This window comes from Dama dama, chromosome X (genome assembly GCF_033118175.1).
Source record: "Dama dama isolate Ldn47 chromosome X, ASM3311817v1, whole genome shotgun sequence".
Lineage (NCBI taxonomy): Eukaryota > Metazoa > Chordata > Mammalia > Artiodactyla > Cervidae > Dama > Dama dama.
In genome coordinates this window covers 99,106,865-99,178,784 of record NC_083714.1, presented here as the reverse complement: position 1 = coordinate 99,178,784, position 71,920 = coordinate 99,106,865, and the positions used below count along the sequence as shown (strand labels likewise).

Here is a 71,920-nt window from a genome sequence, read left to right as displayed (position 1 = left end):
ATTTGTACATATTATTTTGAATTGTACTTTTAAATTTCTGTATGCATTGTTATATAATATGCAGTTTTGCAGTAATGATAAATTCTGAATGCATATATTACAATTTTTAAATTAAAATGTGAAAATTATAGTGAAAAATTCAAAAATATAGAAACATAAAATAAATAAATATTTCAAATCTCAACCTAACTTTCCAGCACTATATCCAACATTATCAGCTTGATTTGCATAATTTAGGACTGTACCTATTGTATATAATCAATTATATCTAATGATATATAATATAATATATAATGTGTATGTATGTGTTAGTTGCTCAGTCATGTCTGACACTTTGCAACCCCATAGACTGTACCCCACCAAGCTCTTCTGTCCATGGAATTCTCGAGGCAGGAACTTTGGAGTGGGTTGCCATTCCCTTCTCCAGGCCCAGGGATTAAACCTGGGTCTCCTGCACTGCAGGCAGATTCTTTACCATCTGCGCTCCAAGGAAGCCCATAATATATAATAATAATAAATGATATATGGTATACAATATATGTTATATAATATGTAATATATGTTATATAATATATAATATGATTTACATAATATATATTATATTGTATATAGTATAATGTAATATATAATATGGGCTTACCTGGTGGCTCAGACAATAAAGAATCTGCCTGCAATGAGGGATACCTGGGTTCCATCCCTGTGTTGAGAAGATTCCCTGTAGGAGGGCATGGCAAACCACTCCAGTATTCTTGCCTAGAGAATCCTCATGGACAGAGGAGCCTGGTGGGCTAAAGTCTATGGGGTCACAAAGAATCAGACACAACTGAGCAGCTCAGTTATACATATATAACATGTAATACATAATATGTAATATATTATACATAACATACAATGACTGACCATGCCCTCTTGAACGATTACTATAAAACTTCTCACTATCTTCCCTAAGTTGGGACACACAGTTTTGAGGACATTAGCCCACTGTGACCCCCTTTGCCTTGCAAAGCAATAAAGCTATTCTTTTCTACTTCTCCTGACCCCAAACTCTGTCTCAGAGATTTGATTTGGCACCAGTGTAAAGAGAGGGCTTCCCAGGTAGTGCTAGTGGTAAAAAATGCACCTGCTAATGCAGGAGACATAGGAGACACAGGTTTGATCCCTGAGTTGGGAAGATCTTCTGGAGAAGGCATGGCAATCCACTCCAGTATTCTTGCCTGGAGAATCCAAGGACAAAGGAGCCTGGCAGGCTACAGTCCATGGGGTCACAAAGAGTTGGACACGACTGAAGTGATTTAGCACGCATTCACATACAGAGAAGCTGAGCTTTCAGCATTGATTATACATGAAAAAGTCATTTACTTTTATCCTTCATATAAAATTACATTTAAAATTTCTAGGTGTGTTCATTTTCTGCATGAATAATATTAATATCTCATAAAAATGGAATGATTTTCTACAGTTTTATATACTATTTCTCCAATCATATTATGGTCATTACTCACAAGTTTGAATTCCAAAAATTATCCCAAAAGTAAAGGCCTAAACAAGCCAATCCTACTCCTCAAGCCTAATAACTTTCAGGCATTATTTAATTAACATGTGTGCCGGCCAAGTTGCTTCAGTAGTGTCCAACTCTTTGCAACCCTATGGACAGTCGCCAGGCTCTTCAGTCCATGGGATTCCCCAGGCAAGAATACTGGAGTGGGTTGCCATGCCCTCCTCCAGGGGATCTTCCCAACTCAGGGGTCGAACCCCTGTCTCCTTCGTCTTCTGCATTGGCAGCTGGGTTCTTTACCACTGAGCCACCAGGAAGCCCTGATCTACCCATATATGGATATAGATATTTTTATAACAAAATATCAATATATATGAACATTTGTTTCACTTCTTGGATTGATTTAGGGGTTTTCATTCTTTTTTTTTTTCCTCAGTGACTTGGAAGTTGTATTTTCTATTCCTATTACTTTAATGTTTATATAGAATTCTTAACAAACTAAAGCCTACTTTTTTCTACCAATGGCTAGAATTAATCAACATCTCTATTGTCTGCTCTTTAAAAGCCCGAAGAATCAATTTAACCAAAACAACATCACAGGACATTCTTCTTCCAACCTCTCCTGTTAATATTTTTGGTAATTTAATGTCTAGCTTGTTATCAAAAGTTATCAGAAATGTAAAGTGTATAATTACTGTTACCTTTTGTTACCTTTGGCATCATCGACTCAATGGACATGAGTTTGAGCAAACTCCAGGAGTTGGTGATGGACAGGGAAGCCTGGCGTGCTATAGTCCATGGAGTCACCAAGAGTCAGACATAACTGAGCAACTGAACTGAACTTTGTTTAAACACTTTAAAAATATTTAATTTTTTTTGTCTGCACTGGGTCTTGGTTGCAACATGCAGGATCTTTAGTTGTGGTATGTGGGATCTAGTTCCCTGACCAGGGATCAAGCCTGGGCCCCCTGCACTGGGAGCTTGGAGTCTTAATCCCTATACCACTAAGGAAGTCCTTACTGTTATGTTTTTTGATAGTCAGTGTTTGTTTATCTATACCAGCATTCTATACCAATTTCTTTGCTCACTTTGTGACCCTTGCATCCCACTACTTCCTCATATTATTTTCCTGTTAGCTGAGAGTACATTCTTTGGTACATTTTCCACCTCAGGTTGGTGGGCATTGATCATCACATCCTTTTTTGTCCAATCATAACTATATTTTGTCCTGCTAGTTAATTGAGTTGTGATATAGATCTAGGTTAAAACTATTTTTCAAGCTACTACTCCAATCAGTTGTATAACAATTATTTACTGAGTGAGTGTCCACTAGGTGCCAGGCACTGCTCTGGAGACTGCATACATCAGAGGAGAAACAATGAACAAATAGCTCTTATCTTACCATCCAATTGAATGAGAAATGAAACATCACTTTGATCCTATTCTCATGAATTTAATCTGTCCTTTTTTAAAAAAAACCTTTTTAGGATTTTCTTTAGATCCTTACCCCTTTGAAGTTTCACTGCCATCTGTGAAGGCTGGAGAAAGCCTTATGTTACATGAACTAGAAATTCAGGACTGCTGGAGCAGATGGCAGAAGGGTCAAAGAAGTGGGTGTGTTGGAGTGGAGCAATGATGTGAACTAGAAACCCCCCAGAAAACCCACAGGGTGACTACATCCCTTGAGAGGGGCAGGGGTTCCTTCATTTATCAAAGTGATAAGGAATCCTGTGGTGAGGGGGCCCCAGCATCACTAAAAGAATGGATGTGGGGCACTCCTCTATCGCTAATGCCAGTGGGAGACAGTCAGAGAAGGAGGTGGATGGAATGAGCATTGGAGGAGAGATGGGGTGAACAAGAGGACCTGGGGTGGTCCACCCATCCTTCAGGTTGCCCAACATGAAGGTCCATAAGGGGTTCAAGATCAATAAAAACATCTACTCTTCTCCTTGCTCAAAAATAAAATTGTGTTTATCACAAAACTTATAACACATGAATAAAAGGGAAGTAAATGGAAAAACACACAGAAATAAAAGTCAAAGAGTTAATATCATTAATACATGAAGAATTCTTATAAACCAAATTCTTATAAATTATTCTTATGAATTCTTAAATTCTTTTAAAAATTCAAAATTTTTAATCAGCAAAGGATAACAAATTATTTTTTTTAAACACCATAAGTGGTCAAAATACACATGAAAATATATTCAACAGCTGCCTGATAATCAAAATAGTGTCATTTCTCTGGTGGCCTTCTTTGATTTCTATTCCCTCAAGTGATAATCTCCTTGCTGTGTGCTCTCACTGCACTGTCAGTGACTTCTGTGTTATACAGTGTAGGACACGGCTAGAACTCCAGCTCTCTGACTGATCTGTGCACTCTTCAGAACAAGGGTTGTGTCTTTTGTTTTAATTATCATATGACAAAATGGACTTTTATCCTTTTAATGTACAGGTCTATGAATTTTACTACATATCTTTGTGAGCTCTATACCAATCAGGATAAAAAATATTTCCATCAGCTCCCACAACTCCTTTGTACTATCGCTTTCTAGATACACCCTACCCTCATCCCAACCCTCGGTAAGGACTTCCGTGGTCATCCAGTGGTCAAGAGTCTACCCTTCCAATGCAGAGGGCACAAGTTCAATCCCAGGCTGGGGAACTAAGATCCCACATGCCACACAGTGTAGCCAAAAGAAAAAAGAAAAAACCCCAACTGCTATAAATCACTGATCTCTTCCCATCACTTGAGTTTTGCCTTTTCAATCAGGAAGTATAACCTTTTCAGACAGGTTTCTTTCATTCAACATAATGACACTGAGCTTTCTTCAAGTCGTGCTGTATATCAATAATATTGGATTAATATTCCATTATAAGGATGCACCATACTTTTTTTTATCCATTTATATATTTGTGGATATTTGGATTGTTTCAAGCTTTGGAAAATTATGCTTAGAGTTGCTATAAACATTCATGCACTAGTGTTTTTTTTTTTTTTCACCTTAGGTTTTTTTGTTGTTGTTGTTGAATGATAATAGCTTTACAGAATTTTGTTCTTTTCTGTCAAACCTCAACATGAATCAGCCGTAGGTATATATCTATATCTATATATATCTATATATCTATCTATATATATATATATCCCATCCGTTTTGAACCTCCCTCCCATCTCCCTCCCCATCCCACCCCTCTAGGTTGATACAGAGCCCCTGTTTGAGTTTCCTGAGCCATACAGCGAATTCCTATTGGCTATTTATTTTACATATGGTAATGTAAGTTTCCGTGTTATTCTTTCCATACATCTCTCCCTCTCCTCCCCTCTCCCCATGTCCATAAGTCTATTCTCTATGTCTCTTTCTCCGTTGCTTCCCTGTAAATAAATTCTTCAGTACCATTTTTGTAGATTCCATATATGTGCATTAGTATATGATATTTATCTTTCTCTTTCTGACTCACTTCACTCTGTATAATAGGTTCTATGTTCATCCACCTCATCAGAACTGACTCAAATGCGTTCCTTTTTTTGGCCGAGTAATATTCATTGTGTATATGTACCACAACTACTTTATCCATTCATCTGTCGATGGACATCTAGGTTGCTTCCATGTTCTAGCTGTTTTTAAAAGTGCTGGTAATGAGTTGTATGAGCTTCTTGTATATTTTGGAAATTAATCCTTTGTCAGTTGTTTCCTTTGCTATTATTTTTTCCCATTCTGAGGGTTGTCTTTCACCTTGCTTATAGTTTCCTTTGCTGTGCAAAAGCTTTTAAGTTTAGTCAGGCCCCACTTGTTTACTTTTGTTTTTATGTCCGTTACTTTAGGATTTGGATCATAGAGAACCTTGCTTTGATTTATGTCATCGAGTGTTCTGCCTATGTTTTCCTCTAAGAGTTTTATAGTTTCTGGTCTCACATTTAGGTCTTTAATCCATTTTGAGTTTATCTTTGTGTATGGTGTTAGGAAGCATTCTAATTTCATTCTTTTACACATAGCTGTCCAGTTTTCCAGCACCATTTATTGAAGAGGCTGTCTTTGCCCTATTGTATATTCTTGCCTCCTTTGTCAAAAATAAGGTACCCATAGGTGCATGGGTTTATTTCTGGGCTTTCTATCTTGTGCCATTGGTCTATATTTCTGTGTTTGTGCCTGTACCATACTGTCTTGATGACTGTAGCTTTGTGGTATAACCTGAAGTTAGGAAGCTTGATTCCTCCAGCTCCATTCTTCTTTCTCAAGACTGCTTTGGCTATTCAGGGTCTTTTGTGTTTCCATATGAACTGTGAAATTTTTTCGCTAGTTCTGTGAAAAATGCCATTAGTAATCTGATAAGGATTGCATTGAATCCATAGATTGCATTTGGTAGTATAGTCATTTTCACAATATTGATTCTTTCTACCCAGGAACATGGACTATCTCTCCATCTGTTTATGTCATCTTTGATTTCTTTCATCAGGGTCTCATAATTTTCTGTGTACAGTTCTTTTGTCTCCTTAGATAAGTTTATTCCTAGATATTTAATTATTTTTGTTGCAATGGTGAATGGGAGTGATTCCTTAATTTCTCTTTCTGATTTTCCATTGTTAGTATATAGAAAGGCAAGTGATTTCTGTGTATTGATTTTGTATCCTGCAACTTTGCTGAATTCACTGATTAGCTCTAGTAATTTTCTGATACTATCTTTAGGGTTTCCTATGTACAGTATGATGTCATCTGCAAACAGTGAGAGCTTTACTTCTTTCCAATCTGGATTCCTTTTATTTCTTTTTCTTCTCTGACTGCTGTAGCTAGGACTTCCAGAACTATGTTGAATAATAGTGGTGAAAGTGGACACCCTTGTCTTGTTCTTGATCTTATGGGGAATGCTTTCAGTTTTTCACCATTGAGAATAATGTTTGCTGTAGGCTTATCATATATTGTCTTTACTATGTTGAGGTAGGTTTCTTCTATGCCCATTTTTTGAAGAGTTTTAATCATAAATGGGTGCTGAATTTTTTCAAAGGCTTTTTCTGCATCTATTGAAATGATCATATGGTTTTTATCTTTCAATTTGTTAATATGGTGTATCACATTGATTGATTTGCATATATTAAAGAATCCTTGTATTCCTGGAATAAACCCAACTTGATTGAGGTGTATGAGTTTTTTGATGTGCTGCTGAATTCTGTTTGCTAAAATTTTGTTGAGGATTTTTGCATCCATGTTCATCAGTGATATTGGCCTGTAGTTTTCTTTTTTGTGTTGTCTTTGTCTGGTTCTGGTATCAGGGTGATGGTGGCCTCGTAGAATGAGTTTGGAAGTGTTCCTTCCTCTGCAATTTTTTGAAAGAGTTTTAGAAGCATAGGCATTAGCCCTTCTCTAAATGTTTGACAGAGTTCTCCTGTGAAGCCATCTGGTCCTGGGCTTTCGTTTTTTGGGAGATTTTTTTATCACAGCTTCAATCAGTGCTTGTAATTGGGTTGTTCATAATTTCTATTTCTTCCTGGTTCAGTCTTGGAAGATTGAACTTTTCTAAGAATCTGTCCATTTCTTCCAGGTTATTCATCTTATTGCCAGATAGCTGTTAATAATAGTCTCTTACAATCTTTTGTATTTCTCCATTGTCTGTTGTAACCTCTCCTTTTTCATTTCAAAGTTTGTTGATTTGATTTTCTCTCTTTTTTTCCTGATAAGTCTGGCTAAAGGTTTGTCAATTTTGTTTATCTTCCTCAAAGAACAAGCTTTTAGTTTTATTAATCATTACTACTATTTCTTTCATTTCTTTTTTATTTATTTCTGCTTGGATCTTTCACCGTAGCTCCACCCGTTCAGGCACTTAGAGGGCTTCCTTACCTGGGGTCCTTCTCTGTTGCTCAGCATGTCAGGCACATAGAAGGGGCCCCCCGGCTGGGGTTCTACTCTGTAGATCAGTGTGTCAGGCACTTAAAGGGGCACCCGGGGTGGGGTCCTAGTCTGTGTATAGAATATACATATATTCTATATATGTATATATATTCTATTATATTCTATATATGTATATGTGTATATGTATATAGAATATGTATATACATATTCTATATATGTATATTCTATATATTCAGTGCGTCAGGTGTTTGATGGGCCAGCCTCTCTATTGTTCAGCTGCCAATGCTGGCATGTGGGGCGAGAGAGGCTGTGGTGATGGCTCCACCCCCTACACGTGACTCAGCAGTATCGCCTTGCTTCCATGGCTTCCCGGCTTTCCTCCACAGGCATTTCCCACCATAATCTCCTCCCTCACATCCCCTCAATCTGTCTCTCCACAGTCAACAGCAGCCCTCGCCCAGGGATTGCTCCACAATCCCTAAACTCCAGCTCCCAGCCACTTCATAGTCTGGGATATGTATGGCTGCAGGAAGGACTGTCTGATTATCATTCCATTTAGGTTGCCACAGATCAGCTATTTCACTCTCAGCCTTAAATGTTTCTCCTCTGACTCAATCAATTGCCCCAATGTGGGGATCGGACCCCTGCTTCAGTTCCCTCACCCACCGAGGGCAGGTCCAGTCCTACTCACACTCCTGTTTTTTCCCCTAGTTCCTTCCTCCTACCGAGTTTTGCGTGGGTCTATATATTCTTTTCCACTAGTCAGGTACTCCTGTCTGCTCTTAGCTGGTGTTCTGCATGCATTTCTGTGTCTGAAGGTGTATTCCTGATGTATCCGTGGATAGAGATGTACTCCATGTCCACCTACTCCTCCGCCATCTTGTTCTCCCCACATGCACTAGTTTTTATGTGAATATAAGCTTCCAGAGTGACTGTGCCATTTTGCTTTCCCACCAGCATATATGAGTGATCCAGTTTCTCCATTTTCTTGCCGGCATTTGGTGTTGTCAGTATTATTTAATTATTCATTAGAACGTGTGTATCCCATCACAGGGGGCTTCCCAGGTAGCTCAGCTGGTAAAGAATCCACCTGCAAGGCAGGAGACCCTGGTTTGATTCCTGGGTTGGGAAGTTTCCCTGGAGAAGGTATAGGCTACCCACTCCAGTATTCTTGGGCTTCCCTGGTGGTGCAGACAGTAAAGACTCCATCTGCAATGTGGGAGACCGGGGTTCGATCCCTGGGTTGAGAAGATCTCTGGGAAGAGAGCATGGCAACCCACCCCAGTATTCTTGCCTAGAGAATCCCATGGACACAGGAGCCTGGCGGGCTACAGTCCATGGGGTCACACAGAGTCAGACACGACTGAGCGACTAAGCACAGCACATAGCACATCCCATCATTGTGGTAATCTGCATTTCCTTCATGGTAATGAGGTTGAATATCTTTTTTTTTAAAACAGATACATAGTTTATATTGTCCATACACACGGTCATAGTTTTTAGAGTAGTTTCAATTTTTAAAAAATTTATAATTTAATTTTGTTTACACTGGGTCTTCATTGCTGCTCATGGGCTTTCTCTAGTTGCAGCAGGTGAGACTATTCTGCATTGTGGTGTACAGGCTTCTCATTTGCAACAGCTTCTCTTGTAGAGAACGGGATCTAGGTGTGTGGACTTCAGTAGTTGTTGCATTCAGACTCTAGAGCGTGGGCTCTGTAGTTGTGGCCCATGGGCTTAGTTGCCCTGTGGCATGTGTGATCTTCCCAGAGCAGGGATAGAATCCATGTCCCCTGCCTTGGCAGGTGAATTTTTAACTACTGGAAGTCCCTTGAACATCTTTTTATGTGTTCATATCCCACCTTATATTCTCTTTGCTGATATATCTATTCAAGTCTTCTCCCCATTTTAAAAACTGGGCTTCTTTTTTTTTGTTGAGCTTCAACAGTCCTTTACATATTCCAAATACAAGTTCTTTGCATGACATGTGATTTGCAAATACTTTCTCCTAGTCATAACTTCACTCTGTTCATTCTTTTAGCCGTGTCTTTCAAAGAGCAAAAGTTTTCAACTTTTGCTTTTAACTCCATCAAAAGTCAAATTTAATCATTTTTCTGTTATGGATCAGGTATTTAATGTCAAGTCTAAGAACTCTTCCCCTAATCCTTGGTTACCAAGCTCTTCTCCCATGTTTCCTTTTAAGAGTTTGATAGTTTTATGTTTGACATTTATTTCTATAATCTGCTTTTGTTAATTTTTTTCTAAAGTTTGAGGTTTCCATCAAGATTTATTTTTCGCACATGGATTACTAACTGTTCTAACACTACTTTTGGAGAAGGCAATGGCAACCCACTCCAGTACTCTTGCCTGGAAAATCCCATGGATGGAGGAGCCTGATAGGCTGCAGTCCATGGGGTCATGAAGAGTTGGACACGACTGAGCAATTTCACTTTCACTTTTCACTTTCATGCATTGGAGAAGGAAATGGCAACTCACTCCAGTGTTCTTGCCTGGAGAATCCCAGGGATGGCGGAGCCTGGTGGGCTGCCATCTATGGGGTCGCACAGAGTCAGACACGACTGAAGCGACTTAGCAGCAGCAGCAGCAGCAGCAGCAGCAACACTACTTTTGGAAAAGACTGTCCTGCTTTCATTGAATTTCTTATGCAACTCCATCAAAAGTCAGCATTTGTGTGAGTCTATTTCTGAACCCTCTCTTTTGCTCCATTGGTCTAAGTGTCTGAACATTTGTCAATACCACATTCTCTTGAATACTGTAGTTTTAACGAAATTCTTAAAATTGAGTAGTGCGATTCCTCCAACTTTGTTCTTCCTTTTCTAAATTCTTTTGGGCTTCCCAGGGGCGCTGGTGGTAAAGAACCCAGCTGCCAATGCAGGAAATATGAGATGCTAGTTCGATTCCTGGGTCAGGAAGATCCCCTGGAGAAGAACACGGCAACCCATTCCAGTGTTCTTGCCTGGACAGAGGAGCCTAGCAGGCTAAAGTCCATAGGGTCGCAAAGAGTTGGACGTGACTGAAGCAACTTAGCATACACACACACACACTCTCTAGTTCCTTTGTCCTTCTGTATAAATTTTAGAATCAGTTTATCTAAAACTACATAAACCCTGGCTGGGATTTTGATAGGTATTGCAGTAAAAATTTTGATCAATTTGGGAAGAACTGACATCTTTCCTGCATTGAGTCTTCCAGTCATGGAACACAGCATACCTCTCCATTTATTGAGTTCTTGTTGATTTCCCTCAGGGAAGTTTGGTGACGTGGCAGGGGTTTGCTAGGGGTACACATTATCTGGCAACAGTGGTGGCTGTTGGGAATGTTGGTTTCTTGGAAAAAATGATCAGGGTGGTCTCGAATTGCTAGTGGGCCGCCTGCAGTAGCCACTTCTTCTGGTTGGTTGAGCAGCCCAAGGCCAACCACAGCTCATTCCTGTTCAACAACGCACCTGAGCCAGCAGCCTCTCTGGACCCTTGCCCACCCTCAGTCCAGCCGGTGAGTGTTGTGTGTGGTTCTGCTCTTGCAACCTGCCAGCACCACTAATACACAGTTCTTGAAATAATTTATATAATACCCAACTGAGCCAAGGGTAAATTCTTTAGCTTCACTGCACCTTGCAAAGTAAGAGTATTTCTTGCTACCATAGAACTGAATGCTGAGAGTCCTATGAGAGTTCAGGCCAACACCCATGTGAGCCTTAGGGTGAAGTTACTGGAAGCTTCAGCCCCATCTGCATGCCCCAATTAGCCTCACAGTTTGCCTCTGAAGTGCAGGTCTTTGTTTTCTCAGGATCATGAATGGTCCATGGTTACCTCTGATCAGAATGAGACCTTAGAGGGAAGTGAGAGAACACCTAGCAGTCTCTTCTTTATGCTCCAACTCAGCCTCATACTTAAGATCAGATAATTTGAAGAAAAATTTATTTATGCAAAGCATAATCAATGATAGTTTAGTTAAACTATAGGTTTTATATCTGGACACTTTGTTGACAAACAAAATTCATAATCAATGTAAGTGACACCCAGAGGCCTCTAAGTATTTAATGGTTAGAAATCAAACCTATGTGTGGTAGATTGTGGAAAAGGCCCTAATTCTCCACTATTCCCTGCTTCCATGCTCCTGTGTAATGTGACTTCACAGCCCCTCCCATCAAGAGGTGAGTATTTCTTCACCCCTTGAATCTAAGCTACTTTAGGACTTGCTCTGGCCCATAGGACAGTAGCAAATGTGATGAAAGCAGAGGCTTGAGGTATGCTTACATATGCTGTTCTTGGGAACCCTAAACCCAGGCTAGCCTACCAGAATGAGGTGAACCAGGTCAGCAGAGGCCTCTTTTATACCTACCAGCTTGCCAACTGCCACATGTGTGAACGACACCATCTGGTACCCTCCAACACCAACTGAGTTGGCCTACCTACACCAGAACAACCACCCAGCTGACCCACAGAATCTTGGGAAGTAATTTAATGTTTACTGTTTTAAGTCACTATGTTTTGGGGCTGTTTCTTATGCAGCAGAAGTCAACTAATACGCAATTCTTAAAAAGATTTCTAAATACTAACATAAAAATGGAAAAAGATATTTTTAACAAACCTCTTGTCACTGTGCAAGCATCATCAAAATATCTTTGCATAGAGCTTCTTTTCTTTTGGCTGTACCTTGCAGCCTGTGGGATCTTAGTTTCCTAACCAGGAATTGAACCCACATCATCTACATTGGAAGTGTGGAGTCTTAACCACTGGACCACTAGGGAAGTCACTAAAACTTCTTATTTGAAATGAAGGAAAAGATCATTTCATTAGTGTCAGGAATAAGGTGAAGATGTCTGCTCTTGCCATCTCCATTTAACACTGTAGTGGAGATTCTAGCTAGTACAATCAACACCACCACCAAGTAAAGCTATCTTCATTCATAAACAATATGGTCCTATATGTAGAAAATAGTATCCTAAGACATCCTTTTAAAAATAACCACTAGAGGACTTCCCTGGTGGCCCAGTGGTTAAGAATCCACCTGCCAATGCAGGGGGCACCGATTCAATCCCTGCTCTAGGAAGATTCCACAGGACAACTAAGTCCATGCACTACAACAGTGTATTAAAAAGCAGAGACATTACTTTGCCAACAAAGGTCCATCTAGTCAAAGCTATGGTTTTTCTAGTAGTGATATATGAATGTGAGAGTTGGACTATAAAGAAAGCTGAGCGCCAAAGAACTGATGCTTTTGAACTGTTGTGTTGGAGAAGACTCTTGAGAGCCCCTTGGACTGCAAGGAGATCCAACCAGTCAATCCTAAAGGAAATCAGTCCTGAGTATTCACTGGAAGGACTGATGCTAAAGCTGAAACTCCAATACTTTGGGCACCTGATGCAAAGAACTGACTCATTGGAAAAGACCCTAATGCTGGGAAAGATTGAAGGCGGGAGGAGAAGGGGATGACAGAGGATGAGATGGCTGGATGGCATCACTGACTCAATGGATATGAGTTTGAGCAAGCCCTGGGAGTTGGTGATGGACAGGGAAGCCTGGTGTGCTGCATTCCATGGGGTCGAAAAGAGTCGGACACGACTGAGCAACTGAACTGAACATTTGTGGTCAATTATTTCAACAAATGTACTAAGATAATTCAGTGAAAGAAAAAAGTTGATAAATTGGACATCTTTTAAATTTAAAATGTTTGTACTTCAAAAGACATGGTTAAGAAAATGAAAAGACAGTGCTTGCTTCAGCAGCACATACATATAGTAAAACTGGAACAATACAGAAAAGATTAGCATGTCCTCTGCACAAAGATGGCATACAAATTTATGAAGCATTTCCTGTTTTTTAAAAATAAAAAAGTTAGCTAGCTAATGGGAATACAGCAATAAGATTGCTGTATAACACAGGGAGCTCAACCCTGTGCTCTGTGACAACCTAGAGGAGTGAGATGGGGTGGGGATTGGGAGGGAGGTTAAAGAGGGAGGGGGCATCTGTATACTTATGAATGATTCATATAGTTGTATGGCAGAAACCAACACAACATTGTAAAGCAATTATCTTCCAATTAAATATAAATTTTAAAAATAAAAAAGTAATACCCATTAAAATGAAAAAAATTAATTACAGAAATATTTAGCAAGAAGAGTAAAAAGTTTACTACCTAAAATTTCTATTGCTCCAGAATAACCACCATTGAAGATTTGATATATACTCTTCCAGTGTGTTTCCAATGAATATTATAAAACAAAAATAAACTTTTCTAAAAAAAAGACAAAAAAAAAAAAAAGAAAAGACAAACCATAGACTGGAAGAAAATATTTTCAAATCACATGTCTGATAAAGGACATCTGGAAAATACAAAGAACTCTTCAAACTCAGTAAGAAGACAGGCCAATTTAAAAATTGGCAAAGGATTTGAGTACACATTTCACCAAAGAAGGTATAGGAATGGCTAATAAGCAAATGAAAATGTAGATACTCAGCATCATGAGTCATTAAGGAAATGCAAATTAAAACCACAATAAGATGTTGCTACATTCCAAATGGCTTTAGAATGGGTATTACCAAAAAGGCAGATAATACCAAGTGTTGGCACAAATGTGGAGAAACTAGAACCTTCATGCATCACTGATGGGAATTTTAAATGGTACAGTCACTTGGAAAGAAGTTTGACAGGTTTCTTGAAAATTTATTAATAAACTAATCATGTTGTTGTTGCACTTAGTGACTCTGTCATGTCTGACTCTTTGCAATCCCATGGATTGTAGTCCACAAGGCTCCTCTGTCCATGGGGATTCTCCAGGCAAGAATACTGGAGTGGGTTGCCATGCCCTTCTCCAGGGGAACTTCCCAACTCAGGACTCAAACCAGGGTCTCTTGCATTCCAGGCAGATTCTTTACCAGCTGAGCTACCCTCATACAACCCAGCAATTTCACTCCTAGGAATCTACTCAAGAGAATAAAAATATGTTCACACAAAGACTTGTATGTGAATATTTTTAACCTATTTTTTTTTACTATTTATTTATTTATTTTGTTGCCTTAGGTCTTAGTTTTATTGCTACTCAAGGATTCTCTAGTAATGGCAAACAGCCCTGTGGCATGCAGAATCTTCTTGGACCAGGGATCGAACCTGTGTCCCTGTATTGGCAGGCAGATTCTTTACCACTGGACCACCCAGGAAGTCCATTATTTATAGCAGCATTATTCATAAATATGCTTTTGAACTGTGGTTTTGGAGAGGATTCTTGAGAGTCCCTTGGACTGCAAGGAGATCCAACCAATCAATCCTAAAGGAAATCAGTCCTGAATATTCATTGGAAGGACTGATGCTGAAGCTGAAACTCCAATACTTTGGTCATCCAATGTGAAGAACTGACTCATTGGAAAAGATCCTGATGCTGGGAAAGATTGAAGGCAGGAGGAGAAGGGGACGATAAAGGATGAGATGGTTGGATGACATCACTGACTTGATGAACATGAGTTTGAGCAAGCTCTGGGAGTTGGTGATGGACAGGGAGGCCTGGCGTGCTGCAGTCCATGTGGTCACCGAGTCGGACACAACTGAGTGACTGAAGTGAACTGACCTGATTCATAATAATGAAAGTCTAGGAAGTATCCATATGTCCAATACTGGTGAATGGATAAACAAAACATGGTATATCCAAGCAATGGATTACTGTCAGCAATAAAAAGGAACAAAATACTGATATATACTACAACATTGATGAACCTCAGAAATCTTATAGAGAGTGAAGGGAGCCAGACAGAAAGGCCTACACATTGTATGATTCCATTTATGTGAAATGTCCAGAAATGGTATCCACAGGGACTTGCCTAGGGCTGGGAATTGGGAGTGGGAAGTGACTACAGGTGGGCTTGAGGGAAATTTTGGATTTGATGAAAAACTTCTGAAACTGGTTCATGATGATAGTTGTATGATTCTGTCAATTTATTTAAAAATCATTGAATTGTACACTTACAATGGGTCGATTTTATGATATGTAAATTATACCTTGATGAAGTTATAAAATACATGTACAGACTCAGGGGAGACAGACGGGCTTTATTATCTTGCCCTGGCAGCCGTAGCAACACCAACCACAGTGTGTGCTTAGAAGATAAACCAGATGAGAAACCAGGGCTGAGGGCATGGTGCAGCCACCACAGTTCTCTGGACCAAAACTGGTGACTTCCTCAAGGACCTACTATTAGCATTGTGAGATGCTCTTCTAGGGTTCTTCACAACAAAATATTTCATTTTCTTGACTTGAAATCAGATTTTTCCAGGCCATGGTTTCTGTGCTCTCTGTTTCCCTCCAAAGCATCACCAATAACTAGTGAGGTGCTGCCACAGCAATTTCTTAAACAAGAAGGGATCACAGGTGCTGTTGGGCCTTAATACTATCCAAAAGATCTTTTGTTTGCCTTTGGGAAGAAATTCCCATTTCCCTTAAAAGATCTTCCAAAGTTTTATGACTACCCCCCAGGCTTATTTCCTTTATCTTTCTGGCAGATGATCTGGTACTACAAGATCTGGAAAAGTGGAATTTTCTTTACTTTTCGTCTCTCCTTCCTGCTCAGTCTTTGGCATCTTCACCTCCATTCTCGCTTCCTTCTCTGGATCTCTGGAACTCCAGAAGATGACATGGCTAGATTCTGAGATTAGGTCCTTTCTCCTTTTTTTTCCTAATGTGAAAATTTTTTCTTTTTTCACAAAAAAATGGCAAGAATAGTTCGAAGTTGAGGCTCTGTTAGAATGCTAAGGTTCTAACTTGGTAAACAAAAAAAATTTTGTGTGAATATACCTTGTAGGATTTTATTTAGGCCAAGTTCTTAGTACACAGCAACAATAAATTCCAAATACAATTTCAAAATTAAAGAAAGAGTGTTCCCCCATCTCATCCGGAGGTGGTTTAATGGCACATACAAGAAAAAAATATGGACTGCTTCATGAATTTGCATGTAATTCTTGAGCAGGGGCCATGCTAATCTCTGCATCATTCCAGTTTTAGTATATGTGCTGCCAAAGCGAGCACTAACTTGGTAAATTGAAAGTTGGCCAACATCTACCCCCTCTCACATGTGTACATACATGGCCATACCTGTTTTGGGTGGAGGGGAGGAGGAGATTCATTAGTCCATCAAAAATTTGACTAGAGTCCATGTTAAATTATACTTTAAAATGTGCATAAAATTTATAATAAATAAATGATAACATTTATAAAAAAGTCACCAATAGTCTCCATATTGTCTCTAAAAAATGGCAAACTTTGCAGAAGACTGGATCCTGCTAAAAGAACAATAGGAAAAATAGTAATAATAGCTGAAAGTTTGGTTTTGTGCCATTGCTTAAATGAAGTGACAAGAGACAATCTTGGAGGAGTGAAGTGAAGAAGAAATGGGAAAAGAAGAAGAAATTGAGCCAGGAGGTACGCAGCGCCCTACCAAAGTGTCCTGGGGGCAGCAGCAACCTCCCTCCCAGGGCTGAGGGGACTTCTAAGAAAGTGGAATTTATGTGTTCAATTTGTTTTCAGCTATGTAGCCCAGGGTTATCCTTCTCCTGTGTCCCCACACAGAAAAAGGAACAATAATTCTGGATACAGAGGAATCAGAGCCAGGGGCAGCTACCAAGACATTATTTAGGCAGCAGCTGCCAAGAAGTAAATAACATGTAATGTAACAGTAAAAAAAAAAAAAATGATGATGATAATGACAGAAAAAATACAATGTAGGAAAATTTGGACTCTTGCCTAAGGGGGCCTTGTTTAATTAACTACGTGGGATTTCATCTCAACTGCTTCCATTAAATTTTGTTTTCTGATGGCCTCATTCCTTGCTTTCTACCCTTTCTTCACCTTGTTTTCAAAATATTTGTGTCTCTGGTCAGAATATGTTAAAGGGAAATAACTTTCTACCTGTATCAGTTCACCTCAGTTCTGTCCTGTATCTTGTACCCCTGTGCCCTTTTCTCAATGAGAAATTTCTGGAACAGAGAGGCCATGACTGTTTCATTATCCTTCTGCATTGCCTGGGAAACTGGCATATGCAAAAAGGTATTTAATACATATTTTGAAAAACAACTTCTAATCTCTTCAGAATCATTGAAGAACTGAGAGGTTGAATGAGTTGGCTGATTAAGGCCTGAAATAGATGCTATTTCTACTGTGAAGATATCAAACAAAGGTCCAATGGTGAGTAAAGGAATTAATCAAAAGGATGAATCTTCAGCAAGATCCCAATTCAGTTTCCCCTTGAATTCCAATCAAACATTGACTTCGGTTATTCATTTTCCCAGAAGGTGGCAGCAGGAATCTCTTCTTAAGCCCAGGCATTGCCAAGAGGCACCTATTAGGAAGTCACTCTGAAAAAGGTGATGGCAGTTGCAAATTACAGAGCTTCTGCCTTGGCTCAGAGGCACTGATTTCTTCTCTCTTACCAGAGTGTGAAGGGCGTAGGGCCTTGGCAAGCAGGAGGAGCAGTGAGACTTATCTGCAGCTGTCACCCAAACCAGAAAGCCAGCGACTCACCAGCAGGCTGGGATCAGGTCTGGGGTAGTCTTCATGTCTCCTCTTTGCCCATACAAAGAACCAAAAGAGAAAAAAAAAAGAAAAAAATGTTGAATGACAAGAATTACTTGTGTCAAACAAATACCATCAAAGACAATTTAAGAATTGCTCATCTGTGTGGGAGATAAGGGCTTCCCAGGTGGTGCTAGTGGTAAAGAACCCACCTGCTGATGCAGGAGACTAAAGAGAAGTGGGTTTGATCCTTGGGTCAGGGAAGATCTCCTAGAGAAGGGCATGGCAACCCACTCCAGTATTCTTGCCTGCAGAATCACATGAACAGAGGAGCCTGGTGGCCTACAGTCCACGGGATCGCACAGAGTTGGACGCGACTGAGTGCACACACACCGTATAATAGATAATATATCACTCACAGGTAAGAGTGTATTTAGCCTATTCATCCACATCTGACCATAAAGGTATCAGGCTTGATTCCCTAGTTCATAATTTTTTAAAAATATTTGTAAAAAATGTTATTTATTTATGGCTGTGCAGGGTCTTTGTTGCTGTGAGGGCTTTTCTCTCATTGTGGTGAGTGGGGGCTACTCTCTAGTTGTGGTGTGTGGGCTTCTCATCGTGGTAGCTTCTCTCGTTGTGGAGCATGGGCTCTAGCGTGCATGGGCTTCAGTAGTTGCAACACGTGGGCTCAGTAGTTGCAGCTCCCAGACTGTAGAGTGTGGGTTCAATAGTTGTGGTGCATGGGCTTAGTTGTTCCATAACATGTGGGATCTTCCCAGACCAGGGACTGAACCTGTGTCTCCTACATTGGCAGGAGAACTTTTTACCACTTAGCCACCAGGGAAACCCCACCCCCCAAGTTCATACTTTATATTAATGTGATTGTTTTCATATTTGGACTGAGAAACGAATTTGGATGAACCAGACTTCTGTTTGCCTCTTTGCCAATGACATCAGTTGATTTTCCTGCCTCAGCTGGCCTCTATCCACTCCATCTCTAGCTCAGAGAACACTGCATTACCAATCATTATTTTCTGAATTGTCTCTCTAACTAGCAGTAAAACCACGAAGGCAGAACTCATTAATCTCTGTACATCTCCCCCTACCCTAGAGGGTTCAGCACTGGGCTTACTGTGTCTTATGGGAGATGATGGGGTTTTATGGAAACCTGGGGATTGGCCTGCTCACGTATTCATTTATTTACTCATCCCACAACTATTTCTTTTTTTTTCACATTCCTGTTTTTTAATTTTATTTTGTTATTTTTTAAGACCAAAAACATTTTGTATTGGGGTATAGCTGACTAACAATGTTGTGATACTTTTAGGTGAACAGGGAAGGGACTCAGTCATACATACACATGTATCCATTCTCCCCCAAACCCCCTCCCATCCAGGTTGGCACATAACATTGAGCAGAGTTCTCTGTGCTATACAATAGGTCTTTGTTGGTTATCCATTTTAAATATGGCAATATACACATGACCTTCCCTAAGTCCTTAACTATCCCTTCCCCTTGGCAACCATGAGTTTGTTTTCTAAGTTCCTACAGCTATTTCTTAAACATCTCCTACATGCTTAAAACTGTAAAATCAAGCCACAAATCTCTTGGCCACTTAGGGATTACAGAGGAGGGATGATGGGGTAAGTCTGGGGGCCCCGGGAGCCCACAGGAGAAGCACAGAAGCTGAACTCAGGGTGTCAAGGAAGGAAAGAGATGTTTCAGCTAAAATCCAAAGGATCAATAGGAGGTTGATAGATAAATGAGGTGAGGGATAGGGGAACTGGGGGCTACATTTTAGAAGACACTGCTCAGCTTTATTTTCACTGGCTCTGTGACCTTTAGCAAACCGGCCCCCTAAATTCTCCGAATTTCAGTTTCCTCATTAGTAATATGTGGACAAAAGTAGTTACCTTGTGGGTTGGTCGTGAGGGTAAAAGGAGAGAATGTATATAACGTATGAGGCAGAACACTTTGAACAACAAATGTTCAAGAGACATCTCGGGGAGTAGAGATGTCTGAGTAATTCATCAGATCAATCCCCTGTATTAAACCTGGGACAGAGCTGTTATATGGGGGCAAGGATTCAGTCTGAGATCCAATTCACTTTGGCTCTGCAAACTTGAGTCAACTAAGGGTGAACCAAGAAGGCATCAAGTGTTCAGCTATCGGTGACAACTGACCAAACCAGTAGATGGTAACTATAGTTGCAGGCCATCAGATGGCAAATAATTTTGTTTCAGAAATGACCAAAAGGGAAACTCATCCTGAAATTTTGAATTCATGGCTACAAGGACACACTCCAGAAACCTAACCATGAGACTTGAGAAAGTGAGGCTGATGGTGCTCTGGTTGGTTTAATTATCACCTCCCCTCACTGGCTGAAGATTCATGTTCTAATAAAAGGGAAGATTTGGTGTTTAAGGTCCTAAATTTCCCTGTGTGCAAATGACCAGATCAGATCTACTCAAGCAGGGAAATGCTCAATTCGGTGCCTAAAATAGAATCAAGTTATTGAGACTCAGAAATCCTTCAGTTTTGCTGAGTTAGCCGAGTTTAGGAAACATAGTTAACTGGATTTTAGAACTTGCCTTCTTCTTTTTTGCCACACCACGTGGCATGTGGGATTTTAGTTCCCCGACCAGGGACTGAACCCGAGCCCCCTGCATTGGAAGCATGCAGTCTTAACCACTAGACCATCAGGGAAGTCCCATTAACTGGACTTTAGAAGACACAATGCTGTAATGATGTTTTTAGAATGAGTTAGTGGGTGCTAGGGGCTGGAGGGAGGGAAGGGGTCACTGGGAAAAATGGGGAGATGTTGGTCAAAGGGTATAAATGTCCAATTATGAGATGAATAAGTTCTAGAGATCTAATGTACAGTGGTCTGGTGGCAATAGTAACACTATTGTATTGTAATACTTGAAATTTACTAAGAGAGTAGATTTTAAATATTCTCACCACACACAGATACACACACACAGAGTAACTTGATTGTGGTATAAAATAGATACATAGATCAATGAAACCGAATAGTGAGCCTGGAAATAAACCCACACATATACGCTCAATTAATTCATGACAAAGGAACTAAGAATATAAGATGGGGAAAGGAGAGTCTCTTCAATAAATGGTGTTGGGAAAACTGGATATCCACAAGCAAAAGATGAAACTAGACCAATATCTTACACTACACACAAAAATTAACTCAAATGGATTGAAGAAATGTAAGGCCTGAAACCATAAAACTTCTAGAAGAAAACAAAGTTAGTAAGTCCTTGACATCAGTTTTGGAAATGATTTTTTGGATCTGACTCCAAAAGCAAAAATAAACAAGTGGGACTACATCAAACTAAAAAGCTTCTGCACAATAAAGGAAACCATCAACAAAATGAAAAATTCAACCTATGGAATGGGAGAAAATATTTGCAAATTACATATCCGATAAAGGGTTAATACCCAAATATATAAAGAATTTTGTATACAACTCAATAGCAAAACACCAAACAATCCAATTTAAAAATGGGAAGAGGATCTGAATAGACATTTTTCTAAAGAAGAGATACAGATGGCCAACAGGTACATGAAAGGATGCTCAACATCACTAATACAACTCAATAGCAAAACACCAAATAATCCAATTTAAAAATGGGAAGAGGATCTGAATAGACATTTTTCTAAAGAAGAGATACAGGTGGCCAACAGGTACATGAAAGGATGCTCAACATCACTAATCATCAGGGAAATGCAAATCAAAACCATAATGAGATACCACCTCACTCACATGTGTCAGAATGCTTATCATCAAAAGGACAAGAAATATGGACTTCCCTGGCAGTCCAGTGGTTAAGACTCTGTCCTTCCAAAAAAAAAAAGACTCTGTCCTTCCCCCACAGGGGGTATGAGTTCAATCCCTGGTTAGGGAACTAAGATCCCACCAAAAAAAAAAATTTTTTTTAAGACAAGAAAGAACAAGTGTTGGTGAGGATGTGGAAAAAAGGGAACCCTTGTGCACTATTGTTCAGTTCAGTTCATTTCAGTTGCTCAGTCGTGTCCGACTCTTTGCGACCCCATGAACCACAGCACGCCAGGCCTCCCTGTTCATCACCAACTCCCGGAGTCCACCCAAACCCATGTCCATCGAGTCGGTGATGCCATCCAACCACCTCATTCTCTGTCATTCCCTTCTCCTGCACCATTAGTGGGGATGTAAATTGGTGCAGCCACTATGGAAAATCATATGGAAGTTTCTCAAAAAATTAAAATTAGAATCAGCAATTCCAAAATGAGAACACTGATTTGAAAAGATATATACACACCTCTGTTAACTGCAGCATTATTTGCAATAGCCAAGACATGGAAACAATGTAGGTGTCTATTGATGGATGAGTGGATAAAGAAGATGTGGTACATATATACACAATGGTACATATATACACAATATACACAATACTCAGCCATAAAGAATGAAATCTTGCTATTTGCAACAACATGGATGGACCTTAAGGGTATTATGCTAAGTTAAAAAAGTCAGACAGAGAAAGACAAATACTGTATGATTTCCCATATATGTGGAGTCTGAAAAACAAAATGAATAAACCAAACCAAACTCAACTCACAGATACAGAGAACAGATAAGTGGTTGCCAGAGGGACTGGAGGTTGGAGGGTGGACAAAGGAGGTCAAGAGGTATAAACTTCTGGTTATAAAATAAATAAGTCATGGGGATATAATGTACAGCATGGTGACTATAATCAATAATATTGTATTGCATGTTTGAAAGTTGCTAAAAGTAAAATCTTAAAAGTAAATCTTAGAAGTTCTCATCCCAAGAAAAAACATTTCATAATTTTATATGGTGACAAATGGTAACTAGATTTATTGTGGTGATCATTTTTCAATGTATACAAATATCCAATCATTATATTGTATGCCTGAAAATAATATAATGTTATATGTCAATTATATCTTAATAAAAATGTTTCTTGAATAAATGAATTCTCATTGGACAGATCTAATACAGTCCATAAATTTTACAGGTGTTCCTCTCCTGCCTAAGATGGAATCTCAAATTCTTGTGTGAAATCCTCATTGAATTATTTTAAAATAATTTGGTATCGAGGATGGGGTGTCCAATCACTTTGATCAGTCCACAAAATTAGGCTTTACCCCTCGAGGCCCCTGACCAATCTATGGTTCTACATCCACACAAATATGCACACATCTATCTGTGTGAGTGTGCCTGTAAAGGATATACACATGTGTTTGTCTGAGAAGAGCCATCTCATAGCATTAGCTGAGTTTCTAGAGGTTTCTTATCCTTGTGGTTCAGCTTTTCCTCTGTCAAGTGGGAATGTGTTTCAGTTTCCTGTTTCACTGAAGGTTTTACAAAGATTACTATGATATCACTTTCCTGAATGAAAAATGTCACTTGACCACAGAGAATAAATTTGAGGAATCTAAAGGCTGGAAGCTGAGAGTTTATATCTCAAGACAATATTGTTAGTATGTAAGCCTTTATGTTGATCAAAAACAAACCTATTCACTGCTTAATCAAAATGTGGCATGGAAAATCCTAGCCTGAAATTCAGTGCTCATTTGGGCAGAGAAATAAAAGACCTTTTTAATAACATTCATTAGAGAATGTTTTTGAAAGTTTGGCAGAAGTCATACGAAGGGATTTCCTCTCACACAATGCCAACAAGTTGCTGACAGAGATTAACAATATGAATTTGGTTTTTTTTTTTTCATTTATTTTTATTAGTTGGAGGCTAATTATTTTACAATATTGTAGTGGTTTTTGCCATACATTGACATGAATCAGCCATGGATTTACATGTATTCCCCATCCCTATCCCCCCTCCAGCCTCCCTCCCCACCCCATCCCTCTGGGTCTTCCCAGTGCACCAGCCCCGAGCACTTGTCTCATGCATCCAACCTGGGCTGGTGATTTGTTTCACCCTTGATAATATACATGTTTCGATGCTGTTCTCTCAAAACATCCCACCCTCACCTTCTCCCACAGAGTCCAAATGTCTGTTCTGTACATCTGTGTCTCTTTTTCTGTTTTGCATATAGGGTTATCGTTACCATCTTTCTAAATTCCATATACATGCGTTAGTATACTGTATTGTTCTTTATCTTTCTGGCTTACTTCACTCTGTATAATGGGCTCCAGTTTCATCCATCTCATTAGAACTGATTCAAATGAATTCTTTTTCATGGCTGAGTAATATTCCATGGTGTATATGTACCACAGCTTCCTTATCCATTCATCTGCTGATGGGCATCTAGGTTGCTTCCATGTCCTGGCTATTATAAATGAATTTGGTTTAAAATCAAGTGAAAAAAATCTGACGACTCTTGGCAGTGGAAAGAATTCTGTAATAGCTTGGGTAAATATATTAAAATACCCAGGCAATTAAAAAAATAAAATAAAATAAATAAATAAATAAAATACCCAGGCAATTTTTTGTGCATTTTTCATAACAGCTGACTGTGGTTTTTTGTTTTGTTTTTGGCCATGCTGCACAGCTTGTGGGATCTCAGTTCCCTGACCAGGGGTTGAACCCAGGCCCTGTCAGTGAAAGCCTGGAATCCTAACCACTAGGCCACCAGGGAACTCCCTATTTGTGTGTTTTAAAATAATAATGAGTGACTATAATAATAAACAGTGAGTTGTTTGAAAGTTGTAGGATTATAAAGCAATTTTCTGTTAAAAATTTAATAAATGCATGATTGATTTTCATCATGAACTAAAATATTATAAGATTATATACTTCAGTAATATGTAAAATGATCTTTCCCCGACATAAACATTTGATAATCAAAAACATTAAGAGACAGGAGTAGTGATAGACTTCTGACTTTGGATCTGGGGAAAGCTCCCAGTCACGAGCCTGGAGTGTCTTCTCTGCCTGTGTGTGGGAGATCCCTGGCCTAGGGACAAGAACTGGTCCTTTGGCTGCCCAAACAATTTGCCCTTTAGGAATATCGTCGGGTTCACTCAGCCCTAGCCAGGGAGAGAAGAATATTGTGTCAGCTTGGTTACTATTTCAAAACAAAGGACTGTAAAACATAGCAGCTTTGAATTACAACAGTGTATTTGCTCACAATCCTGTAGGTAGGCAATTTGAGCTGGGATCAGCTGGTGGTTCCACTCTTGGACTTCCCTCTGCTCAACCATGTTGCTGCAGTGAACTGGAGGATAGGCTGGACTGGAAGTTTCAATGGCCTTGATCACATGTCCAGCGTTGCTGCCAGCTGTCAGTGGGGGTGCTTTGATTCTCTGTCCACTCCCTGTTATTCTCCAGACCAGCTTCCTCACGCAGAGGGCTCAGCGCAGCGTTGCACTAGGGCCCAGACAGATGCTGCAAGGTCACTTGAGGCCTAGGCTCTAGATTTCACGTGATGGCAGTTCTGTTGCATGCTGTTGGCCAAAGCACAGCTCAAGGGGTGAGGAAATAGATTCCACCTCTGAATGGGGAGGTGCAAAGTCCCATTGCCAGAGGACATAACAACAGACAAGGGAAGAATGTTGGCAGCCATCTGTGTTTATCTGCTTGGGCTATCATAATGGAGTACCATGGACTAGTTGACTTAAACAGCAGAAATATATTTTCTCAGTTCTGGAGGTTGGAAGTCCAATATTAAGATGTTGGCAGTTTTGGTTCCTGAGGCCTCTCTCCTTGAAAGGCTGCTTCCTTTAATGATGGCTGCCTCTTCACTGTGCCCTCACGTGGCCTTTTCTCTGTGTATATGCATCTCTGATGTCTCTCCCTCTTCTTATAAAAACACCAGTTCTATTGGATTAGGGTCCCATTAAGATTACATTTAACCTTAATTACCTTCTTAAAGGCCCCATCTCCAAATACAGTCACACTAGGGGAAATCAGTCCTGAATATTCATTGGAAGGACTGATGTTGAAGCTGAAGCTCCAATACTTTGGCCACCTGATGGGAAGAACTGACTCATTGGAAAAGACCTTGATGCTGGGAAAGATTGAAGGCAGGAGGAGAAGGGCACGACAGAGGATGAGATGGTTGGATGGCATCACTGACTCAATGGAGATGAGTTTGAGTAGACTCTGGGAGTTGGTGATGGGCAGGGAGGCCTGGTGTGCTGTGGTCCATGGGGTAGCGAAGAGTCGGACATGACTGAGTGACTGAACTGAACTGAACTGAGTGCCAAAGCACACAGGACCTTCAGGAGTATCACAGATAGAACTTTATGGAGGGAGGAGAGATTCTGTTAAGTAGCTGGTCTCACTCATTGTAAATATCTGGCACTGCTATAATTATTTTATTATTAAAAATTTACACAAAAAGTTCATCTATCTTTGATAAGACTATTACTAGTTATTAGGAAAAAACTTTGAAAAGATTAGTGTTTTTCTCTTTTTTTAATCCCTGCCCCCCACAGTGTCCTGGGCCTACAACTTGCCACCGCATTCCACTTGCCCCCACACCCAGCTGCCTAAGTATTTTTAAACATTGACAAATTACCTTTCAGTTATAAATCAAAGAAAATTAAAAAGCTTTATTTCTTTAAAAGATTTAGTGGGGACTTACCTGGCAGTCCAGTGGTTAAGACTCCATGCTTCCACTGTAGGGTATGTGGGTTCAATCCCTGGTGGCAGAATTAAGATCCCACATGCCATGCATGGCAGCCAAAAAACAACAACAAAAAAAAGATTTTGCTTTGATTTCAAAAGACCATTGTTGGTAATGAATAACTTTTTAAAGCTTCCTGTCCAACTTCTAACACACAAGCTATGCTAACACTATGCATATGTGCGTTTTTATCGCCCAATTTTCTGAACGCCCTGTTGATCATAAGATTGTAAACACACACATTGGGTTCTTCCATAGTTGCCAAACTTAGCCAATTAAATAAAAAACAAAAGCTTTTCTCTTCAAGTTGCTGTAGTCAAGGTATAAATGAGTTGATAATGATGGAATTGGAAAAATTAAAGGGCTATACACATAGTGCATGCTATATTTTTGGAGTTTTTTTTTTAATAAAAAAGCATTTTATTTTATTCAAATAGGCTCATCCTTTTATTCATAAGCTAAAGATCTCTGTCTTCTTTAATTATATCACTTTGGGGTATATTTTTGTAATATAAACTATATAGTTTATTACATGTTGGGTTATACCATTATTGCAAGATCCTAAACAAAGACAATGCACCTGTCACTAACTATGGACCCTGAGTGGAGATACTAAATTGAAGTACATATATTACAAATCCAGCCACCATCAGAAAGAAGCATTCAGGGATGACCAAGTGCCCACACTTCAACCAACCCTTTCATTTGTTCTACCCAGCACCCCAAACACCCATACACACACTTAAAATAACAATCTTTCTAGGATCAGAACAGATACAAAGGCCAGCTTGTGTTTTCAGCAGTGGAGGCAGTTGTGGACATAGACTTAGAGTTTCCAAGCAAATTAAGGGAAATTTGTCCTATTTGGTGAAAGCAGAGGACTCAAAGCTCAGCCTTCCTAAAAGTGGGAACACTATGTAAAATTAGCAACAGTCTTCTCCTTGGAATTCCTCTGTGGTCCAGTGGCTAGGACTCTGCACTTTCACTGCTGAGGGCCCAGGTTCAATCCCTGGTCAGGGAATCCTGCAAGCCACTCAGTGCAGCAAAAAAAAAAAATAAATTAATAAAAAAACATAAAAACAGTCCCCTTCTCTTTCAGCATGTGACTGACCAAGAGCAGTGAACTGGGGCCTCACTACTCCATCTATATCATCCATATCTATACCCTTATGAACCATGTATTTATTTATAGATATTATATATGTTTATAATGTATGTAACTTAGTGACTAAACCACCAACCTATATTTATATTTTAATTTATATGTGTGCATGCATGCTCAGTCATGTCTGATTCTTTGAGACCCCATGGCTCACCAGGCTCTGCTGTCCATGGTATTTTCCAGGCAAGATACTGGAGTGGGTTGTCATTTCCTCCTCCAAGGGAATCTTGCCCACTCAGGAATTGAACCCACGTGTCCTGCGTCTCCTGCATTGGCAGGTGGATTCTTTACCACTGTGCCACCTGGGAAGCCCTTAATTTACATATATAATATAAAAATTGCAGAGTTTAAAGTAGGTAACTGGCTATACTGCCTATGATGTATATTAAATAACACGTCAATCGTAGCAATCCTGTCCTGTCTGAGAAGGCCTAATGCTCCAAAACCATCACTTTGCACATTGAATACTGTGTAAAGTGTATTCTCTTAAACACCTTTTGTCAGAAGCCTTGCTGTTAGGGCTTTCAACTGCTGTAAACTTGTTGCTGAAACTCGGCCTCTGTTCACCGGTGCCAGATAGGAACAAGGAGACAGAGTTTTGGGTGAAGTAGGAAAGAATAGCTTTTTATTGCTTTGCCAGGCAAAGGGGGCCACAGTGGGCTAATGCCCTGAACACCCTGTGAGCCAGCCTGGAGAGGGTAGTAAGGAGTTCTATAGTGTTCAAGGAGCAGGGCATGATCAACTCGTGGACGGTTCTTGGATTGGTTGGCATCAAGGTGACATTTCAAGCATTATCAACTTTCTGGTTTCAGCCAGTCTGGGGTCTGTGTCCTTGCGGTCAGCGGTTTTCATCTGGTGGGGGGTGGGGTGGGGTGTCTGTTTCCTGTAAAAACAACTTAGGAATGTGTATCAGGCCTTTATCTATGTCCTTCAGGGAACTGGGAGTTCGGGTGATTCTGTTATGTGGCAGAATTATAGTCTAAATTGTTACCAGTTCCTTAGCCCAACAGCTATCCTTTGTTTCTAAATCTTCACATTTCCCAATCATTGACTCAAGTCAGCATTTTACTTTAAAAGACAAGGCCACAGAGGCTTGAACACAGTTTCAAACTTTGTATCGGTTTTGTCAGGAGTAAAGTTAATGATTTTGGTACATCATATTCAAAGACTACAAGATGTCACTCTGCAATTTATAGTCTTGGGAGAGCCAGACACCCCCCTGTACCCATCCCACTGTGGCAGGATTTAATTTTATTAAAATAACTTCTGAGAGTTTTCCTAAACTCATAGAACGTTTTCTATTTTGAGTAAACTAGAGAATAAAGGGTTGCAGAAACACTTGGCACACACACTTAAAACCCTGAAAGTAAAAGTCACTCAGTCGTGTCCGTGTGACCCCATGAACTATACAGTCCATGGAATTCTCTAGGCCAGAATACTGGAGTGGGTAGCCCTTCCCTTCTCCAGGGGATCTTCCCAACGCAGGGATCGAAACCGGGTCTCCCACATTGCAGGAGGATTCTTTACCAACGGAGCTACTTAAGGAAGCCCACCCAAAACCCTAGTGGGTGAGTTACAGAATCTACGATTGTATCACCCAGTACAGCAGGCGTCCTGATGTGTGATCTTACTAACCCTCCAGCAGTAAACACCACCTTCTACACTTGAGCAATCTGAACCTCTGGGGCGGTATTCAAACCCACCACCCGAAATCCTCAAAGCCGCCTTAAATGGCTCGGCACACTGGTCTGGCATCCACTGCGCATGTCCCTGAACCATGACCAATGGGAGCCCCGAGCGCGGGAGCGGAGGCGGGGCCATGTTATTCTCTGAACCCGTGCAGCTTCAAAGAATAGCAAGGACGAGAATTCGGTCATCGACCAATCAGAGCCCGTAGCGGTCCTGCTCGCCCCACCCGTAAGCCAATTGCCAGCTCCGATGCATTCCGGCTATGAAATAAAGGAATGGAGCGGGTGGTGAAAGTAGTTAAGATGGCTGATATGAGAGAGGCTGAGGCTGGGACACCAGAGAGAGGCTTGCCCAAAGTGGGTGAGAATCAGGAGATCTTGGGACTAGCAGGATTGCGACACTCCACTCTCCATTAGGGAACGAGGCAGCCACCGTATCCCTCCCCCACAAGCAAAATGGTATGTTGCAAGACGGCCACCCTCTCCACAGTGGTACGATCCTGGACGGACTGCTCCATTTTGCGTTCCTCCCCTTTCCCGTAGTCGTCCATTCCAGACTGCAGCGCTATCCCCCCTGGGCTCACACTGTCAAGGTGTGGGCGACCCTTGGGACCCACTGACCAGAAGGTGGACTGTCTTAAGAGTCTCACACAGACTCGGTTGTGGACCCTTCTGGTGTCACTGAGTGGGAAATAGACAGTTGGGGTCACAGATCGGGGTAGGGATTAGGAAGTACCCATTTAGGGAGAGTTGGTGGTGATTCTGAGGCTGTGATCAGTGTAGGGACTAGGAGGGGACCTTTGGCTGCCTGGCTGGTCCGAGATGAGTAGCGCAAACCTAGAAGGGAAGGAGAGAGCTGACTGGTGCTGTGTTTTCCCATGCAGGTGAGAGGAGTAGGCAGGAAACGTGGTGGGTGGGACCTCCGAGGTTAATGGGGAAGGGCCTTGGAAGAGTGTGACTGGGCCCACACAATGGATCTCCGAGATGGGCTTTGCAGCACGGAAAAATAGGGAAAGGACAGAGAGAAGGTGGCCATGTGCTGGGTCTCTAAATATCCACCAATGGCGGTGGGACTTGAATGTCTAATGGAGGAGGGTGAGAAGAGGATTGGAGCAGGAGTGGGGAGAATGCTAGGCTGAGGGAAGGATGGTGCCTTTATCCAAGTTATTCACCCATTTCATGAAAACAAACAACGCATAATTATAACATGTTAAGCTCTGTCCTCGTCACTTGACATGAATTATCTCATTTAAATCTTCACAACAGTCTTAACTGCTATTGTTATCCACTTTATGGATGAGAGAACTAAGGCACTGAGAGGTTACCAGACCTTAAGCAGCTGATAAGTGCCAGAGCCAGGTTGTAAGGCTAGAGAATCTGGCTGTATCCACTGAGCAGTTCTTATCTCTACAGGCGTCTCTGCTTTTCTGTGCATGCCCTGTCCTCACTCAACCCCAACCAGGACTAGAAATCAGCCCCTCTCCTAAAACATCCCTTTGGCTGTAGCATCAGTGAACAGTGTAGACATCTCTGTGGGAGGGTCTGGCTCTTGCACACTCGAAGCTGTTTTTCTTCCCTCCCCCCAGGCAGGGAGGTGAAGAGAGGAGGGGGGTGGGCAGTGGGAAGAGGGCAATAAGTCACAGCATAGGTAACTAGACCATATAGTGATTATTCAACAGATACTGATTGAGCTTCTGCTTGCAGGGTCTTGTGCTAGGTGGTGGGGATATGGCAGTGAACAAGACAGACAAGAGTCTGGTTCCTGCCTGCCCTAGGAGTGTGTTTTGGGAATTCCTGGTAGGCAGACTTTGATTATCACAATGATGGGTATGTTTTGGCATTGAACAGGCAAGGGCCTGAGATGCTGGGGGATGGCCCCACACCACCAAGACTTGTAACATCTATGAATGTCATTCTAGGGTGGTAAAAAGAGGCTTCCCAAAATGTTTCTTATGGAAAGGGTGCATTGTATCCGAGGGTTGGGAACTGCTGTTTCCTTAAGCTAGTCCCAGGAAACACCCCTCAGTCAAGGGTAGGGAGGACCACAAGGGGCAGGAAGGAAAGGGGAGAAGGACCAGGGTGTGGAAGAAAACCCTCATGTCTTCTCACTGACGGTGTCTTATTACCTACTCAGGACTTAGGCATGGCAATGGGGATCTTTAAGCAATATCGGATGCCCCTGCTCCCCCTGCCTTGAGACCTCCCTGGCGGTTCAGTGGTTAAGACTTCACTTTCCAGTGGAGGGGGTGCAGGTTCAATCCTTGGTTGGGGACCTAAGATCCCACATGCCTCTTGGCCAAAAAACCAAAACATAAAAAACAGAGGCAATATTGTAACAAATTCAAAAAGACTTTTTAAATGGTCCACATTAAATCTTAAAAAAAAAAAAGCAATATCCCCTCAAAATAAAGTAAAATATGCACAAGATATAAACAGGAAATATCTCTTCATCTGGGGATCCCTGGGAGTTTGGCAGAGTTTGGGGTTGATGGGAGAGCATCAGGTGGGTTCAAGTCATTGGGCTTATGGTTCTTGGGGGTTCCTGGGTATTCACTGGATTACTGAGAAGTAAGTTAGAACGTCTGCTGCCGTGGGCTGACTTGTGTGGTAAGTATTCAATCCACTTTCCTGCTGGGAACAACTGGAAAAGCTTGATTAGGGTTTTTTTTTAATCTATTTGAAGTCCCAGGTGAGCAAATTACCTTTGAGGTCATCACCTCACCAAATACTGTCATCCAGTGCAGAGAAGCAAGCGTTGAAGGGAACACATAACAGTAAAATAAACCAGATTCCAATTATTAATGCAGGCCAACAGAGCAATTCAATAATCTGAATAAGATTTAAAATGATCATAAAATGCTTAATGAATCACTGTATTCCAGACTGAGGAAACTCATTGTATTAGGGACAAAAGTAATAAAAATAAATCTACCTAGGTTTTTTATTTGGAGAAAAATACAAAATTTAAACTTGTCTGCTCCTTAGAAGTAAGAACATGAAATATACAACTTTTACATATTAATTTACAAAATCACCAGCAAATGTAGCAGAGGTTTAAAACCTCCTGAAATAGACTTAAAGGGGACAGATCTAGGAGCAGAGAAAGAAGGAAAACAAAAGACCAAAGTAGCAGAAGAATCGGAGAAGGCAATGGTAACCCACTCCAGTACTCTTGCCTGGAAACTCCCATGGACGGAGGAGCCTGGTAGGCTGCAGTCCATGGGGTCGCGAAGAGTTGACAGGACTGAGCAACTTCACTTTCATTTTTCACTTTCATGCATTGGAGAAGGAAATGGCAACCCACTCCACGGTTCTTGCCTGGAGAATCCCAAGGACGGAGGAACCTGGTAGGCTGCCTTCTATGGGGTCGCACAGAGTCGGACATGACTGAAGCGACTTAGCAGCAGCAGCAGCAGAAGAAGAAGAATTTCATCCCAGGCCTCATGTGACATTTTAGAGTTTAGGAACCATTTCTCACAAAACTGGCCTCAGCTTCAACTCTCACAAGCTGTATGACCTCGGGCAACTTAGCTAAGCTACTCTGGGCCACTGCTTCCCTATCAGTAAAATGGAAACAGCTGAAGCTCTCACCTCCTGGGGTCGTCTGTGCATGTGAAATAAGTACATAAGTGTGAGGCACTTAGAAAAATATCAGAAAACACTAAATCATATTAGATATGAATCCCTCACTCATTCCTTCAAGAAACATTTATTGAGTGTCTAGTTTGTGCCTGGCACACAGTGAGAGCTCAACAAACAATGTCAACATGAGTGAACGCAGTGACTTTCTAAGGAAAAAACAGGTGCTTGCCCTAGTGAACAAGCTGGAAGGGATTCCAGACCAGGAGGTATGAAACTGCCCAGTGACTTGGAAGCACCATATGCTGGTTGGTGAGCAGAGAAAGGAGGGAGGGAGGTTGGAATTGCCACACTGGAAGTGGCTTTGATGGTGCTTCCCTGGCGGCTCAGATGGTAAAGAATCCACCTGCGATGCAGGAGACCCAGGTTCGATCCCTGGATCAGGAATATCACCTGGAGAAGGGAATGGCTACCCACTCCAGTATTCTTGCCTGGAGAATTCCATGGACAGAGGAGCCTGGCTGGCTACAGTCCATGAATGGGATTGCAGAGTTGGACACGACTGAGCAACTAACACAAGTGTGTTTGAGCCTTGGCTTAGAAGAGAAGCTTGGCACCTGCAGGCATGGGAGCCATACAGGTTTCCAGGTAGGACTGTGGGTCCCAAGTTGACATGTGCTGTTTCCCTTCAGGTATATGGGAATGCCAGACACACCCCAGATTTGCTTAGCTCCCCTCAAGCTGCTGTATGTGTACCTGAAAACTTCACATCTCCAAATGGGAAATAGGTCAGGGAGGGGTGGGGACCAAGCTGCCATTCTCTTGGGGAAACAGTCTGTCAAAGTTCGAGCTATGCAAGCCCTCCAATGCCCCGATTCCCCTCCTGAGAGTGTGTTTGCCTATTTGGACCAGGAGATGCATATAGGAGCGAACAAGGCAGCGTTGCTGCCAACCACAAAAGCCAGAAACAGCTCAGATATCTGTTAACAGGAGAATATGAATAAACAAATTGTCTAGTAACACAATGTGGGCTTCCCTGGTGGTTCAGTGGTAAAGAATCTGCCTGCAATGTCTCCTGCAGGAGATGCTGGTTCAATCCCTGTTGGAGTTGGGAAGATCCCCTGGAGGAGGGCATGGCAACCCACTCCAGTATTCTTGCCTGGAGAATCCCATGGACAGAGGAGCCTAGCAGGCTACAGTCCAAGGGGTCACAAAGAGTCAGACACAACTGAATCGACTTAGCATGCACATGCACGCATAGTAACACAACAGAATGCTATATAGCAGTAACAATTACTGCTACAGGCAAATATGAATCTTAGTAACAGAGCAGGCTGTGTGGCATCTTGATGAAAAGTGCACACTAACCAACCTGCCTGGCATGCTAGCTCGGAGCTACTGGGGAAATTATTTAACCACTCTGGGCCTCAGTTTCCCTCCATCAAATGGTAAAAATAGTGTATGTCCCCCAGGCCAATAGGAGGATTTATATAAGTCAATATTTACAAAGAGGTCAGAAGAGTGCCTGGCACACATGTTCAGTGCTACATGAATGTTTGTTAGATAAAAATAGAATGTTGAGGGACTTCCCTGGTGGTCCAGTGGTTAAGAATCTGCCTTCCAATGCAGGAGATGCGAGTCTGATCCCTGGTTGAAGAACTCAGATCTGACATGCCAAGGGGCAACTAAGCACTCGCATCACAAGAGAATCCCAAACACAAGGAGAAGCCCTTGTGCTGCAACAAGAGAAGCCCGTGTACCGCAAAGAGCCTAAATAAGTAAATAAAACATAGAATATTGAGTGGGGGTAAAGACAAGACTCCAAAGATTACACACTTTCAAAAGTTCAGAAGCAACAGCAGTTAAATGAGATGGTGTGGTAGGGATGGGGAAGTTGAGCCAGGTGTGAGCGAGTTGGGGTCTCAGGAGAGAGGTGGGGTCCCAGGTGCTTGCTATGTAATTAAAGGAAAAGCTTTAGTGCAATAACCCTTCAGCACCAGAGCCTTGGACCTTGGGCCCAGACTAACTGGATGCTTTGGGGAGGAAGAAGGCCGCTCAGCCCATGACTGCCCCCCGTGGCACTGCAGAAATGCTGCAGTGGCCTATCCCTCACTGCCAGCCAACCAGAGGGAGGAGGGTCCAAGCAAGTCAGAGGGAGATGGGCCCCAGAGAATAAGAAAGGAGGACAAAAGCTGGTCCAAATGGTGGATCTAACCAGTCAAATGGAGGAGGGCCCCAGTCTAAGGGAGGAGGAGGCCAGGCCTACTGAGGGGCCCCTAGAGGACTTGTTTCCCTTGTGGTTTTTTGCACTTCCTGTTCCCCCGCTCACTGCGGAAGTTCCTCTTCTTACCCTGCACTCAGCCCAGCCGGAGAGGACAAGGGCAGGAGGCACCATGAGTGGGGGCCCTTCGGGAGGCAGGCCTGGGGGCCGCGGAGGACAAGGGGGTCAGCAGAACATCCCGTCCACCCTCCTCCAGGACCATGAGAACCAACAACTCTTTGAGATGCTCGGACGGAAGTGCTGGGTGAGCTGGGGATCTTCTGGCCCTCCCTGTCTTCCTCTCCTCCTCTTCTCCTCCTCCTCCTCTTCGTCCTCTTCATCTTCCCCATCCTCTCCCTCTCCTCCTTTCCTCCCCTTCCTCTCTCCTCATCTTTCCCATCCTCCTCTCCTTCTCCTCCTCTTCCTCTCCATCATCTCCTCTCAGAATCCACTTACCCCCATTCACCAATCCCAGGAAGAACTCAATGTTCATTCACTTTCACTCTGGTTGTGGCTCTTCCTTTGGAGCCATGATGGCCACAGGCAAGAAAGGACCAGGTCTGGTTCCCAGACCCTCTGGCTCCCCCTGACTGGATTCCAACGAGTCCTACTCTCCCCTCCCAGACGCTGGCCACTGCGGTTGTTCAGCTGTACCTGGCGCTGCCCCCTGGAGCTGAGCACTGGACCAAGGGACACTGTGGGGCTGTGTGCTTCGTGAAGGATAACCCCAAGAAGTCTTACTTCATCCGCCTTTATGGCCTTCAGGTGATCCCCACCCCCCCCCCCCACTGGACAGACAACCCAGTTTTCAACCCATAAACCCAGATTTGTGTCCATAACCCAGAGCCCTTAGATCAGTGAACCCCCTGAGCCCCAGAACCAAAGACTTCATCTAGATGCCAACCTTTGGTTTGTCTTTCTAAACCTGTGATGACTGACCCCAGAGTCTTCGTGTCAAGATCTACAACCCCCAATATTAGTATACCCCCTAAATCTAATCTGTTCCACAAACTATACACACACACACACACACACACACACACACACACACACACACGTATATACATTCCATATTTTTACCTGAACCTCATATCTATTCGAAACTCCACATTTTAGGTCTCAGAAACCTCCCATCAGTACTCCTGAACTCCGGAATAAAGCCATAAATATGTCCCACAAATCCCAAACCTAAGTATGCCATTGAATCTTCCACCCCAAATCTGTCCTTTTAAGCCCACAGCATTGGATCCCAGAACTCCTATATGAAAACTCCTAATCACCTAAATATTGAGATAGCTCCTAAGTCAAAAACCTATTCCACAAACACTTAACCTAAATTCTCCAAGCATAAACCCCAAATTCATCCCACTAAACTGATATAGATCCAATAGAACCACATCAAGATCCCAGGGTCAAAAAATATTGACCAAACTCCTAATTTATAACTCTGCTCTACAAAGCTCAAACTGGCTCAACCCCCTCCAAAAAACCTTCCCAAGTGTGTATGTCTGAACCTCAAATCTCAATCCCAACTCCTAATACTGGAACCCTACCCACCCTAATGAAGGCCCCCATAAAAGGGGGGGGGGGCATTTGGGACAGATTCTCTGAATGGACTCAGTTTCCTAGAACTAGAGTCCAAAATCCTCAAACTCAAGCCCTCATATTCCACATCTGGACCCCAAATCCAAGTTTCTCGCTGAAGGGTCTGACTCCCATACTGTATCCTAATCCCCCACATCTGACTCCTAGATTCCCAGCTCTCCAGTTCTGAGCTGGAAATCTCTAAATCAGATTCTGGGGCCCCAAATTTGTATACCACACTCCCTATCTGGAAAACAGAGGCCCGCCACCCAGGGTGTGCCTCGGTGCCAGTGTGCTCCCCCTCTCCAGGCTGGCCGGCTGCTGTGGGAACAGGAGCTGTACTCACAGCTGGTCTACTCTGCTCCCACCCCCTTTTTCCACACCTTTGCTGGAGATGTAAGTGACCACCTAAACCCTGGGCCTCAGTTGGGGTGCAAGGAGGAGAGGGGAAAGGTGTGGGGGGGGTCTGGAAGGCAGCTGACCCCCCAGGCATGTGCAGGACTGCCAAGCGGGGCTGAACTTTGCAGACGAGGGCGAGGCCCAGGCCTTCCGGAACCTGGTGCTGGAGAAGATACAAAAACGGAATCAGAGGCAAAGCGGGGGTAAGGAGGCCTTGGGGAAGGGAAAGAGGTTGAGCAGAAGTGAGGGCAAGAGTGGGGAGCTGGAAAAGCCCCTCTCCTGATTTTGATTTCCTGTCTCTCCACAGACAGGCGCCAGCTCCCGCCTCCACCAGCACCAGTCAGTGAAGGTGAGTCCTCTAGTGCAAGGAGCAGTAATAAGGGGCTAGCGCAGAAAACTGAGGCAGGGTTGTGATAGTTCTCTATCCATTCCATCTTCCCAGAGAGAAGAGGAGGGCTCCCACCCCTGCCCCCGCACCCAGGTGGAGACCAAGGGGGTGAGTGCTGAATCTTCCCTGTGTCTCTGGGTGGGCAGGTGTCACCAGCCCCAGAGACACTGGGCTGGCTGCTGGGCCTGTGGGGAAAATGGGTGACTGGGCCATTGACCCATTTACCTACCAACCAGAGCATAAGAGTTAGAGACAGGAAGATGGTTGGGGGAATCAGTGTGTTAGATGGTCATGGAAGGAGTGGGGGAATGAATAGATACACAGGTGGGGCGTAGGTAGATAAATGAGTAGATGGGTGGGTGCAGTGATAAGTAGGTGAATGAATAGGTGGATAGACATGTGGGTGGATGGATTGGTGGTGGACAGATGGTTAAATGAGGGCATGAATTGATGGAAGGATGTAGATGTACAGGTGGGTGTATAGATGTAGGTGAATGGGTATGTGGGTGAATGGATGAATAGATGGATGGATGATTGAGTAAATTAATGAATGAGTGATGGAATGAATTCAACAGTGAATAAATGAATAAGTGACAAAATTTCAGTCAGTGGAGAAAGCAATGATTGAATGAGTGAATGAATAATTTAACAAATTATTCAATGAGCCAGTGAATAAATGAGTCAATACTTAGGTGTGAGTAAATTAATTAATGAATCAGTGAATGTATGGATGGTGTGCAGGACTTACCCACCCACTTCTCCATAAACCTGCTTGGACCCCTCACCCACTCCTTCCATGATCATCTAACACACATTCCCCCAACCATCTTCCTGTCTAACTCTTATGCTCTGGTTGGTAGGTAAATGGGTCAATAGCCCAGTCACCCATTTTCCCCACAGGCCCAGCAGCCAGCCCAGTGTCTCTGGGGCTGGTGACAGTGGACATCCAGAACCCAGACATCACGAATTCACGATACCGTTCGCTCCCACCACCTGGGCCTGGCCCAAGTGATAAGAAACGCTCAGGGAAGAAAAAGATCAACAAGTCTGATATTGGTGCACCCAGTGGATTCAAGTGAGAACCTCTCTCCAGTGGGCCCATGGATCCTGGGGGTGGGGGAGCAGATGAGCAGGTGGATAGGAGGAGAGCTGAGTGAATGGAAGGATGGAAAAATGTATGGGTAGGTGAGAGAGTAGGCAGATGAGTGGATGGGTGGCGGGGGAGTGCAAAGCTAGGACTATGGAGAGATACCAAAGGCATCAAGATTGCAAATTTTACAGAGGCAGTCACTCTCCACCACATCACCCAACTATAATCCATGACTCCAAGAGTGAGTGCCTCCTTAAATTTTGCTCCCTTGGCATTTCACTCAACCTAGTCCCTCCCTGGTTGGGCTGGTGGGTGAATGGATGGATGGGTAGATAGATAGATGGATGAATGAATGAATGGTTGGGTTGGAGAATGAATGGATGGGTAAATGGGAAGTGGGTAGGTAGATGGGTGGGTGAGTGGATGAGTATGTGGACAGAATGATATACAGGCCAATGGGCTCATATACAAGGTGGATGGGGATGGATAGGTTGCCACATATGTGGATGAAGGACAATTCAGTAGCTACAAAGAAGTGTGTGATTGAATGGGTAGTCAAGTGAGTGAATGAATGGAAAGATGGGCATATGGGTAGATGGATGGGTGGATGAACAAGTGTGGGTTAGGACAGATTGGTGGACAAATGGGTAAATAAATGTGTGTGGACAGATGAGTGGGGAAACAAATATATATAGATCAGTGGCCTGACAGGTGAATGTGAACGGCTAGGTGGACAAATAGATGGGTGGATGGATGGTGGAAAGAGGGATGGGCAGACAGATGGGCATCACAAACTGTGAACCCTCTTTAGTTCCATAACTGCTACTCTCACTCATTCATTCACTTAAGACTCATTAATTCTGGCTCCTGAGAGTCCCTCTGGGCAGGGGAGGGCAAGAGAGCTTCACTAGGAAGGGAGGGAAGGAACGGCCATGGCGCTTCATTGGGGTCTCCTCACCTCCTTCAGACATGTCAGCCACGTGGGGTGGGACCCCCAGAATGGATTTGACGTGAGTAACTCCAGAGTCCCCTGGACTCCACTCAACTCCTGCCTACCCTTCCATAGTCCACAGCTCCAGATTTACCCCCCAGACCCCATCCTTCCCACCCTCCTCTCAGATCCCTCTCTGGGGTGGACCCCCTGATAATCTGTGCCCCTCCCCTCCCCACCTTATTCCCCGACCTTTGCCGGGGCCTTTTTCCTCCTGGGAAGGTGAACAACCTGGACCCAGATCTGCGGAGCCTGTTCTCAAAGGCGGGAATCAGTGATGCCCAGCTCACCGATGCTGAGACCTCCAAATTTATCTATGACTTCATTGAGAACCAGGGTGGGATGGAAGCTGTGCGGAAGGAGATGAGGCGCCAGGGTGAGCCCCCCCTTTCTGGACACCCTTTTCTTCTCCAACCCTGGTCGCTGATTTCTAAGAGATACATTGCAGGCTCTCGGTCCTCATAGAAACCCCTATACTGCTTGAATCGGGAGTTGGTTGGTTGGGGTACCCATTTTACAAGTAAGCAAACCTGAGGCTCTGAAGAAAACTATAATAACAGCTATATGTTGTCTTTCCCCTCAGAGCCACTTCCACCGCCCCCACCGCCATCCCGAGGAGGGAACCAGCTCCCCCGGCCCCCAACTGTGGGGAGTAACAAGGGTCGCTCTGGGCCTCTGCCCCCTGTACCTTCGGGAGGTGCTCCTCCCCCACCAACTCCCCGGGGACCCCCACCCCCGGGCCGAGGGGGCCCTCCGCCACCACCCCCTCCAGCCACTGGACGCTCTGCGCTACCGCCCCCTCCACCCTCCGGAGCTGGGGGTGGACCGCCCATGCCTCCGCCACCACCGCCACCACCACCGCCACCACCCAGCTCTGGAGATGGACCAATCCCCCCCCCACCCCCTCCTTCTCTGGGGCTTGTGGGGGGCCCGGCCCCTGGTGGGGGTCGGGGGGCACTTTTGGATCAAATCCGGCAGGGAATTCAGCTGAACAAGGTGAGGACCAGTGTGATGGAGCACTGGGGAACTGGGACTCTGGGGTGTGCTGTGCAAGTGAGGATGGCAGGGGGCTGGGGCTGAGAGTGATGGGGGTCCCACGATTTGGGGGTTCACTGATAGGGTTGGGAGGTTGGTGGGGAGAGGTGAGTTTCAAGGCAACTAGAGTATGTGGGAGGAGAAAGAATGATGAAGGGGTGGGGAGAAGTGCTCCTCTCATAGGCCCTGAGCCCTCTTTGCTGCATCCTTCTTGCTGCAGACCCCTGGGGCCCCAGAGAGCTCAGCACTGCAGCCACCACCTCAGAGCTCAGAGGGGCTGGTGGGTGCCCTGATGCACGTGATGCAGAAGAGAAGCAAAGCCATCCATTCCTCTGGTGAGAGTGCGTCCCCGCTGTGAGCCTACCATTCAGAGCCCATCCTGCCAGGACCTGTGGCCCTGGTTCCCAGCTAGTGTTGACCTAAAAACACCCCCAACAGCCACCAGCAATTAGTCCCATCTGTTGATGAGAGAATGAACATGAATCTGTAGCAGTCTCCTTTTTTGACAGTGTTAACTGTCATTATGTAACAGTAATATGATTAACTCTCATTGACAATATTAACATTAATCCCATATGTTCAATAGTATTAACATTAACCCACTATGTGATGATAATATTATAAAGAACCCCTTCTTTGACACTAATATTAACTCTAATGTCATGTGTCAAAAGATTAACTCATTAAGTGACAATATTATAACTAATTCAATCTTTTACAATAGTGTTAAAGTTAGTCCCTTGATGTGTCAACAACATTGTCATTATATGAGAATTATATGAGGATACTATTATCTCAGGGCTTCCCAGGTGGCTCAGTGATAAAGAATCTGCCTGCTAATGCAGGAGACACAGGACACATGGGTTCGATCCCTGGATCAGGAGGAACCCCTGGAGGAGGAAATGGCAACCCACTCCAGTATTCTTGCCCAGAAAATCCTATGGACAGAGGAGCCTGGTGTGCTACAGTCCAAAGGGTCACAAAGAGTTGGACACAACTGAGCAGAGCAGAGAAAGAGAGAGTATTAGCCTCAACCTACTGTGTGACAATAATATAAAGTTCAGCTTTGACAATAATACTGACATCAACCCTGGAGTCTGTTCACAGATCAATAGGAATCCATTATATGCCAGAATTATAACAAACCTTATCTTTTGACCATGACATCATCACTAACCCCATTCTGTGTCAACAATGTTAACATTAACCCACTATGAAAAAACAACATTGTAACTTCCTCCACCTTTGCTAATATTTAAATCCACTCCATTGAGTGACAAGCCTGTTAAAAGTAACCCTTTGTGTGGCAACAATATCCCACTAACCACACATTTTTGATAATAATATTAACCTCGACTCCAACTAGTACCTAGACTCCAGCTATAGTCCCTATCTTGCCCCTAACTCTCCCTCCTCTTAGGAGGTCCCTTTATCCAACACACAAACCTCAGATCTAACTTCCAATTGGGAGATCTCAGGCCCCAGGGTTTAGTAATCCCAACCTCCCAGACCCTAGTAACTCCTCTCTCCAGGGCTTTTGAACCCTCCTACCCATCCTGAGTTCCACTCTCTCTCTCCCTCCAGACGAAGGGGAGGACCAGGCCGGTGATGATGACGATGATGATGAATGGGACGACTGAATCACCACCACCTCCGCTGTTCTGTGCTGGACTCCCCTGGCAGCCCTCCTTGCCACCCTCCACTTAACTTCCAGGCCCCCAAGCCCCATTTCTTTCCCACCCCCCCTCCAATGCTGTTATCTCTGACTGGCCTCCTCCCACACACACTCACCCTAGCAATAGCCAAGGACCTTTTTATATAAAATGTCTCAGTTCTCCTCATTCAAGGATTTTTAAACAAAAATAAAATAACTGTCTTTTTGTTTCTTTAAATCTCAGTTTCTTTACCTACCAAATATGAGAATTTGGGGTCCTTTTCCCCCAAAGTCCCTTTTACTCCCATTTCATTTGTTTCGCCTTACATATATATATTTATTCATTCATTTGTTCCCTTGGTCATTTAGTCTGTATTTCTTTGTTTCCTTCTGCCCTTCCTTCTTTCCACAGATATTTATTGCCAGGCACTACCTTGGGGGCTGGGGATAAAGCAATGAGAAACAAACAACAAAAGTTCTTGGTCTTGTGAGGTCAACATTCTCAGGCAGGAGATAGACAAGAAACAAGGAATTAAGTAAAAACAAAAAGAGTTACAGATTGTGGTAAGAGCTATGTTGTGCTGAGGGGAAGTGATGGTAAGATGGAGAGTTCAGGGAAAGCCACTTGGAGGAGGTGACAGTTATGCTGGACCTAAAGAGAAAGGAATCAACCATGTGAATATTTAGAGGGAAAGGCCTTCCAGGCAGAGGGAATAGCCAATGCAAAGGCCCTGAGGTGGGAAAAAGCTCGGTGTGAGGCTGAATGTGGTGAATGAGTGAGTTATTTGTACACTTATTTTAAAAAAGGTGCAATCAACACAGTGTTAGATCAAGAGAGCACTCAATGATCAGACTTCCCACTCTCCATCCACACAACTCCTACACTAGGATCCTGCTGGGCAGGATCCCCCTCTCAATGCCAAAATTTGATTCTGCCTGGTTCCCAGTGCAATCTAAGTCCTGGCCAATGGCAATGAAAGAGGCAAAGATTTAATAATCACATAGATCTGCTCTAGATCCCAGGCAAGAAGACTCACTTCTGAGCCTCAGTTTCCTCATCTATACAATGGGGGCAACAATATGTAACCTATTTTCAACTGGGATCCCACTGGGTCACCCTCCTCCTCTATAACTTGCTCTCCAGAGGGCGAAAAAGGCCCAATTCAAAACTGTCCCTGGTGTTCAAAGCTGTTTCCAAGGGGGTAATTAGAAACTATTGTACATCAAAGCCTAGAATAGAGGGGTCTACCCCTTCCCATTTCTGAAACCTGGTGGATACAAGATCTCAGGTTTCCTACCTTCAGAGTAGGAAGAGAGCAGGGAGGAAAATAAAGGTGAGGGGGAATTCAAAGGGGGCAGACTTTTTCCATCTGCAAGATCAGTGCAAGAATTTCTGAACCATCCAAGGGCAGCTTAAGGGGTTAGAGGAGGGTGGAGGTGTAAGGAGTAGGAGCTGACTTTGCCCCTTAAGAATTTCCCTGCAGCCATGGAAGCTGGAGAAGGAGGGAGTCCTGGGTTCCCTTGAATTCTTTCATTATTCTTCATCCTTTACTCCACTCCCCACCCCACCCTGGTTGGGTTCCCATGGCAAGCACTGAGTCTAGGAAGGGCCTATCATATCACTTCTACCCCCGCCAAATCCAGAGTTCCATAACCCTTTGGGCAGGCTTTGTCCTGGAAAAGACCTTACATCATACAACCTCTGAATCCGCAGGAGCATTGGCTAGAGCAAGCACAGATGTGGGGTAAAAGAGTTGACTATGGGGAAGTTGCTTGACCTCTCTGGGTCTCAGTTTCTTCAGTCTTTAAAATGAAGATACAAATGCTTACTGTAATCACGGGGTTGTGACAAGAATGAAAGTAGATAGTGTTTGCAAAGTTCCTGGTTCCTTGTAGGCATTTATAAACATGAGATGCTGTTTCTGCTGTTGTTACCATTTTTTTATTGGGTGTCGCTGATCCTGAGTCACCACTGATTATAAAATGCACCATTATTCTATATATTACTTAAAAAGACAAAAAAAGTACTTTCAGTTAAGTTATGACCCATCAGTGCTTTTAAGACAGTCTGATTTTGGAGATGTTAAACAATTAAGTGCTTCTAGGGCCCTGGCTGACAATGTTTCTTAACCTGAATTCCGATTCCACATGTATGTTCATTTGTGAAACTCATTACATGGGGTCACCACCCATGGTCTCCTTGTTTTTCTGTATGTGTGGTACACTCCAATGTGAGGTTTATATTAAAAGCCAGTCAAACTTGTGCAGCATGGAAAGGATAAAATCTTGTATTGGCCCTGCACTGGGAGAAGTAGTCTACAGAGTATGCACTAAATTAATGCTGAGTGAACAGATGAGCAGCTGGGTGTAGGACACAGTGATAATAGGGTCTTTTCTTACTTTGAGGTCTCCTAAAAAGATGCTAGCCCAGAAAGATTCATTTCCCAGATGAGCAAGAGATACCCACCCCAAGGTCACTCATCCAAGGTTTTACAGATGAAGAAACTGCCTAAGGTCCCACACTTTAGTGAAGGGTTGAGTTTGGATTGTACCCAGGTAGTTGGGCTCTAAAATCCAAGCCTTTACCCACTATACTATCCTATTTAGGGAAGACTGAGGGATGGTCCCCAACACCTGTAAACCACTACATCTTCCCCAGATTCAGGCAGAAAGAGGTCATGCCAAAAAAAAGAAAAAGAAAGAGCTCATGCCTTAAACTACTTTTGTGGGTTGGACAGGCCTCCTGGCTCCTAGGAGTGGGATGGTCCTGCCTGCCTGGGGAGACTGGGGTCATGTGAGGACCAGCATCTGACTGTTCTAGAAGTAATAAGGGAGAGAAGAAGAATTCACGGTGAGACTTCCACTGTTAACTGTTCCACCCATGGCAAGCAGGGGCTAATGGAACCTCATCCTGACCAGTCATTTCTCCAGCTGGCTCACAGTTGGACTGGCAGGCACAGAATAACCATTTGGTTGACTACATAAAGCATGGAGCATCAGGGAGAGGGGCAATTTGAGGACATGACAGCATGGTTTATTGACACTGTGAGCTACTTAAAATCTGACTGAATTACAGCCTGCTTGGGACTGGCTGGGGCTGATGACCTGATGGTGCAAAAGAGAGGCAGCCTCCTGATGGACTTACAGGTTGACTGACTGATGACCCATGCTGTTGCTGCCTGCCTGGGTAGCCAGATGTTGTGAATGGCTGACTATTGCTAGGAATCACACCGGAGGGTGTGTGTGGATGTTACACTGTCTGGGAGTGTGTAAAGGAGATCTGCTCAGTCGCTCAGTCGTGTCCTACTCTTTGCGACCCCATGAACTGCAGCCCACCAGACTCCTCTGTCCATGGAATTTTCCAGGCAAGAATACTAGAGTTGGTTATCATTTCCTACTCCAGAGGATCTTCCCAACCCAGGGATCAAACCTGTATCTCCTGCCTTGGCAGGCAAATTCTTTACTACTGAGCCACTGGGAAGCCCCTAAAGGAGGTCTACCCTGAGGGAATTTCAGGTTGACTGATGGACAGATCTGTGGCTGCCTGATAGGCAACTATATCTAGTGACTGACTGTCTACTGTGAACAAATCACAGCATGCTTGACAGACCGTGTGATCAGTCAGATGTTGAGAATGGCTACCTGGTTGACTGATACAAGGGGCAGACTGAATGATTCACAGGCCAGCTGGCCCACTGAAAAATCAGTGTGTAGCTGCCTGAAACCATGGCTGTCTGCAGACAGAATCACATCCACCCTAAAGGGCCCGGGGGTCAGAGAATGCTGACTTATCGACCAATGGAGAGTATGCCTTGCCTGAGAAATGACAGATTGCTGGCCACTGACAGGTGGCCTGGAGGCTTTAGCTGCTGTGAGTACGTGCTCTGGGGAAATAAACTGCCTGATCATGGCATGAATGGGGAGGAACCTGAGAGAATTACGGAGTGACCAGCTGACAGTGGAGAGTGTAGCCCACACGACAGGGCTACATTCGATGTTGACAATGACAGCCTGTCCTGACATAATCACAGCCAGCCGGAGGGCCCAGCTGGCTTCCTGGGCGGTGGTGAGATGATTTCCCCCAGGGAATTCGGAGCTGCTCCCAGGGCCAGGGTAGATGGAGAGCCTGGCTACTGGACAGACTGATGGTGTGATGAAGGGACAGTCTAAGGGAATGACAGGCTGGCTGACAGCAGCATAGCTGTTGTCAACGCCATTTGTCTGCCTCGGGGGCCTCGCAGCTGGCCTGAAAGCAAGAAAGGATGCTGCTACTGACAGACTGACAGCGTGAATGGCGGGCGGGGGTCTGATGAGACAGTGGTAGTGGTGATGGATTTCAGTCGGGTGACTGCCCAAGCAGCTGTATGTGGCGGTAGTCCACCTGGGGAGTCGCGGCCTGCTTGGGGTTAAAATATGGTGACGGACTGACTGACGGAGGTAATTGGGGGTCTGACAGGACGGAGAATCCCCTCTTGCGGCTGGCTGACAACGTGATTGGCTGACAGCGTGACAGACAGACCGGCGTGCGGGCAGGGCCTCCGGCAACCTCAGCCGCCCTTGCTGCCGCTGCCGCTGCCGCCCCCCAGACGCACTCTCGCAAAGCACTGGCGAGCACCCGCCTTCGGGACCGAGCCGGGTGGCTGGGAGGGGTCCGGTCACGGCTCGCCGGTTGGTCCGCGCAGGCGCTGCTCGTTGCACGGCGCGGCCAATAGGCTGCGCGTTCTCGGCCACGCCCGCGCGAGCTCTCTTCTCGCGAGGCCGGTTAGGCCCGAATGTCGTTAGCCGTGGGGAAAGATGGCGGAAAATTTAAAAGGTGAAGCAGTGGCGGCAGCGATGCGGGCCCGCTGGCAGGCTGGGTGGGCTGGAGGGGTGGTGTCGCGGACTCGGGGCCCCCGGCGTCCAAGGCCACCGGGCCGGGAGCCGGAAGGTCGGCGCCTGAAGGCTGGGGCTCGAGGCGCGCGGGCCTGGCGCGCGGGGCTGGGCGGGGCTGAGGGGAGGGGGCGCGTGCCTTGGAACGCGGCGGGCGCGGGGCTAAGTGGGGACGCGAGAGGGGGGCGCGCGCCGCGGATTGCGACCGGACGGCGCGCGCACGCGCGGGGGCTTGTTGGGGGAGGCCGCGCCCGCGCGCGGGAAAATTGGCCGCCGGTGACCGTTACCCTCTTGGTGTCCACGCGAGACGCCGGAAGGGGAGGGAGGGAAGGGGACGGACCTCCTTTTCAGAGTTGGGGGCCAGGGGATTCTTCAGGGGGAGGATATCTGCTCGCAGCGTGATGGGGGAAGGATTTGCGGCAGAGAGAACTCCCCCAGGAAGAGGGGAAGAGGGCTTCCCTAATGGGAGAGCTGGGCTCCCTCATGCGCAGGCAAAGAGGGGTGACTCAGTGTGTTGGGGAAGGTGGGCCCCTCTGGATGAGGGAAGCTGCGGGGAGGATGGGTTCCACAGGTGTGAGGGGGAGCTCTGAGGGTAGGAGAGTCCACCTGTGGTCAGTGCGGAGACAGCAGCATATGTGAGTTGGGATCACATTAGTTGGGGCTTCAAATGCAAGTTTGCAAGGGAGAGGCATCATAGGGAAAGGAAGGCGTGGGTACAGGCCGAGTCTCCACTAGGCCTGTCTAAGAGGAGGGGTGGAAATGCACACGTAATAATTTTGCAAAGCTCTTGTACATTTGTAGGTTGACATCTAGAGTATTTCACCATGAGTTTCGGGTTTTGTAATGTAAGGTAGAAAATATTAAACATTTTTAAAAGATGAAACAGGATGAGGACTTGACTGATTACATTTGGAACAAGGGTTTTGTGAAATGATTTGATAGAATGGCTTCTAAAGCACAGCAATCAAGAACATGCCTTGAACCAAAAGAAGTCTTTTAAATTAAAAAATTGTCCTGAAAAATTGTGGTAGCCCCCCCCCCCACTAACCTATTTGTTCTGTCTGTTCTTGAATTCAGAGCACACTCCTTTGGGCGAGCTTTACCCTTCACAGAAATATGAATGAGACAAAATCAAAATGCAGCCTAAAAAAATATATCTTATGGATTTTAAGGCACCCACATGAATCATTTGGGGACGATTCCTATAATCTAATACCACTCCACAATCTCTTATTCTTAATTCCAAAATCTAAAAAGCCCTGAAAACTTAAATTTGGTGTCATTCAGTGGCAAAATTAGGCTGTCACTGCCACTATCTTTCATCTTTCTCTTATGCAGTGTGAAAATTCACTTTTTCTGCAGAACTATTAATGTGTTTGATTATGGCTTGATGCCCTTGACCACACTAGGGCTGTGTTAGGGAATGTAGGGGATATACCTAGAACTACACTTGTAAAATCCCCCAAAAAGAATTTGGATTCTAAAACACCTGGCACCAGGAGTTACAGATGAGACTGTGGACCAGTCTTTCCAGTTAATGCCTTTGTCTGGTGCCCTGGAGGCTTTAATTCCATCCCTACCCACCCACCTTGGGACAGTGCACCCTACTGAGATGGGGATTTTTCTCTTTCTTTTGCAAAGTGGGGAGAATGACAGTTAGGTCCTGAACTCCTAGGAGGTTTGCAGGCAGCTTAAAGAATGATATAGAGGGAGCTGGAAGCTCCGGAGGAGGGGTGGGGAATAGATTCCTTTAGGACGATCTGATCCATGCAGCAGAAACCACTTAGAAGTCTGCTGCTCCAGGGTAAGCCGTGGACAGTGGGCACTGGGGTAGATGGGAGTGGCACATCTTTGTTGTAGAAGGGTCTTAGCATTGGGAAGGCCTGTGGATTAAATTTCAGTGACTCTGAGGTAGTCCTTTGGAAGTCCCAGGGATGATTTGGGGTCCTCTTTGACCCCTGGCCTCACCAAGATGCCCAGCAATAGTTCTTCCTGGCCCTCTTTGTTCTAGGCTGCAGTGTGTGTTGCAAATCTTCTTGGAATCAGCTACAGGACCTGTGCCGCTTAGCCAAGCTCTCCTGCCCTGCCCTTGGCGTCTCCAAGAGGAACCTCTATGACTTTGAAGTCGAGTACCTGTGCGATTACAAAAAGATCCGCGTGAGTCTGGGGTGACTGTGGCCAGGGCAGAGGTGACTCAAGGAAGCTGGCTTCCTGCCCCCCTCCTCCCCCATTACCCACATCTGTTTCCAAAAGCAGTTTTCTCCTCTGATCTTAAAAACGTAGGATTAGTAGGCCCTCTTATCATCTCCATTTTACAGGTGGGAAAACCAACTGGCTTTCTGAGAAGGGCAAGAGCCAGAAAGAATCCCTAAATAAATCTCTCCTCCCACCTCCCTCTGAATACAAACCAATTGCAAAGATTGAGATGCTGAGCCCAGGAGTGGAGATAACGATAGCTAATGGTTTTGATGATGATGGACAGGGAAGCCTGGCATGCTGCAGTCCATGGGGTCACAAAGAGTCTGACAGGACTGAGCGACTGAACTGAACTGAATGGTTTTGAGCACTTTGTATGCCAGGCACTTTCTTTTAGAAACTATTTTAATCCCACCAGCAACATTGTAAAATGGCAACTGTTACTGTTGCCGGAGTAGATAATGGCAGGACAGTTAAGAGAACAGCCTGGAGCCAGCATGCTTCAGTTCACATCCAGGCTGTGTAACCCTGGAAAACTTACCCAAATTCTCTGTACTTCATTTTCCTCATCTATAAAATGGGGATGATTAGCAGTATCTACCTTATATAGAGTTGTGAGGGTTAAATTAGCTAATAATACATATAAGTTGCTTAGAACAGTACCTTCTACATAAAGAATGCTAGACAAATATCTGCTCTTTTTTTCTTATTTACAGGATGAGGAAACTGAGACCCAGTGAGGTTAAATAACTGCCTGAGTTTAAGTCTGCACTACTAGGGAGCGGCAGATTCAGGATGTGTACCCAACGTGTTTAGTTGTAGAATCTGTGTAGTTAAACTCTATCCTGTAGTGCCTCTCAGCAAGAAAAGATCCTTCTGGCTGCTGTGTGGAGAACAGACCTAGGGGTGAGGGTGGAAGCAGAGGGACAAGTGAGGAGGCTGCTGCTGTATTCCAGGCGAGCAATGAGGGTGGTGACAGAGATTTAAAGTGTAGGATTCTGGATGTAGCTTGAAGGATTTCCTGAGGGTGGATGTGGGGAGTGTGAGAAAAAGGAGTCAAAGATGACTCTGAGAGGTGAAGCTGAACAGCTAGCAGGAGGGAATAGGTTTGGGAGATAAAATTAAAAGTTGGATTTAGACAGATAGTAAGGGGAAGAGAGGGATTTGAACCTAGTGAGCCTCACTCTGAGAGCCCATGTTTTTTAATCACTGCAAAGAGTCATTCTAGGAAAGGAGCAGTTTGGGTGTTGCCCACAGGCGTTGGGATGGAAGTGCCACAAGAGCTGGCCCAAGGGTCTCATCTGTCACTTACAGTGCCCCCACCCCTTCCCCACCCCCCCCCCCAGGAACAGGAGTATTACCTGGTAAAATGGCGTGGGTACCCAGACTCCGAGAGCACCTGGGAACCACGGCAGAATCTCAAGTGTGTGCGCATTCTCAAGCAGTTCCACAAGGACTTGGAAAGGGAGTTGCTCCGGCGGCACCACCGGTCGAAGCCACCCCGGCACCTGGACCCAAGCCTGGCCAACTACCTGGTGCAGAAGGCCAAGCAGAGGCGGGCATTGCGGCGCTGGGAGCAGGAGCTCAATGCCAAGCGCAGCCACCTGGGACGCATCACCGTGGAGAACGAAGTGGACCTGGATGGCCCCCCACGGGCCTTCGTGTACATCAACGAGTACCGTGTTGGTGAGGGCATCACCCTCAACCAGGTGGCTGTGGGCTGTGAGTGCCAGGACTGTCTGTGGGCACCGGCCGGAGGCTGCTGCCCTGGGGCGTCACTGCACAAGTTTGCCTACAATGACCAGGGCCAGGTGCGCCTGCGAGCTGGGCTGCCCATCTACGAGTGCAACTCCCGCTGCCGCTGTGGCTATGACTGCCCTAACCGCGTGGTACAGAAGGGCATCCGCTACGACCTCTGCATCTTCCGCACGGATGATGGACGTGGCTGGGGTGTCCGCACGTTGGAGAAGATCCGCAAGAACAGTTTCGTCATGGAGTACGTGGGAGAGGTAGGGAGACAGGGCTGGGTGGGTGTGTATGGCTTTCCCCACTGTGTGTTCCCACCCTGAGCGCCTGCCTCTCCCCGCTGTATGCCCAAAACTCTCCTGCTTTCCCTGGGGGGAAGGTGTTGAGGGGGTAACCTGAGTGTGAGAGGGACATCCTGGCAGGGGCACATATTCCACGCTGGTAGTTAAAGGCACGTTGAAATACCTTCAAACCGAGTTGACTTCATAAGGGTACCTAGCAAAGAGGTAAGTGGGAACTGAAATCCAGACAGCATTCCTTTTAACAGGCCACATGGTCTGCACAGGATTGCATCATCTAAAAAGGCACTTCCTCTTCTCATTTCATGAGGGCATGAGGGTCCAGCTTATCACCAGGCAGTGTCTGCCCAGGAGCACTTTTTTTTTTTTTTTTTTTAACTAATCTGCACAAAAGGAACACAGTCTGCCTTGGGCGGGAAGCGGGGGCAGGGTTGGCTACCTCCCCCTCTAGCCACTGCAGGACACTGGGGCAAAGCTGATGCTGTGTTAGGCAGGCTATTTGCATGCCAGACAACATCTTAGGGGCTTCACATGTTCTCAGTCCATTTGCTCCTGTAACTGTCTACGTGGGCATTTGGGTGGTATCCTTCCACCCAAATGGCGTGGCCGCCTAGGTTCTTTCCCTCTTGTGCCTTTACCATGTCTTAGAGCTGCCTCTGATCCTCAGTGTTGCCTGGTGGGTGGGTTGAGGGGGGCAGAAGGGGAGGTCTCTAATTGGCCGGGCCAGGATGCGGTGCATATCATGTCTGCCCACACCTATTGGCTGGAACCGAGTCATGGGCCTTACTTTAGTTCAAAGGCAGCTGCGAAGCATGATTCAGCCATATGCCCAAGTGGAAAACAAAAGGGGGTTGGGTGAATAACTAGCAGGTGTCTGCAACAGCAAGTTCTGAAGTGGGTCGTGGTGGGCATTTGGGGTGAGACAGTTGTTTGTTACATAGGACCGTCTCATGCATTGGGGAACATTTAACATCCCTGGACCATGACCATTTAAATCCATGAGTGTACCTTGTCACAGGGACAGCCCCAGACACCTCTGTATTTCTGTGGGTCTCTTAGGGGTGTGATACAGCTGGGAGGTGACAGCATTGGCTATAGTGATAACAGTGATGAAGAGGAGAGGCTCCTGTTCTGAGGAACTATGTGTGTGTGCTTAATTGCTTCAGTCGTGTCTGACTCTTTTCGACGCTATGGACTGTAGCCTGCCAGGCTCCTCTGTCCACGGCATTCTCCAGGCAAGAATACTGGAGTGGGTTTCCATGCCCTCCTCCAGGGAATCTTCCTGACCCAGGGATTGAAGCCATGTCTTAACATCTCCTGCATTGGCAGGTGTTTTTTTTTTTTTTTTTTTTTACGACTAGCACCACCTGGGAAGCCCTGGGGAACTATAGAGAGGGTCATAGCCCCAGGGCGTGGGGGGAACAGAAACTGTCTAGAGACTGAGCAGTCCACACTGCAGAGGACCCTGACAGTCTGAACGAAGAGATATCCACACCCCAGACAATCCTGGGGGTCAGGTGGAGTAAATGTCCACGTGTCGAGGGACTTTACAGTCTAGAGGAAGGAGGAGGCGGCCACAGCTCAGAGGGTTCCTGATAGTCTGTAGGAAGAGGTGTCTATGTCCCAGCGTGACCCAAGGAAGAGGGCAAGCTCTCCATAGGACCCTGGCAGTCCGAGTTAAGAAGTGTCCACGCTCAAGCTGCCCTGACAGTCAGGAAAGTGAAATGTCCTCACCCCAGTGGGATAGTGACAGTCAAGAAGCTCAGGTGTACACCAAAGAGGCTCTGACAGCCTGGAGGAAGTGTCCACACCCTCAGAGCCCTGACACTCCAGTGGAGATATTCAGGTCTTAGAGGGAGAGCAACAGTGTGGAAGAGATGTCACAACCCAGAGGGGTCGTAGCCATGCAGGGGAGGAGGTGTCCATACCCACAGGATTCAGTGGTCCTGAGGAAGTCCAGAGCAGGGGTGTACCTAGCTTCACTGCACTGGCCATCTCTGGAGGAGTTGTCAGCAGCACAAGAAGATGCTGACAGGCGAGGAGGAGGAACAGTCTTCAGCTCATTGGCACCCCCAAGGGCCCACGAGCCTGACTCTTTTCACACCATTCTTCCTTAGCATCCTTACTCCTCCATGCTATAAACATGGCAGTTACTGGGGACCCTCTCATTTCCTACCCTCACTCTTCCCACATTCTCTTCAAGGTATTTCTTGGCTTCCCTCCTGCCACATTCAGTGACTTCCAGGCCCACCTCTGACATCCTTAGACCTATGGGTGCTCCTGATGGCAGCACAGGCCCCCAAACATGGCCAGGTCCAAAACCATCCCCCTGCATCCCACTCTGACAAGGCAGCATGGCAGAGGGCTCAAGAGGATGGAGTCTGGGTGCCTGAGGCTGAATCCCAGCTCCACCACTCATCAGCAGTCACTTAACCTGTTTGTCTTAGTCTCCTAATCTGTGTAACGGGAATGATAATAGCACCCACCGCATAGACTTGTTCCAAGAACTAAAGTGAGTTATGATGTGTGAAGCATTTGGTGTTCAATACACAGTAAGTCTTCAAACAACGTTAGCCATTATAGTCCAAAATTCATGGAGAAGGAAATGGCAACCCACTCCAGTATTCTTGCCTGGAAAAGTCCATGGACAGAAGAGACTGGCGGGCTGCAGTCCATTGGGGTTACATGACTGAGCATGTGTGTGACATGCTCACATGACGTATTACATGACGAGGGTGGAGGGAGATGGGTTGGTAGCAATAAAGTGGTAGAACTAAAAAAACAAACAAACAAAAACAAAATTCAGAACATCCAAAATGCCCAGACATCAAAAATTTCTGTAGCCTACCTGGCTGCAAAAGCCAACCTGACTGGATATATGCCTATTTGTAGTGTGTTTACCCCACTTGGTGTGCATATTCGTCATTTTGCAGAAATATTAACTTACTTGATTATGTGGTGCTGGCCTCCTGGGTGTTACATAATTGGGGGCATACCTCTGACCCCCTTCACTCTGGAACCCAGTTCACTCTCCACCTCTGCTCTGTCAGTCCCCACACCAGCTGTGCTTCCACGTTCATCGAAACATCACCACCCTAACCCACCAGAGAACATAGCCTAGTTTATCCATTCTGAAACAGGCACTTTCTTCATGTTTTTTTCAACTCTGAAATGAAGGTGAACCTCACTTTAATTAGTTTAATTACATGATGGCATATCATCATTTAATTAGCAGAAGTTTTTCTTTTCTTGGGAAAGGGCACACAAAAGAAGGGAGCCTGTTAGATTTTGACAAGCTACAGTACTCAGCCACTCCTAACACGAAAACAAACAGAAACCCCTTTCACATATCTGAACTTGTTGGATTCTTACAACAGCCCCTGTCAAGTTGGGATTATTGTGCTCTCCATTCTACAGATGAGAAAACTGAGGCACAGAGAGGTAACGTGCCCAAATGTCTAAAACTGGTGTCCTGCCAGACCTGGTGGAGTGTTGTGGTTTGGGTTTGTTTGTTTTATTTGGCTGAGAAAACAGGCACAGGGAGAGAACATTCAGGATCCCATACCCGGGAGGGGGCAGAGCAGCAACTGGTTTCTGAGTCTTCTGGTTCCCATTCCCATCAAAATCCTTTCCCGGCTGCCAGCTTCTAGCCCATCTATCTTCCCCAGTCACTCTGGTAGGGAGCAGGGACATGGACTGTTTCGGTCTCAAGTTTTTGGGGTGGACCAACCCTTACAGAGTGGGGCTGAAAAGAAGCGAGAAGGAACCATTTGTGCCCTGCAGGGTCTGCAGTGTGACTCACTGATGGGGAGACTGAGGGAGCAAGTAGGAGAAGAACAGACAGGAAAACAGAAACTGGGGAGGAGGTGGGCATTCCGTCTGGCTGGGGAGGGACCCAAAGGGAAAAACCAGCCCAGGCACCACCTGGTCTGCTCGTGAGCGCAGGAGAGGCTGCCCTTTGATCCCAGGCTTCTAGAGGCGGTGGTGGGTGGGGAGCGGGAGCTTCAGGAAGGCTGCACAGATAAGTGACATCTGTGGGAGCTGACATCAGAAGGTAGAGTGTGTTCCCTGGGAGGTGGAGGGAGGCTGACCTTGATGTACTCCTACTCAAAATGCTTCTGTGACTCCTGTTTTGTCCCACAGGGGAGAGTCCCCACTCTTCAATCTGGTCAAAGCCCTTTTGTGATCTGCAGTTCCCTTTAGATGGTATCTCTCTTTTCCACTGCCCCTCAAGCTCTAAGCACTAACTAGACTGTGATCCATGAAGGCCAGACCGGGCCTGGTCCCTGAACTCTCCCGCCAATGACCCCCGAGGGCCAGGACCAGTCTGGTCCTGTGTCTCCCCCACCCAACTGTGACCCCTGAGTACTGGGACCAGGCACAGGGTAGGCCCCATGAAAATCCACTGAATGAATGAGTGAACAAACAAAAATTGGGATGGGGAAACCAGGTTCCTCAAGGAATGGAGCTGGAGTATGGGGCAGTGAGCAGCATGGCCCAAGGGATAAGCCTGCGTCTTCTAAGGGGGCTGTTGATCAGCCTTCAGCACGGAGCAGAGGCTGGAGGTGATGATGGAGGAGGCAGGGAGGAGGCTAGAGAAAACAGAGGTTGGTCACAGGCTGGCATGAGAATGAGCAAGAAAGGAGGGTGGGGTGGGTCTCAGGCTTATGTCCAGTGTGGAAGGAGGGTAGTGGTGGGCGGTGGTCTCTGACAGAGGGAGAGGAAAGGAAGATGGGATGTGGCAAAAAGAGTACCTGAGCTGCCTTTAGAACCACTGCTGGACAGAGGTCAGGGCTCCGAGCTAGAGAGCGGAATACACGACAGGTGTCTGCTGCAGGTCAGTGGCGTACTGCGCTGACACCTGTGGCTGATAGGCAGCAAGAACCCAGGAGTGGAGAATGAGGCTGACCCTGGTCTAGGGGAACCCAGGCTGAGGAAGGGGAAGTCTCTGCTACTGGTGGGACCTCACCCAGAGGCAGCATGGTTGGGGATTACCAGAAGGCTGTGGTTGACCAGGAAGAGGGGACACGAGGGATAGAGAGGAGGGGTGGTGTGTGGCGGGGGTTGGGGTGGGGAGTCTGTCGCCAGCACTTGGGAGGCAAGGACAGGCTGGGCTAGGATAGTGGTCCAGTTACTAGGACAGGCAGGGACCCAGCTGGGGAGGAGGATATGCCTCTTGCTGTCTTAAATACCAGCTGTTGGCAGTGCACAATGTTAGACCTGAGTGAGGTGGTCTCATCTGTGCTCTGGTCTCACTTTCCTCTTCCTTCTCTCTCTGAGTTTTTAGCCTCCACCTTTTGTGTGTGTGTGTGTGCTATCAGACTCTCTGGGGTCTTGGCCTTTTTTCTGGACCCGGGACCTTTGCATTAAGATTCTGTGTGTCTAACTCTGCCTCTGGCTCTGGCATCTGAGTCTCTCTCTCATTCATTCAGTCTCCTTCTCATTCATTCAGTCTCCCTTTCCCCAGGCCTCTCTTGCTCACTATGTGCTTTTTGCTGTCTACACTGCCCTGCATAGGCTTCCCAGGTGGAACAGTGGTAAAGAATTCACCTGCCAGTGCAGGAATCATAAGAGACATGGGTTTGATCCCTGGGTTGGGAAGAACCCTTGGAGAAGGGAATGGCAACCCACTCCAGTATTCTTGCCTGGAGAATCCCATGGACAGAGGAGTCTGGCGGGCTACAGTTCATGGGGTTGCAAAGAGTTGGACACGACTGAGAACACAGTGCACACACACCGACCTGCACTGGCTTGATTCTCTTGTGCTGGGTCTTTCAGTGCCTCAGGCTCTCTTGCCCTGGATCAGCCTCTCACTCCCACTCTCCCCGCCCTTCTCTGTTCAGCCCTGGGTCTTTTTCTTCCTCACCTTTGATGTAGGTCTCTCACTAAGGGCGTTTCTCTCTCTCTCCTGGACCTTGTGGCCGGCCTCCACCTACCATTGAGAGACTCACCATACCCTCCAGAGGCCCGAGAAGGACTGGCAGCCCTTGTGTGTTGCTGCTGAGCCAGCCACAGGGGTGCCTCCTTGCTCCCTTGTTCCCCTCCAGGGGGCCAAGTTGGGGGTCAGAAGCTGTGCTGGCTTTCCTGAACCTTCTGGGCCAACCTCCTCTCCCCTGTGGCCTTCTCCCCAGATCATTACCTCAGAGGAGGCAGAGCGGCGGGGCCAGATCTATGACCGCCAGGGTGCCACCTACCTCTTCGACCTGGACTACGTGGAGGATGTGTACACTGTGGACGCCGCCTATTACGGCAACATCTCCCACTTTGTCAACCACAGTGTGGGTACCCGCAGGTGGGCAGGGGGTTGGGAGGAGCAGGCTGGGGCCCCTCCTCACCCTCCTGCCGTGTTTTTTTTTTTTTTTTTTTTGCCCAGTGTGACCCCAACCTCCAGGTGTACAACGTCTTCATAGACAACCTTGATGAGCGGCTGCCCCGCATTGCTTTCTTTGCCACCAGAACCATCCGGGCGGGCGAGGAGCTCACCTTTGATTACAACATGCAAGGTGGGGGTGGCAGGGGACTGGGGGCAGGGACACACAATGACATGGGACATGAGGACCCCTCCCCAAGGAGCTTTAAGATGCTCTTCCTCACTCCCAGTCTCCTATCTGGACTCCTGGATTCATGCCTACCCTTTGGGGATCCCTTCATTCCTAACCACTGGACCCCAAGCCTGAGACCCTCATATCAACTTCTCCTAAGGCTCCTGGGGGAGGATGTTTGGCTCAAGAGTTGAGACACTCCTCCTGATTGCAATCTTATCTGAATTTCCCCAGTCCCCCAACCTTCACTGCTCCTAACCCCCTTTGACCTTCCTCATTCCAAGCCTCTGGACACCCTTGTGGCCTCCAGCCAGTCCCTTTCTTGACAAACTAGCCACCTCTGAGACACTCGAGGGGAATCTTTGGCAGGAGAGTTCAGATGCCCCTCTGGATGCCCAGGTGACCCTCCATTCCTGACCCCTGTCTGACACAACCCTCTTGGTCACCCCTGACAGCTCCCTGCCTCCTCCGAGAACCCTCACTCCCTGGCCATCTTCCTAACACCTGAACACCCCCCTAGTGGAAGCCCTGGCCCCTGCCTGAAACCACCAACCCCATGACCCGCTACCTGACTCACATCTCAGACCTGCTCCCCACCCCTCAGACCCCTGGGTCCTATGGTAAAAAGGGCAGCGGGACCCCTCCATCTTGGCCTTCTGTCTAACAAGTACCCCCCTCTGGCTGTGACTCCACAGTGGACCCCGTGGACATGGAGAGCACACGCATGGACTCCAACTTTGGTCTGGCTGGGCTCCCCGGCTCTCCCAAGAAGCGGGTCCGCATTGAATGCAAGTGTGGGACTGAATCCTGCCGCAAATACCTCTTCTAGCCCCATGAAGTCTGAGGCCAGACTGACCAGGGGGGCCTAAAAAGCTGCCCACCCCACCCACCCATTGCTGCCCTCCTGTTGAAGAACGACTGCCAGGGCCTCCTGCCTGCCTCCGCCTGCCCCCTGCTCAGGGCTGCATGGCCATGGGGAGGACGGACTCCAGGAGTCCCCTCTCCTTGTCCCAGCCCCATCCATGGGTTGCACTTACAAACCCCTGCCCACCTTCAGAAGTGATTTTTCAACACCAGGACTTTCTGCAGTTGGGATTCATGGCCTAGCAAGGCGGTCCGAGGGATGAACCCCAGCCCATACCCAAAGTAGAAACATTTGTTTGTGCACCTGCTTCTGGCCAGAGCTTGAAGGGTCTGCTGCAGGCCCTCTCCCTACTGCCCCAAGGGTGTGAGGAAGCACTCCCAGGACAGGCTGACCCCAGAGCCCAGGATTCCCAGCCCATTCACCCCCCCACCCACAGAAATGTGCTAGTGAAAAGAGGGGGGGTGTCTTCAAGGGCTGCAGGCTGTGGCTAGGTCCTGCTCATGCTTGCATGCTGGCTGGTGTTGGCCTGCCAGCTGTAGGGTCTCCTTTTCAGAGCTGTGCCTCTGAGAAGCAGACACCCACATGCCACTAGAGGAGAGTGGATGCCCATGGCCTGTTGGCCAGTGAGAGGCAGCCCAGACTTTGCCTGTCCTTAAGGTGGGCAACCCACTCCAGTATTCTTGCCTGGAAAATCCCATGGACGGAGGAACCTGGTAGGCTACAGTCCATGGGGTCGCAAAGAGTCGGACACGACTGAGCAACTTCACTAAGGTGAGCTGGGACTCAGCTCTGCCTTTGCAACAGCTAGAAGGTGCCCAGGGCTCTTGAGCTCAAAGGATGCTGGGAGCCCTTAACCTGCGGTGTGAGGACTGCTGATAGCACCCAGAGCTGGACCCGAGACCTAGCTAGGCTGTAGACAGCACTTAGACAAAACGTGCATGGATGGGGTGCTGAGGAGGTGCCAGGCACTGGGCTGAGCACCTGGTCCACGTGGATCGTCTCAGGGAAGCCTTGAAAACTATGGAGGTGGATCCCAGGAAAGGGCCCGTGTGGCAGAAGGCAAAGCACAGACCAAGAATGGGGTGGGGCTGGCTTACCCACCAGGGTGTGGCGAGGTGAGGGGAAGCCCCTGCCGCCTCCTAACCCCCCAGCCCTTTGCACTCACCTTGGGTCCTCTGGTCTCAGTTCCCTGCCCACAAATGTATAAAAGGTGAAGGCGCTGATGGCTGCCTCGTCCCTTGCTTCCCCTGTGAGGTCTTCTCTAGGAAGCCTTCCTTCCCTGACTACCTGTACACAGTGTCCCCAAGTGAGACTGTGTGCCCTGCCAGCAGATGCCAGATCTGTGTGTCTGTTTTTGTGTCCATCTGTGTGTCTGTGCTTCCCACCCCCAGACTGACCTTCAGGCTTGGACTGAATCTGATTCTCCTCTTGTATATCCCCTTGGCCTTCCCAGTCTGGGAATGGGCGTCAATAAAACAGGTTATTGACTGAAAAAACCAAGGTGTGGGGATTGAAGACCTTGTGTAGGTGAGGGTTGGGGAGATGAGAGGCTGGGAGCAGGGGTGCCCAGGAATGCAGTCCTCCAACCTCAGCCATTTAACATTCCCTGCAGTGCACCACTTGCACCGTTGTCTACATACATGCTGACCTAAAATAAGCTGGCTTTATACTTAAATGTTATCATACACTGAACAAGCAAACTAAATCCATTGCTGTTGAAATGGACAAACCATTATCACTGGCCATACATATGACACAATTCTAGCTGGATCATCCATGCTTTTCAAACTTTTGAGCCTGAAGCCTGCCTACTACATTCAAAGAGAAAAGTCTGTATGTGCTGGGGGAAGCTTTTCTGCAAATATTTATTGAAGCACCTATATGTGCCAGGGTATAAAACAGAAGAAAGAGATGGTGTTTCAAGTATACATACTTGTCTTCATCATCCTTCAACCTGAATGTGAACCCATGCCCTTTGGTTCTGCTCAGAGACCACACATGCTGTGACACAGGTACCCAAATATTTCAGAGACCTTGCACACAGGCGACAGGATCCTGAACAGCTCAGAGATCTCGGCACCTAAGCACGGGCCTCCAAACAGCTCATAGACCTTATATCCTGGACATTGACCCTGGACCTCAGGGACCTCACACCTTGGGACACATCTCCCTACAGCTCTGCAATCCCACCTGGACACGAACAACATATAACCCATGCTGCACTGAAACTAGGGGACACAAGACTTCCAAAGAACCCTGAGGCTACAAATGTTTCCCCCCCCACTGCATCCAATTTGTGGGATAGAGATTCATAAACATCTCAGAGACCTCACAACCTGTGATACTGTTCCCCAATCTATTCGGAGCCTTCACCCCTGATCATTGATTCCCAAACTGCCCAGAGACCTCAGCCTCAGATAGACCCCTGCACCCCAAACAGCAGAGCTGTGACACCCTGGACATGGACCACCCAAACACCCAAGAGAACATAGATCCCTAACTGGTTATAAAACCTCATACTTTAGACACAGACCCCTGAGTTACTAAGACACCCTGGAACACAGAGCACTAAACATTTCAGAGGCCTTGTTCCCTAGAATACAGTGCCACAAACAACTCAGACTCATGTCTTGGACACAGACTCCAAAGAACTCAGAGACTCCATGGCCCAGAAACAGACCCTGTTCAGAAAATTCTGGCCCTGGGAAACAGATCTATACACAGTTCAGAGACCCCACAACTTCCGACACAGACCTCTAAACAGTTCAGAGTCAGGGCATCCTAGGAAAGACTGAAGCATTTCAGAGACCTCATGCTTTACAACCCACATACCCAAAGAGCTCAGAGATCTGAAAGTCTGACTTCAGATCCCCACAAAACTCACAGACTTCACAACCAAGGATAAAGACCCAGCAACTTCTCAGAGAACTTCCAAACCGGGATAAAGATGGGCAAACAGTTCAGAGACCTCATATCCCAAACATGATGGTAGGGTACACCAAAACCACATCTGCTGAGACACAGGCACTAAACCAGCTCAGCAACCTCGCACTCAACAGATTCCTGTTCAGACATGTCACGAATTGGACAGAGATTCCCCCCAAACGGCTCAGAGCCTTCAACACTGAGACACGTCTGCAAACAGCTCAAAGGCCTCATGTTCTAGTTCACAGAAGAGCTCAGAGACCTGAAAATCTGGACACGGATCCTCTACAGCTTCTAGACTTCATGTCCTGTGATACAGACCCAAAAATCTCCGAGGTCACACATTCTGGACACAGACCCCAAACAGCTTAGAAACCTCATACCCTAGGCTAACATCCCCAACAAAAAAAACACAGACTGCCAAATAATTGAGAAATAGCACACCCTGGACTCAGACCTCAAAAGCACTCAGGGAACTTGCACTTTGTACTTGTATCCAGGAAGACTTCAGACACCTGACCCTCATGGACATAGATCACCAAACAGCCCAGAAACCTCACGTTCTGGGCAAAGTCAGCCCCACATGGCAGAGAAACCTCAGAACTGGGACACGGACCCACAACAGCTTGCAGACCTTGCATCAGAGAACTTCTATCCTGGGAGACAAACACAAAAACGGCTCAGACACAGCACATCCTGGCTCCCTATGCCCACAAACAAGCAACTCACATTGTGGGACAAAAACCCTCAGACTTTATTAACTTCACGCCCTGGAAAGCAGACCTGCAAACAGGCCAGAGACCTCACATATCAGATACACAATGCCAAAATGCTCAAAATTAATGAACATCACACCCTATGACACAGACCCCTACACCGCTCAGAAACTTAACAACCAGGACATGAACCCCAAAACATCCAAGAGACACCATAAACTGTTGACAGAACCCCAAACCTCTCAGAGACCTCAAACCCTGGAAACCTAGTAAGTCAGGGACCCCATTCCCTGGGATGGAGGCTCCTCCAACAGGAGTTACCTCACCCTTGGAAACACACCCCAACAGTGAGGGACCTCAACAGCAAGGGGATACAGAGCTCAGAGATCTCACGCTCTGGGACACAGAGGGTGAAGCACCTCCGAGGCCTGAGGCATTAGAAAGACCCCAAACTCTGGAAACATATCCAGAAACTGCCCCTCAAAATCGCACCCAAAGACAAAATCCCCAACATCAGCAAGAACTCATTTCCTGGGACGTGGGCTCAAAACAGTTCAGGGGGTGACACCCAAAACAGCTCAGCCACCTCACCCCTAAACAGAGACTTCTCAATGGTTCAGAAATGTCATACTCTGCACAGAAACTACCACAGAGTTGAGAGATTTCACGCACCTGGTAAAGACCTCCAAATAGCTCAGAAAACTCATTAACCAGCAACCCCCATCCCCCCATTAAAAGCTCAGAGAACTTGACCCGGGAACAAATCCCTAATGAGTCAGATAGCTCACACCCTGGGATTGAGGCCCCAAAAAGAAGAGGCCTGAAAATATGTCCCAAACAGGTCAAGAAACTCTCAAACCAAAAGAGTTCAGGGACCACAGACTCTAGGACAGTTACCCAAAAAACACAGTGAACTCACCCCTGGAATGTAGACCAGAAAGAGCTCAGAACCCCCAAATCCAGAATTCAGAAATCCTTCTGAGACTTAGGATATAGACCCTAAAATATAATTCAAAGAAAATATGCTGGATGTAGAACATCAAATAACCTCAAATCGCAGGACGCACACACCCAAACAAATCAGGAAACTCACACCCTGGGACATACATACAAAAACAGCTCAGAGAATTCAAATTCTAGGAAATACAAGCCCCGAAAGACCAGACCTCACATCCTGTGACATACTCACAAAAAGATCAAAAACCACACAGGCTGAGATACACACTTACAAGTATTTCAGAGAAACAGCATTCAGGGACATATACCACAAACATCATAGACCTCAATCCCTGCAACATTTGCACATAAACCTACAGGCATGCCACATGCTGGCATTTGTTGTTTAGTCGCTAAGTTATGTCTGACTCTTTTGCAACCCCATGGACTACAGCCCGCCAGGCTCCTCTGTCCATGGGATTCTCCAGGCAAGAATACTGGAGTGGGTTGCCATTTCCTTCTCCAGGGGATCTTCCCGACCTAGGGATCGAACCCACATCTCCTGCATTGGCAGGTAGATTCTTCTACTGCTGGGCCACCAGGGAAGCCCTGGGATACATATCCACAAACAGATCAGAGCACTCATATCCTGGGAAATAAACCAAAGAATGGATGAGGGACTCACACCCACAAAAAGACCAGAGACTCAAATCCTGAAACACAAACCCAAAACACCCTGGGACCTCATGTGCTAGGACAAGAAAGACAGGTTAAAACCTTGTGATCTGGGACACAGAGCCCCAGACAGATGAGACACTACACACTGTTGATGGACATACTAGAATAGATCTTCACATCTTGAGACACACCACCACTAGAGCTGTTGAAGTATACCCACAAACAAATGTGACACCTGGGGACATGGGTCCTCACATAGATCAAAGACTTTACACCCTTGGACATACACCCACAGATAAGTAAGAGACCTTGAAAGCTGGAAATACACACAGAACTAGATGAAAGAGCTCTCATCCTGGGACATAAACCCCCAAAGAGGTCAGATAACTCATGTCTTTGGACATACGCCCATAATCACAACAGAGACCTCAGACCCTAAGACAGAATGTCACACAGAGCATATACCATGGAATGTACACAGCAAAGGGATCAGATACTGCCCACCCTGGGACATACATTGAAAAAGGCCAGAGAGAGACACATGTTCTAGGAAATATACTTTAAAATCCTGGGAAACACATCCACAGACTAGAGGCCTCAAACATTGGGACATGCACCCCAAAATAGATCAGAGACCACACAGCCTGGGACACATATCCACAAACAGCTTGGGATTTCACATCCTGGAACAAACAGCAAGAAACAAATTAAGAGACCTTGAATGCTTGACAATACACATGAAGATATCAGGGCTGCCACACCCTGGGGCATAGAGTAACAAAATGTTCACAGACCTCACATGCTAGGAAATTAGGAAATATACACAGAAACAGATCAGAAACCGTACATCCTAGAACACACACTCAAACAGATCAAAGACATGAAATCCTGCAAAACACACCCACAAACCATTCACAAACCTTGTATCCTAGAACATACAACAAATCAGAGACCTCACATCTTGATGCCTGAAACCAAAGAGGATACAGATAACAGATCCTGAGACGGATACCCAAAACCTATCAGTGACCTGAAATTCTGGGAAGACAGCAGCAAACAGATCAGAGACCTCCCTTCAGCAAAATAGACACACAAAGTGGAGAGAGAGACACATTCCAGAATACTCATCCACAAAGAGCTCCCCAAAAAGTCATGTATTGGGAAATATGCCCACAAACACCTCAGAGACTTCACATCCTTGGACATTCACCAACAGATCAGACACATAAAAACCTACAAATCACATACAGAAACATACTGGTCCTTATATATGGGGGAATACATCCACAAATAGATGGGAGGGCTCAAGTCCTAGGGTGTACATTGACAAAAAGATCAGAGACCTTACAGCCTGGAGCATATAAAATGAAGACATCAAATCCTGCAACACCCATCCACAATCAAGTTAGATACTCCCTGTGCTGAAGAATACATCCAGCAAATACACAAGATTGTAGATGTCACATTTTGTGGCATAACCCACAAAGCGGACAGAGGATCCAAGCATTTGTAGGTTCAAATCTCTCTCACCTCAGCTTCTGCCATCACATCACTTTTTGTGACTTTCCTCTGTCATAACATAGCCCTCCATGTCTCAATAAACACAGTTACTTCATCCTCTCTGATACTGAAGGTTCTGCCTCCCTCATATAAAGATCATATGGTGACTGTACTGGATCCTCTAATCCAGGATAACTGCCCCAATCTCAGGATGCTTACTAGTACATATTTGCCAAGTCCCTTCTTCCAGGTAAGATAATACATTAAAAAGTTCTAGGAATGGGGTGAGGACATTGGTCTATTATTCAACCAAAGAGAATATACATGCACAAACAAAAAGAGGCCTCACATCCCAGTACATACACCCATGAAATGCTCAAAGAATTCACATCTGGAGTTACATACCTCAGAGACCTTCTACCCTGGGAACATACTTGTGAAAGATGAGAGAGCTGGGTATTCTGGAACATTCACCAATTAATGCTTAGAGTCCTCACACTCTGAGAATCAGACCCACAAAGACATAAGAGAATGCACTCTCTGGGACATACACCCACAAAGAAAAGAGGGACCTGACATCCTGGGATAAACCCCCACAAAGAGGGACCCACATTCTAGGACCCACAAATAGACCCCCTCTAACTCTGGGATATGTACACACACAAAGGGCAGAAAAAAGCCCACATTCTCTGACATACACACACAAACAGGTCAGGGATCTCACAAACTGGGACATATAACCTCAAATGAAACAGACCTCATATACCCTTTTACAAACTCACCCAAAGAGATGACACACTTGCATGTGGCATACACGCACAACAGATCAAAGACTCAGTCTGAGAAATGCAACCCAAATCACACCAGAGACCTTCGATCTTGCAACATGCACTGACAAACAGGTTACAGACCTCACGTGCTGATAAATGCACCCAGATAAATACAGACACTGGAAATCTTTGGGCACACAGACTCAAGGAGATCAGAGAGTTCAGATCGTGGGATACACACCTACAGAGATCCTCCCCGAAACAAGTGCATGGAAATACACCCATAAGCACCTCAGAGGGCTGTCAATGTGGGATATGCACCTACAAATCAGAGGCTTCACATCCCAAAACACACACCCAGAATGAACTCAGAAATCTCACATTCTGGATATATCTCTGTCTATCTGGGCTTCCCTAGTGGCTTACATGGTAAAAAAAAAAAAATCTGCCTGCAATGCTGGAGACCCAGGTTCGATCCCTGGGTCAGGAAGATCCCCTGGAGAAGGGAATGGCAACCCACTCCAGTATTCTTGCCTAGAGAATCCCATGGACAGAGGAGCCTGGCGGGCTACAGTCCAAAGGGTTGCAAAGAGTCAGATATGACTGAGTGACTAACACTTTCACTTTTCACTTTAATCTATCTATAGTGATATGAATATTGATATAGAGAGGTTTTAATAGATAAGACTTTCACTTAATGGCATATATGCCATCAAACAAGTAAAAAAAATGCTTAAATTATCCCCATAAGACATCAGATACCTGGAATAAATACCCACAAACAGCTCAGAGATCTCACACTCTGGGATGTATTATACATTCACAAAACACCAGACACCTCATATCCTAGGACATGCACTAAGAAACAGATCAGAGAACTCACCTCCTGGGAAAACACCGTCAGGCACATCAGAGACCTCACACTCTTGTCCACTCCCCCAGGAAAACACCAGACACTTCACACTATCAGACAAGTACCCACCAACAGATGAGAGAATTCCCATGATGGCATATACACCTGGATTCACTCCCTGCTTCATTCACCAGTAAACATACCAGGGGCCTCTCACCACAAAACTGAGACTAACAAACAGATCAGGAATCCTCACATCCTGGAACATAATCCAAGAAACAGATCTGGGGTTTCAATCAAAGGGAAATGTACCCACAACGAGCTCAGCATCCTTACGCCCTGAGCATGCATACCTCAACAGTTCAGAGAACTCACATCCTGGGACCTGTACACAAAGTCAGATCAGAGGGCTCCTGTCTTACTCCAAAACAGCTGGGCCCACAAATTCTGGGACATGCAACATCAAAGACAACAGAGACCTCACACCCTGGTTCAAACACTCGAACACAAACCAGAGACCTTCCATCAGCAGACACATACTCACAGATCATGGCGTTCACATTCTTGGGTGTGTACTAACAACCAGACAGAGACATCACAACCTGGGACATTGTATTCTTCTTTTTTCCCTCTCTCCCCCCTTCCCTCTCATCCTTCCTACTTTCCTTCCTTCTTTCTTTCCTTCCAGAGAAGAAGACTACATTTATTCATTTTTTTAAAATTTTTTTGGGCCACATTGTGCAGCCTATGGCGATCCTAGTTCCCCAACCAGGGATTGAACCCAGGACCTCAGCAGTGAAAGCATGGAGTCCTAACCACTGGATCACCAGGGAATTCCCTATTCCATTTCTTGAAGATGCAGGCCTTTCATCTTCTCAGAACTTGCTGTTGTAACAAATCACCACAATCCTACTGTCATAAAACAAGTTTGTTATCTTACATTTCTGCAGATCAAAGACTGGAAAGGAGTTTTACAAGGTAAAAGTTAAGGTGGCAGTAGAGCTGGTCTCCTTCTGGAGTTCCTAAGGGAGAAACTAGTTCCTACAGGCCACCTGTATTCCCAAGCTCCTGGCCCCTTCCTCCCATCTTCAAAGACAACAGTGTTTCATCTTCAGATCTCTCTCTTTTTATTATCTATCTATATCTCTATGTCTCTTTGATTTCTGCTTATGTCATCACGTTACCTTTTCTGACTCCACTTCTGTCACTACATTGTGTTCTCTGACTCTTACCTTCATGTGTCCCTCCTATAAGGACACTTGTGATTACACTGGGCCCATCTGGGTAATCTGGGATAACTTCCTCATCTCAGGATGCTTAACATAATCATACCTGCAATGCCCCCTTTGCCATATAAAGTAACATAAGTATAGGTTCCAGGGATTAGAGAGTGGACCTCTTAGAGGGGCTGTTATTCAGTCACCAAAGACAAACATGCACCAATAGTTCATAGACCTCACGCTCTGAGTCACATACTTCCAAATAGATGAGATACCTCCCACCCTGTAATATCCATCCAAAAAGAACAGAGTGACACTCATTTTGGAACACATATCCACCAAAATGCTCGGCATCCTCAATCACTTGGAATTAAACTTACCATCTGGGACACACACACAAATTGCCAAGAGAAACACATCCTTAGACATAAACCACAAACAAGACACATAGCAGTGAGCTAAATGGATCTCACACCCTTGATAAACCTGCACAAAGAGTTCAGGCACTCACATACTGTGATAAACGCTCACAAACAGATCAGAGACCTTACGTGAGAAATACCACCAAAATGAGATCAGAGCCCTCAAATCCTGCAGCATGAAACTACCTTACATACAGGAAATACAACCAGAATGAGTACAGAGACATGGCACCTTGACATGCACATCCATAAACAGATCAGAGAACTCACAACCTGAGATAGACACCCACAGACAAATCAGAGATCTCAAATCCTGCAATATATACCCACCATCAAGTCAGAGACCTCATTTGTTTGTTTGCTCTGTTGCTAAGTCATGTCCGACTCTTTGCTACCCTATGGACTGTAGCCCACCAGGCTCCTCTGTCCATGGAATTCTCCAAGCAAGGATATTGGAGTGGGTCGTCATTTCCTTCTCCAGGGAATCTTCCTGACCCAGGGATTGAACCTGTGTCTCCTGCATTGGCAGGTGGGTTCTTTTACCACTGAGCCACCAGGGAAGCCCAGAGATCTTGTATGCTAGGAAAAAAGAGCCAGAAACCAGTCATAGGCCTGAGATCTTACAACATATACCACTTAAAAGGTCAGAGAGCTTATATTCTGGGACATTCCTCCCAAACAGGTCAGAGGTTTCAAAACAAAGAAAATAATCCACTGAGAGCTCAGTAACCTCACAGCCTAGACACACATACCTTTAGATCAGATAAGTACATAGACATAGACATGTGTGTGTGTGTTAAGTCACTTCAATCATGTCCAACTCTGCATCATGTCCGACTCTTTGCAACCCTATGGACTGTAGCCCTCCAGACTCCTCTGTCCATGGGATTCTCCAGGCCACAATACAGGAGTGGGTTGCCACACCCTCCTCCAGGGGATCTTCCTGACTCAGACTCAGGGATCAAAGCCATGTCTGTTACATCTTCTGCATTGGCAGGTGGGTTCTTTACCACTAGTGCCACCTGGGAAGTACATACCTTCAGATCAGATAAGTATATAGATATAGACATCAGTCAGTCAGTTCAGTCACTCAGTCGTGTCCAGCTCTTTGCGACCCCATGAACCACAGCACGCCAGGCCTCCCTGTCCATCACCAACTCCTGGAGTCCACCCAAACCCATGTCCATTGAGTCTGTGATGCCATCCAACCATCTCATCCTCTGTCGTCCCCTTCTCCTCCTGCCCTCAATCTTTCCCAGCATCAGGGTCTTTTCAAATGAGTCAGCTCTTCGCATTATAGACACAGACATATATCTATCTATCTATCTAGGCAAACAAACCAGGAATCTCATAAGTTTGGAAGTATCCTCCTCAAACCTCAGAAATCTGACAACCTGGAATATGCATGCACCAATGACACAGAGAACTCATATCCTTGGAATGAATATCCATAAAGAGTTCAGAGATTGAATACTTCCTAGAGCATGCTGAAAGCAAATGAATTAGAGAACTAAGATCCTGGAAGAACATCTTGGCATAGGTCGGAGACTTCACACTCTGGTTCACTGGCCAGTGAACACATCAGACATTTCATAGCATCAGATGCTACCTACCAACAGATCAGGGCATTCACATCCTGGGACATAGACCAACAGAGAGAGTACAGACATCACCACCTGGACATGTAGCCATAAACAGATCAGAGACCTCAAACACAGTTCAGAGGCCTCACATGTGACATACATCATCAAACAGACCAGGGACCTAAAATCCTAGGATATACATCCACACACAGATTAGAGCCTCACAACCCTCCCATGAAGTCACAAAAAGACCACAGACTTCAAACTCTGCAACACACACCCACAAATAGATCAGAAACCTCAAGCCCTGGTTCATATATAACAAACAGATCAGAAAGTTCAAATCCTGGGATATGTTTGACAAACAATGTTGAGATCATAGGTACCTGAGACCCACAAATGGAGACCTTAAATCCTGCAACGCACAACCACAATCAAATCAGAGACCTTACAGGTTAAGAAAACACCAGCAGAGACCTGATATCTTGCAACATAGATCCATTAACAGATCAGAGAGCTCATGTACTAAGACATACCAGCAAACAGATCAGAGTCCTCAAGTCAAGGACACACACCCACAAAGAGCTCTGGACTCCCCCACACACTGGACATATAAACCTAAATAAATCAGAGATCCAACATTCTGGTAAACACATGATCAAACAAATCAAAAACCTCATATCACCAGAAATACCCCCCTCTCTGTAGATCAGAGACCTAACAAACTGAAATGCAACCCACAAACATTGCAGAGACCTCAGATATTGGAATGTCCTCTCTAAATCAGGTCAGACACCTCATATGAAAGGACACGTACCAAAAAAATGTGTGGAGACTGCACATCCTGAGACATATCCCCACAAACAGCTGTGAGACCACAAGTTCTGGGACACACCCCCTCAAACATTCAAAGACCTCTCAACATGGTTCATACACCCGCACACAGATCAGAGACCTCCCACTCAGACACACATTCACAAACAGATCATGGAGTTTACACCCTGGGATGTGCCCTGACAATCAGATAGAGACAGTGCAACCTGAGACATTGTTTTCATTTCCTATTGCTGCTGTAACAAGTCACAATCTTAGTGTCATAAAACAGCACACATTTATTATAGAAGCCAAAAATGGGTTTCAAAGGGCTAAACCCAAGTTGTTGGCAGAGCTGTGTCACTCCTGGAGGCCCTCAGGGAGAATCAAATGTTTCCTTGCCCTTTCCAGTTTCTAAAGATGCTTGCATTCCTTAGCTCATAACTCCTTCCTCCACATTCAAAGCCAGCAGCGTTTCATCTTCAAATCTCTCTCTCTGATCTCTACTGCTGTCATTACATCTGACATCTTCCCTGACCAACTGTTCTGCCTCTCTCCTATAAGGACCCTTGTGATTATCCTGTGCACACCTGGAAAATTCTGAATAACCTCCTTCATCTCAAGATGATTACTTAACCACATCTACAAAGGATTTTTTGACTTGTTCCAGAGATTAGGGCATGGACA

The 71,920-nt window shown here is 45.5% G+C and overlaps 2 protein-coding genes and 3 non-coding genes across 5 annotated transcripts; 4 read left to right on the top strand and 1 right to left on the bottom strand.

The window, feature by feature from the left end:
* Positions 1–13,070: 13,070 nt before the first annotated feature.
* On the top strand, positions 13,071–13,179 carry LOC133053268 (U6 spliceosomal RNA). The gene has a single exon (XR_009692199.1). It is a non-coding gene; the product is annotated as a U6 spliceosomal RNA (small nuclear RNA).
* Positions 13,180–16,268: 3,089 nt separating this feature from the next.
* Positions 16,269–16,372, bottom strand: LOC133053270 (U6 spliceosomal RNA). The gene has a single exon (XR_009692201.1). It is a non-coding gene; the product is annotated as a U6 spliceosomal RNA (small nuclear RNA).
* Positions 16,373–27,418: 11,046 nt separating this feature from the next.
* On the top strand, positions 27,419–27,492 carry TRNAE-UUC (transfer RNA glutamic acid (anticodon UUC)). Its single transcript has one exon. It is a non-coding gene; the product is annotated as a tRNA-Glu (tRNA).
* Positions 27,493–35,260: 7,768 nt separating this feature from the next.
* WAS (WASP actin nucleation promoting factor) lies at positions 35,261–42,538 on the top strand. The gene is made up of 12 exons (XM_061136255.1): positions 35,261–35,424; positions 35,784–35,924; positions 37,053–37,139; positions 37,243–37,345; positions 37,450–37,491; positions 37,585–37,638; positions 38,431–38,605; positions 39,588–39,630; positions 39,834–39,987; positions 40,195–40,607; positions 40,867–40,981; positions 42,231–42,538. Exons 1-12 carry the CDS (start codon positions 35,293–35,295, stop codon positions 42,284–42,286), a joined length of 1,515 nt encoding a protein of 504 aa, XP_060992238.1. The 5' UTR covers positions 35,261–35,292; the 3' UTR covers positions 42,287–42,538.
* A 4,459-nt stretch (positions 42,539–46,997) lies between these two features.
* SUV39H1 (SUV39H1 histone lysine methyltransferase) lies at positions 46,998–60,363 on the top strand. The gene is made up of 6 exons (XM_061137149.1): positions 46,998–47,113; positions 49,181–49,326; positions 50,712–51,374; positions 57,542–57,688; positions 57,784–57,913; positions 58,648–60,363. The coding sequence occupies exons 1-6, from the start codon at positions 47,095–47,097 to the stop codon at positions 58,779–58,781; spliced, it is 1,239 nt and encodes a 412-aa protein (XP_060993132.1). The 5' UTR covers positions 46,998–47,094; the 3' UTR covers positions 58,782–60,363.
* Positions 60,364–71,920: the final 11,557 nt, after the last annotated feature.

What these genes read in the sequence shown, in the direction of transcription:
- WAS (XM_061136255.1), top strand. Translation starts at nt 35,293, where the DNA reads ATGAGTGGGGGCCCTTCGGGAGGCAGGCCTGGGGGCCGCGGAGGACAA. An exon ending in TGCTCGGACGGAAGTGCTGG is followed by an intron (nt 35,425 to 35,783) that starts GTGAGCTGGGGA and finishes CTCCCCTCCCAG; the next exon opens with ACGCTGGCCACTGCGGTTGT. An exon ending in AGGGAATTCAGCTGAACAAG is followed by an intron (nt 40,608 to 40,866) that starts GTGAGGACCAGT and finishes TTCTTGCTGCAG; the next exon opens with ACCCCTGGGGCCCCAGAGAG.
- SUV39H1 (XM_061137149.1), top strand. An exon ending in GCGATTACAAAAAGATCCGC is followed by an intron (nt 49,327 to 50,711) that starts GTGAGTCTGGGG and finishes CCCCCCCCCCAG; the next exon opens with GAACAGGAGTATTACCTGGT. An exon ending in TCATGGAGTACGTGGGAGAG is followed by an intron (nt 51,375 to 57,541) that starts GTAGGGAGACAG and finishes CCTTCTCCCCAG; the next exon opens with ATCATTACCTCAGAGGAGGC.